Source organism: Lactuca virosa, chromosome 1 (assembly GCF_052849685.1).
Source record: "Lactuca virosa cultivar CGN04683 chromosome 1, Lactuca_virosa_CGN04683_v6, whole genome shotgun sequence".
NCBI lineage: Eukaryota > Viridiplantae > Streptophyta > Magnoliopsida > Asterales > Asteraceae > Lactuca > Lactuca virosa.
The window spans coordinates 21,372,337-21,444,425 of NC_136426.1; the positions used below are offsets into that span (position 1 = coordinate 21,372,337).

Below are 72,089 nucleotides of genomic sequence, written 5' to 3' on the forward strand. Positions count from 1 at the left end.
AGCTAAATAAACTACTTTTGAAAAGCTTCCCCCCTCCGCTTAAAGCTTATAGCTTATTTCTAATCTAAACACTTTTGCAAAAACTGTTTTCTCACACCGCTATATATTTGTGTTTTTGATACCATCACTACACATTTTGAAAAGAGTATGTATATATTATTTTTTTCGAGTGTTAGTTTCTAGTGGTGGCAATGACAACATATTAAAGGATCTATGTAATATATTGCTTCAGACTACACATGTTTTGGTGTAGATATAAGCAATGATATCAACTTCGTCGGGTTAATTATGTTGGTTGCTTCCAAGTCCATGTTACACACTAACCAAATACGTCTATCTTTTCAATGTTCTCGATCAAATATAGTTATGCAGATTCTAGACGATAGTGATGTCATATGTTTTCTTAGTTTTGTTAGTATTATGCCTCTCAACATAGTACAATTGTTTGTTGTAATGTTACGGAAAGTGGTATTCATCGATTTGTCAGGGGAAATTGTTCTAATGGAAATAGGGCTTCTGGTGCTGGAAGTAACTAAATGTGTAATTTATTACATATGACAACCAACCATGTTCCTTCTTATAATGAAGTCATATAGATGGAGGTGATTATAGGTATAAATGTAAGGTTGTTGCTGATGCTTCTCCTACAATTGATGTTGATGAATATGCAAATGATGAGACAAAACTAATGATGTTGGTTGATGATGATAATATAATTCCATATGGAGTGTAACATCCCAAAATTCAAGGCCAAAAAATTTCATTTTTAAATAAGTTATTACATAAATCATCAGTATAAAAACATTCATAATAATATCTCGTGTCAAGCCAAAGTGTCAGTAATCAAAACATATTATCATAAAACCCTATCAGAGTGTGATCCCAAAGATCTCATGTGCGGAAAACATAGTGTGATGCGCTGCGATCGAACCGACTCCTTTCCTTGAAAACAAGTACCTGAAACCAAAACTGAAAACCGTAAGCACGAAGCTTAGTGAGTTCCCCATATACCACATACCATACAAACCAACTGATCCATACATGCCATACATAGCCAAGAGCCATTCATAGCCAACATATCCATAATCAAGTAAGGTGCTATGTGCCAAACATAGTCTTGCTAAGGTGCTATGTGCCAAACATAGTCTTGCGGTTATGCCACGGGCCGCACGTGGTCTTCCTGGTCAAGCCTGGGGCCACTCCCTGGGTCTTACAGACAAGTGCCAAGGGCCACCCCCTGGTCTTTCATGCAAGTATCACAAAGACAACTATACAGACTACTCTACTAGGCTACTCCGCATATAGTGTGCCAGGAGCCACCTCCTGGTCTTTTATTCATAATAGCATGCAGTGCGCCAGGAGCCACCTCCTGGTCTTTCATACATATTTCCTAGGGCTAGCCCTCGGGTCTTCCTATCATACATAATAACGTACTGTGTGCCAGGAGCCTCCTCATGGTCTTTCATGCATAATGCCTAGGGCTAACCCCCGGGTCTTCCTACCATTCATAATAATATATTGTGTGCTAGGAGCCACCTCCTGGTCTTTCATGCATAATGCCTAGGGCTAACCCCCGGGTCTTCCTACCATACATAAACTAAATGGGTCGGCATTGTGGCCGTAGACCCATACAAACAGTGAGGAGACTCACCTCGCACTGCTGAACTTTGCTGATAACCCTCTGGCTGCTGTCCGACCACTTTCTGAACCGCTGCTCCACTAGCTCCCTGAGCTACTAATATCAATAAAACACTTAGCTCCAAACTGAACTCTAGAAGTCAAACTAAGTCAACTCTGGTTAAAGTCAAAGTCCTGGTCAAATTCAACCTTCCAGTTGACTCGACTCGCCGAGTCAACCCGAAGACTCGCCGAGTCCTTAAACTCAGAAGCTCTCAAAATACGACCCAACTCGCCGAGTCACCCCAGGACTCGTCGAGTTCAACGATCTCTGAGTCCCATCCTGTCCAATTCACTGAGTCACCACTCAACTCACTGATCTGCGTCTTAACCAGAAGAGGTCGGGGGTTCTGCGACCTGACTCGTCGAGTCCAAGAACAGACTCGCCGAGTCCTAGGCAATCTTCAATAGACTCGCCGAGTTGTTCTTCCAACTCGCCGAGTCCATGCACATATTCATACAACTCGTCGAGTACACCCATGCGACTCGCCGAGTCTCTCCAGTTTTCAATCCATACAGTGGCTTTTCGAGCCATGCAGGGGCTCCAATCCATAGATCCACTCTTCTACAGTCTATCCCCCACATAAAGTTGCAAACTTTACGTGAAACCAAGGAGCTAAAGGCCCAAAACACTCAAGGGCTAGGGTTTAAGACAAAGGGGCTTCACCAATAACTTATTGACATGAACTTTATGACCTTCGGGACCATCACAAGTCTAGTATTGAGGTAGCAACCTCAGATCTAGGCCTCTAACTCGACATAGATCTCAATCATGCCCAAAATGCCCCAAATCTCAAACATAAGATAGATCTATTTGCAATAAAGCCAAAGCAACAACTTATTACCTCCAATATATGCTCCAACTGAAGTAGATCCCGGATCTACACCACTCCTTTGCAGCAAGCCTCTTGATCTTCAAGCCCCTTTCCACCAAAATCACTTATCTAGGCTCTAAATTGCTTCCAAGGGCTCTCACTCACGATTTAGGGTTTCTGGATCTCAAAAGGGGAGTAAAGAGGCTGGGGAAGGGATGTAATGTTCTTTAAATAGGGCACAACCCCTGGGATTAGGGTTTTTCTCGCCCAGACCAGACTCGCCGAGTCGGTCACTTACTCTATGCCCCGGATCCCGCTCCGACTCGTCGAGTTCCTCCCTGGACTCGACGAGTTGACTCTTGACTTAGAGCCTTTCCTTTCTTTTCTTGGTCTTTCTGATTCTGGGTGTTACAACACTCCCCCACTTAAACTAGACTTCGTCCTCGAAGTCTGCCATGGCCAATTACCTTACCATCTGGTCGCTACTTTACCACAAGGTACACACTCCGCCCATCCGATCCAAACCTTGAAGATGTCATCTTCAGAATAACCCGTTACCCACTACCTTCGAGTACAACACTTTTATCCAACCGGTAATCATACCGATACTCCTGATACACTTACCCTTAATTCGCAAGGGGTTTACCCTTTTACCCTACACTGTCACTGGCCTTTCTAAGGCACTTTCCACAAGCAACAACCTTCCCAATTTCCTTCGAGGGCCGATCCTCTGCTGAAACCGCAATATCGGCCACTCCCAGTGCCGGCCATCATACCAATACTCACGGAATAACCCCCATACAATGCTCCAATACTGAAAGCTCCACCCAATCGTGAGAATTCAGACAATCCTTCGGGTAGCAGATCCCTCTCTGCTACGTTTAAGGCTCAGACGAGAACGGCGTCACCGAGCCAAATCCTTTACTCTGAGATCATTCGATCCCGCGATGAGCAGCTTAGCATCATCCGATCAGCTCACGTCTTTTCACACCGAATCCCTTACCATCATTCCTGCCTGTAGTCCTGTTGACTCCCATCCGCCTACCGGATGAACCGAGACCGCCCTAGTCCCAACTGATCTACCATTACCCGGAATACCGGTCTCCCCCATGCCACCTCGGAGATACGGCCCCCCGCCCACACTCTGCGAACTAAGCTACTAATGAATGCCACGGCTTACCTGCAGTCTCACGCCACTCTTGGTCTCCAATGACCTACCGCCTTCCGGACCCAATCATAATGTGGCCCACTCACATCCGGGCGGCTGCCCCGTCCTGAACTTAACTATCTGAAAAACCCTGCCACTGAATCACACACCTGATACATTCGCACTAGCGAATAGGGACCGACGAATGCTACGGGCCACCCCGTAGTCTTACTATACTCGTTCTGTCAACTAGTGAATGCTACGGCCACCCACATAGTCTTACAACACTTCTGCGCTGCCAGCCAACTAAAGCTACGGGCCACCCCACAGTCTTGCTAAACCAGTGCTACGGGCCACACCGCATCCTAACTATACTCACATACGATTGCTACGGGCCACACCGCATTCTTACTAAACTAATGCTACGGGCCACACCGCAGTCGCACCACACTTCGATGCTATCTGCTAACCATTGCTACGGACCGCCCCGCAGTCTTACCACACTCTTCTTACTATCTGACCACTGGTAAATGCTACGGCCATCCGGTAGTCTGACAACACCCTTCCCCACCGACTGGCTGCTAGTGGATGCTACGACTAACCCATAGCCGAGCATACAAGCACAATCTAGTACCCCCAAGTGGTACTCATGTCCCAACTTGAACTCCCAACCGATTCCTCTGCGATCTGCTACCAGACATCTCGAGAATGAGGTCTCACAATTGGCAAGTTTTTCCAAACTTCCAATTCACACCGTCCTCAATTCATACAGCCACCTGGGCCGTCTTCCTTCCTGACAGGAGAGCGAAACTTATCCTAGTTTCAAAACTGCTTCTGCTCCCATAACATGATTGTTCCTCCCCTACTTAGCTTCAGCTAAGTCTTTACTGCACGCGAAAATCCAAGGATATCCATTCCTTCCTCCCTTACACGATAGGCATGATAACCACTATCGCCTTAATCTTGCTAGCGATTCGTCACTAGCCAACTCCAAATACCGCACGATTACCGAATACTAGATGAACATTCTCTGCGCCACCAATACTGATAATCCCCTGAGCTTAAACTGACGTCCTTAAGGTCCGAATAACTAATGCTCAGAGCAACCTCCTCAGTGGTAGGCCATTTCCCTTGATGCTTCCCAAAGCTATCCCAAACACCAAGACTAGAACCACCGAACCCGGATGATGGTGGTTGACTACTCCATGGACCTTGCCCATCGACCTCCACGTAACACTCCTGAACCGTTTCCAGCCGTAACCGAGATAATATTGGACACTATGAACCCGAAGTGAGATATGACCTTACACTAGCTACTAATAGTTTCCGATATGCAATTGGCATATGACAATTCCGAAATACAATCCGAATACAAGCAGAGAGATAACTCATACATACTATCACCTGAGACCGAGGTAAGAACAATCATAATGCATATATAATCGAAAAATAGCCATTGATACTTACCTGCAACATTCCCTGCTGTAATCCAGATCTCCCTTGTCCGTCACTGCAAGGCCCTACCCTCTCACCCATCCGTAATCCTCAAAGTCGTCGGGGCAGACGCACTCCCTGCTCCTCCCCTCATCGTCGGGCAGTCGGCCTTCTTGTGGCCCACCTGATTGCAGTGAAAACATAATGGACTCGCTCCCTGTGGGCAGTCCCTGCTGACGTGACCATCACCGCCACACTTGTAACAGCCTGAACCCCTGGAACGACAAACTCCCTCGTGAAGTTTCCCACACGTGCTGCACTGACTTCGGCCCTGCCGACCTACTAATCGCTGATCTGAAGTCTTGGGTCTCTTCCCGGGACCCTCCAAAGTATGCATCTGATCCGACCTCCTCTTCGCAATGTGCTCCAAATCAATCTCCCTTTCCTGCGCCCTGGCAATCATAGAGTCCAGGGTCGGGCATGCCGAGAAACTAACATGCTCCCGAATGTCAGCTCGCAGCATGTCATGGTAGCGGGTCCTCCTCATGTCCTCATCTCCCGCATACTGGGGCACTAGCAACGCCCTCTCCCGGAACTTGGCGGTGATCTCCGCCACAGTCTCCGTAGTCTGTCTCATATCTAAGAACTCCCTCGCTAACTGCTGGAGCTCCACTGCTGGTGCAAATTCCGCCCTGAACCGAGTCACAAAGTCCGGCCATGTCATCGCCTCAACCGCCGGGGCTCCCAGAGAGTCACCAGCCGACTCCCACCAATCCCTGGCCCTATCTCTCAAGCATCCTGCTGCATATCTCACCTTCGACCCCTCAGGGCAGAAGCTGGTCAACTGTGCAGACTCAATGTCTGCAATCCACCGTCTGGCCACAATGGGGTCCTTCGCCCCATGGAAATCCGACGCACCACTGCCCCTGAAGTCCTTAAAGGACAGTGTGCGTGATCCCGACTGGCTGGTCGCCATGTCGCTCCTGAACGCCCGGAGACGATCCTCCATCAGCTCGACAATCCCTTCCTTGATCGACCCAAAGATGACCGGGTTCGCATCAAGGATGCCTCTAGTGATCTCGGACGCGATAAACTCGCGTAGCCTCTCATCCACTGGTTCGGAACCTGATCCCGAACCCGGTCCCTCCCCTGAACTGCCAACTGCTGGCCTCGGATGTAGTACCACCATTCTGCAATACATAATGACAACCGCCAATGATACTGATACATGTAGAGGGACCACCCCCATCACAAGTTCCCTGGTCTTGCCTTAGCCTTCCTCGATTCGAGTACGGATCCTCTGCTTTCAGTAGTACGGGCCCATACTACCTTCCACATCTATCCGTACTTTCCTCAAGGACCGCCTCGACTCCACCAAGTCCCTTCTACTACTACTGATCTCTGCTACTCTCATCCTAGGCTTGCCCTAGGGAAATCTCTGACTCTACCCAAACCAGTCCTCAGCTACTGAAGGCCTCCTTGTAATGCCAACTAGCCATTACCTGAATACCATCACATGTAACGAGGCTCAGATAATATTTCGAGTGAAAGACTCGTCCCTACAACGGTTAGACTCAAACGAGAGCTGCGCAATAGGGCCAAATCCAACACTCTGAGATTATTCAATCCTGATCACATGTGACGTGCTGTATTCACCTAATGGCTAACTCCCATCACTCAGAGTCTCACAAAGCACAAAGCAAGCAGCATTCAGACAAAGGGAACGATCTCAAGCAATCATATCCTCATAACAGGAAACTGCACCAACACACAATGCTAAGCTCATACTATAAGGTATAACCTAAACAGGCTATCCTACTGCTGTCTACCCAATACTAGCATGCAATTCTCATAAGCTGAAACACATAAAGCAGGCATATAAGGCATCATTCCTAGATCCTTAGTCCTATTCTAGCATGCTGTTCTACTGAAGCTGATAAACATAATATAAACTTGTACGGGTACTTTGGGGAATATTTACTTGAGCTCGGCCGGTCGCACACATCACACACTTTGTTCTTTCTCAAAACTCCTTTAACTTATCTTTTAGAAAACCATTTTCTTGTAAAAAGCTTTTAATCCCTCGATTTGAGTCCAGACACCCCCGTGGGTGTGTCCGAATCTCTCAAACCAGGGCTCTGATACCAACTTATAACATCCCAAAATTCAAGGCCAAAAAATTTCATTTTTAAATAAGTTATTACATAAATCATCAGTATAAAAACATTCATAATAATATCTCGTGTCAAGCCAAAGTGTCAGTAATCAAAACATATTATCATAAAACCCTATCAGAGTGTGATCCCAAAGATCTCATGTGCGGAAAACATAGTGTGATGCGCTGCGATCGAACCGGCTCCTTTCCTTGAAAACAAGTACCTGAAACCAAAACTGAAAACCGTAAGCACGAAGCTTAGTGAGTTCCCCAGATACCACATACCATACAAACCAACTGATCCATACATGCCATACATAGCCAAGAGCCATTCATAACCAACATATCCATAATCAAGTAAGGTGCTATGTGCCAAACATAGTCTTGCTAAGGTGCTATGTGCCAAACATAGTCTTGCGGTTATGCCACGGGCCGCACGTGGTCTTCCTGGTCAAGCCTGGGGCCACTCCCTGGGTCTTACAGACAAGTGCCAAGGGCCACCCCCTGGTCTTTCATGCAAGTATCACAAAGACAACTATACAGACTACTCTACTAGGCTACTCCGCATATAGTGTGCCAGGAGCCACCTCCTGGTCTTTTATTCAAAATAGCATACAGTGCGCCAGGAGCCACCTCCCGGTCTTTCATACATATTGCCTAGGGCTAGCCCCCGGGTCTTCCTATCATACATAATAACGTACTGTGTGCCAGGAGCCTCCTCCTGGTCTTTCATGCATAATGCCTAGGGCTAACCCCCGGGTCTTCCTACCATTCATAATAACATACTGTGTGCCAGGAGCCACCTCCTGGTCTTTCATGCATAATGCCTAGGGCTAACCCCCGGGTCTTCCTACCATACATAAACTAAATGGGTCGGCATTGTGGCCGTAGACCCATACAAACAGTGAGGAGACTCACCTCGCACTGCTGAACTTTGCTGATAACCCTCTGGCTGCTGTCCGACCACTTTCTGAACCGCTGCTCCACTAGCTCCCCGAGCTACTAATATCAATAAAACACTTAGCTCCAAACTGAACTCTAGAAGTCAAACTAAGTCAACTCTGGTTAAAGTCAAAGTCCTGGTCAAATTCAACCTTCCAGTTGACTCGACTCGCCGAGTCAACCTGAAGACTCGCCGAGTCCTTAAACTCAGAAGCTCTCAAAATACGACCCAACTCGCCGAGTCACCCCAGGACTCGTCGAGTTCAACGATCTCTGAGTCCCATCCTGTCCAATTCACTGAGTCACCACTCAACTCACTGATCTGCGTCTTAACCAGAAGAGGTCGGGGGTTCTGCGACCTGACTCGTCGAGTCTAAGAACAAACTCGCCGAGTCCTAGGCAATCTTCAATAGACTCGCCGAGTTGTTCTTCCAACTCGCCGAGTCCATGCACATATTCATACAACTCGTCGAGTACACCCATGTGACTCGTCGAGTCTCTCCAGTTCTCAATCCATACAGTGGCTTTTCGAGCCATGCAGGGGCTCCAATCCATAGATCCACTCTTCTACAGTCTATCCCCCACATAAAGTTGCAAACTTTACGTGAAACCAAGGAGCTAAAGGCCCAAAACACTCAAGAGCTAGGGTTTAAGACAAAGGGGCTTCACCAACAACTTATTGACATGAACTTTATGACCTTCTGGACCATCACAAGTCTAGATCTGAGGTAGCAACCTCAGATCTAGGCCTCTAACTCGACATAGATCTCAATCATGCCCAAAATGCCCCAAATCTCAAACATAAGATAGATCTATTTGCAATAAAGCCAAAGCAACAACTTATTACCTCCAATATATGCTCCAACTGAAGTAGATCCCGGATCTACACCACTCCTTTGCAGCAAGCCTCTTGATCTTCAAGCCCCTTTCCACCAAAATCACTTATCTAGGCTCTAAATTGCTTCCAAGGGCTCTTACTCACGATTTAGGGTTTCTGGATCTCAAAAGGGGAGTAAAGAGGCTGGGGAAGGGATATAATGTTCTTTAAATAGGGCACAACCCCCGAGATTAGGGTTTTTCTCGCCCAGACCAGACTCGCCGAGTCCACTAGCCGACTCGCCGAGTCGGTCACTTACTCTATGCCCCGGATCCCGCTCCGACTCGTCGAGTTCCTCCCTGGACTCGACGAGTTGACTCTTGACTTAGAGTCTTTCCTTTCTTTTCTTGGTCTTTTTGATTCTGGGTGTTACATGGAGTGTCAGTTTAACATCGTCAAAGTTACACCAAATTTGATGAGGAAGATACTGAAGGTGAAAAGGAGAAAATGAGCCCTTACAACCCCGAAAATCACAACAGGAAAAGTTTCATTTTTATTTTTGTAACATCCCAATTACCCAGGCTATTTTTTTCGTTTTTAAAATAATAAAAACATCAATTCTAACGAGATTACATTCAATAATCATTTGATCATCAACCATGATTTAGAAATCAGAGTTAAAGAAAACAATGCGAAAAATCGAATCATAAATATGTTGATATGTGTGTACAATACCGCATTCGCAATCTAATAAGTATTTGCAAAATATTTAATCCACAAATGTAAACACAAAGCTTACTGAGTTCCCCAAAATATCACATACAATACATAATAAATAACAGTTATGGGTCATCAACAACCCTTGAGACTACCCGAAGTCTCAGTGGGCAAACAACACGCCCTGTGGATTATCAGCAACCCTGGAGACTACCCGAAGTCTCAGTGCATAGAGTAACACATATCACCGTAACGACAAAAAAGACTCAACTGTTCAGCACGTATATACTACCACATAGGCGAAGACTCGCCTGAATAGCATGTCGCCTGCATAGTAAGTTCGTGTTATAATGCCATGACCGGAAATAGGTGTAACCCTAAACATCATCCTCATATGTTGGATCCTCCTAAAAGACCGAATATAATTATAATTATTTAAGCTAAATACTAGTTCTATATACACTATTTATCTAGAACTAATCACATCTACGGTCAATGAATGGATGACTCTGACTATATTATATTGATATAATATATAATTATATACCGATAAAGTGAAAGCTATGATCTATCAAACCCAATTAATCAACCATACTGAAATATAATCAATTAATTATAATCCAACAATTAGTGGTTCTTTCTTAACATAATGGATTATTACCAATTCTTGATTTAAATGAATAATTGCTTGAACTTCATATACCAGCTATGGGGCTAAATGAAATTCGACAGCCCATAGAATTTATATCACTCTTTTTTTTCCAATCCAATAATTAAGAGGCCCAAAATAACTACCCCAAAAGATTAATGGTCCCAATCCAAATAACCTAGTCAAATGGGTCAAGAGAATATGTATGTCTTACCTGCGTCTTCCTTCTCAACATCCTCGTTGCCGCACACTTACAAATCAGTAGCGTCTCCGACAACGTGTCCATCTAAGGCGCTGACTCTCTCTCTCTCTCTCGGATGACTTCCTCTTCTGACGCTACCTGGCTTCCCGATGACCACGACCACGACCCCATTATGTCTTCTCTTAGCACCTATTCTAATTTGCAGTAGGTGGTAGCTTCTTCCTTGACAATTCCTCATACTCCAGGGATGGCGGTTCTATCTTATTCCCCTTCTCAACTTTCGAACCGTTGCTCACGTTCCAGGCTCTACAAGTTGCTCAAGAGGAGCTCACCATGAACCAGATGGCCCTCCGACGTGTACCCCCTAGGTGTCCACCCCATCACCGAAGGTTGAGCTCATCGCTTAAACTCTTATGTCGCCTCTTTGGTTTTCCCAACTAACGACGATGAGGATTCCTGAAATTCTAGAGAAGTTGTGCAGATGGAGTATGTTTGGTTATCGGAAAACTTCATTAGCCTCTCCATTCTATCTTTCTCATCTCATTCTTCAACTCTCTTGTTTTCTCTAAACTCTCTCTATCCCTACCACTACTAGAAACATGGCTTTTAGAGACGGAAGAATCCGTCGCTATTCCGTCGCTAAATGTTGTTTGCGATGGATTAGCGACGGATTCACTCCATAGGTAATTAAAACGTGGCAAATAACTCAGCGAGGGTTTTAGCGACGGATCCGTTTTTCCTTGCGACAAGTTTAGCGACAGAATATCCGTCGCTAAATGTCACTCAATACATTTACTCAGGGCATTAGCGACAAAATTTGTTAAAGTCATTCCGTCGCTATTCTGTCGCAAATTTCTGTGATCAGTTTTTTTTCTTTAGCTAATCCCTTGCAAAATTCATATTCTATTTTTTTTTCCGTCCCTGATCTGTCGCAAAAGTTAGACATAATTTTTTTCCTTAGCTAATCCCTTGCAAAATTCATACATTAATTATTTTTTTTCCGTCGCTGATCTGTCGCAAACTTTAGACATGATTTTTTTTCCGTAGCTAATCCCTCGCAAAATTCATGCATTAATTTTTTTTTGTCACTAATCCGTTGCGAACTTGTAATATCATTTTTTTTATTATGATTCTAAAAGAAAAAAATACTACAATCATCAAATTATTATACTAAAAACATCAAATAATGATACATCCAAACATTACAATACCAAAACTATAAAAGTTTACCAAAGTATCATTTAAAAAAATCAAAAAATAAAACTATGAAAGTAAATTGCTATTTCTTGCATTACCTGTTTCAAAGCTCCAACATCATTAGTGCCATCACCACACATCAAAGTTACTCTCCCGGATGATTTAAAAGTTGTCATTATTAACTCTTTTTGCTCCGGAGCCACCCTGGCAAATACCTGATAATTGAAGTTGATTTTTTAGCTAAACAACTTCAAATAAAAAGTTTAAAATTTTACAAATTTGGTCCCTGTATCAAACTATTTTCTAGGTTTGGTCCAAGGGCAAAGTGGTCATTTTGAAAAAGCTAAACTGAGAGTTGAATCAAACAACCATGGTCTATATTGGCAACAAACTGATACAAAAAACAAAACCTGGACCAAAACCGAAAAATACAGTAAACCACAGGGACCAAAGTTGTAATTTAGTAAAAAAAAGCTTCACAACCTTCACATATGGAATCACTTTAACAACAACAGAAGTCTACAACAACATTTCAAAGCAGTCGCCTCCAATACAGAGGCCATGATCCTCAGCTAAAGCCTTAACTTCTTCCTCACTGCAAACAGAAAGCGGATAATGTATTTTTTTCAAAGTTGTACTTTCAAAAAAAAATAAAAGTAGGATGCTATAATAAGCAAATAAATGAAAGTACATTGGTATTTCTTGTTACCTGTAGCTCACAGCCTCACAACTTCAGTTTCATCTGGTGAAACCCACTCATATCTTTCCTTGTTCTTTGTTGGAGCAAGAATCAAAGCTGGTTTTGAGATTAAAACTCTAATATGAAATTGGAAAATCAAATTAAAGAAACTAAGAGTTTGTTTCTTTTTTTTTCTCCATTAAGTCCTGTAGACAAAAGTGTTGCATACAAAATGCTTGTTTCTTTTCTAGACTGAATAAAATCATCTGAGTGAGAGAATGATCATTTTACCCTTGCATTCTAACAAACAATTTTCACTCGGTGATACTTACCAAGTCATGTGATGATTTTTTCAATTCAGCCAAGACACTAGCAGAATCTGCTCTGATAGGGCAATTAAATACCTGAAGTTTATTTATATAACAAAAATGTCAAAAAAAATCACTTATCATAGAAAAATGAAAACATGTTAATAAATTTATAGAAAGATGAATTAAATTTAATATAAAGTTTAATAATTTATACCGCAAAACCAGCAAAAGTGAGCCCGGTTTCCACTACTTCCCTGTCCAAGTTTCTAGCTTCACTTACCTATAATAAATTGTGTAAGTGAAAACTAGAGATGCTAGAAGGGCAAAATAGTCAATAAGAAAAAAAATACTTACCGTCATATCAGGAAGGGGTTTATATGCTAGAGCAAGGACACGGGAGCCTTGTCGTGTGTACCTCTTGTAGGTGTTTATATAAAACGAGGGTATATCATTTAATCTTTCTTGAATGGTCTCTGGTGCACCCTAAAATAAACACCATTTAAAAAAATTTGAGAAAATTGAATAAAGGTAATACACCATAATATATTATATTATATTTAAGTATTTAACATTTTAAATACCTTCACAAACGCATAAAAATGCTCTTCTGTACGAATAACAACCGCCATTCTTTTCAAGTGGGATGCAAAGTGATGCCTTTGAACTATCTGAACCACTTATATATTAAAAAAAGTTGGTTATTAATTTCAACCAGTTATATATTAAAAAAATGTTAATTATGGTTTTATTTCATTGATAACGGGTCTTACTTCTTAGACATGGCTTTCTTATCAGATTTATAGCTCCATTCTATCCCTTTGATTGCAGCCTACTCAAGAGGATCACCAACCTAAAAGCAATGGCATAAATATAAATATGCATAATGTATTTTCTTTATGATCATAATATTATAATTTGAGATTATAATTATTATAATATTTTATAGACCAGTTTGTTGTCCACAAAAACAAGAATTTCCAAAGTTCGAGTTGGGATTTTTTTAGTGTTTGTTTCAAGATCTAAATAGGCACTCAGTCCACCAACTCCAGAGAATTCCTGGAAAAAAAAGCAAAAAAAATGGGAGACTGGAAACAGAATTTTTACCATGAATGGCAGAATTGTAAATACCATGTCATCAGATGTCAATGTTCCCGTCTTGTCAAAACAACATATATCAACCTGCAAAAGAAATGGAGGGCAATATGGTCATTTTATATCCATCAATTAACAGTGTCAATTCCGACAAAAAGCATGACTAAATTGCATTTTAGGCACTAAAAATCGAAATATTGGACCATATTTGTAAAAATCAATAAACATAAGGAACTAAAAATTTCATTTGCCTAAAAATACATGTAGTATAACTGTATAAGCTAAAAGACTTAATCCCAGATAAATGATCAAACTAGCTAAGAAACTGGGGCAAAATGGTCATTTTACAGTTTACACGCACTTAATATCCATCTATTGACAGTGTTAATGTCAGGGACTAAAAATACAATAAAAGCAACATTGCAGGGACCAGAAGTTAAAAATCAAAGTATTAAGCCATACCAGTAACAATCAACAAACACACAAGGTAGAAAACTATAACTTACCCAAATATAAATGTATTAGAAGCTAAAAGACATTAATCCCAGATTTAAGATCAAAATAGCAAAGACATGCTAAAACATAAAGCCATGGGGGGACAAAATGGTCATTTTTACATGTAATTTAACATCCATCTAACTTCAAGTGTGAAGAAACTATGCTTTAGGGAACCAGAAGTTAAATATCAAACAACTGGACCATACCCGTAAAAATGAACAAACCACAGGGACTAAAAATACAATTTTAACTTTTACCACAAAAAGAAATGTTAATGCTCACCTTCCCAGCAAATGGTATACGAAAAGGCTCTGTACAAAATATACCATGTCTTGCTAGTGCAATCAATGAGGTATTAACAACTATTGACAACTCGATTGGCAATTCAGGGGGAATCACAGATGTTATAATTAAAGAACAGCTCAGAAGAAGCTTGTATCTACTCCTGTTTGGATCCTCAAGACCCTAAATCATGAAAAAATTACAGTTATAACCTTCACCACACCTTTAAAACACTAATAGATGTCAAATTTCAACACGAAGTTGAGAGCTTTATACCATAGGATACTAAAACAGAGCAAATATCACTTGAAGATTCTTCAATAAAAGAAAGGCAAACCAAGGGTAAAACGGTCAGAAAAGTGAAAAGCAAACCAGGGGCAAACAAAATGAACATGAAAAGAGACATGGTAAAGATTCTTCAATAAAAGAAAGGGAAATCTGAACATGTCAAAATAGATATGATGAGACAAGAAACTTGAATCAAGAAAAAGACATAAGAGAGACAAAAGAAGGTCAAATTCACCTTCACCAAGATTGTACGAGTATTCCTTCCAAAGATAGCCTTTTGAGATCACTTCAAGAAAAGAACCAATAATTAGTGTAAGACATGATGGCTGTTGGAAGAAACACATAAATAAATAACAATTAACAGAAAGGCAGAAATGAACAAATTACAGAATGGTTACTACATAATTACAAAATTATGTATTTCAGAATTACATAAATGATAAAAATGAGAACAGATTGAATAATTAAAGCGATGGTAATTGAAGCAACAAGCAACATATAACATATTACAAATGATAAAGTACAGATTACATGGTACTGGATGGTGATATGGTCAATGAAACAACAAGTAACAGATAACAAATAAAATCATAGAATAGTTACAGAAATGGTAAACTAAATATGAGTACATAACTAGAGAATGACTAAAATACATAACTACAAAGTATTGGATGATGATATCCAAAATCCAATACTCTGTAATTATATATTTTAGCAATTCTCTAATTATGAAAAAACAAGTTCATTCTTAGCACTAGGTTACAACATTGAGATCAATGTTAACAACACAAATTTACAGTAACAAGCAACTTCATTGAGTTCATTATGATGCTCAAAGGAACTTCATTGAGTTCATCTTGGCACTAAGATACAGTTACAATGTAAAATAACTCGTCATGATGATGTTGAAAAAGAAGAACAAACAACAAGTAGCATTGTTGCAGTATGCAGATAAATGAAGACTTATTAATGATGAGATGATGAGATGAAATAACTCGTCATGAGGATGTACTCGTCAATGTAAAATAAACTTGAGCTCTCAACTTTTAGCTTCTAGCAGAAGGGGTGTTGCTGGGTGGAGTTCCCGGAACAGGTGGATTTGATGTTGTTTTTTCTATTACTTTAAGTGAATCGAGTGCCAATCTAACCAAAATATGGAGTTCACACAACGTATTGGCATTGTTAGTTAGGGAAGATCCTCGTGTATGTAATGCTAAGAGATAAGAGGGATGATGATTGAAAAAGAAAAAAATAGGGAAATTAAACCCTAACGAAGTATATTATGCAATTGAACTAAAACTAACCTAATATGTGACTAAAGCAAATAAAATCAAGAGATTTACCTGAATCGGAAGTTAAGGAATAATACTTTCAGATTAAAAATTGTGGAGGTTGCCAGAATCGGGAGCTGCAATGGTGAGTAGTGTCGTCATCTGCTCGAACAGAGATGGTGAGATAAAGCAGAACCGAAATTGGGTTAACAGATCGAAGGGAACTTACTCCAGAGTCCAGAGTGATAAAGCTGGAGGAAGGAAACTTAAATCACCTTCGTGAGAATGGAACTGGGTTATGCCAATTTCAGTGAGAGATTGGCGATAGAAAAAACAAAACACGGATACCCCAAATATAGTTTCTGTCGCCATTCTCTCGCTAAATGTGTACCGGATGACACAATTTTTTTATCCCTCGTTGAACCCTAGCTAAGTGCCTTCATTTTTTGACTGATTAGCGAGGACTAGTGGTCCGTCGATATTTACTTGCGAGATCCGTAGCTGAGCCCTCGGTAAATCCTCACTAATATTCCATATGTTAAATAAATAAAATAATTATCAAAAACATGGTAGATCTGTGGTAATTCCCTAGCTATAAGTCTAAATTTTGCTAGAGAATAAATCCGTAGCAAAATCCCTAGCTGAAACTCAAGTTTCTAGTAGTGTACATAAACTCACACACATACCTCCCACTTTAATTATGCTAGCGTTTGGTTATATAAATCGATCAATGCAGGTGCAACAACCAAAATGGGAGGAAGAACCATCAAATAAGTGGAAGTTTCATTAAACTGTATCAAACATTACCCTGGCTGTAATAGATGGGCAGAAATAGCCCCTGCATATTGGTCACATGAAAGATATAACCCCCATAACCTTATATTAAATTCAATACGAGTTTCAAAAATGTAACATTATACCCCCTAACTCCATTTATTCGTCAAGGTTATTATAAATATGCTGTTGTTATTATTAAACCTTATATATTTCATTTAATTAAATACTTGACCTTTATATGGAAAGAATCTTATAAATACTTATTTAAATTAATTAAAACACGAATGGTTCCATATATATATATATATATATATATATATTGAAATAATTAAATGAAAACAAGATGTTATAATTCTCCCCCACTTAAATTAGATTTCGTCCTCGAAATCCGTGTCAGTTAGAATGTCTTAAAACAACACCAACATATTCCATACGCTTTCTTCGGCCACTTCAATTCATAAAATCAAGGAATCCACAAAGAAGACTTGAGGGACCACTCGGAACCCATCCGATGCCAAAAAAACAACTCAATCACTTGAAAATACTCAAGTGTGACACTAACTCTCTCCCCGCAACAATCAAACCCAACTCACAGCAAAAACCACTAAAATCGGGAAACTTTCAAAACTGCAACTACAACCAATTCCATCAATATACTTCACAAGACTGGGAACCAATCAGTCTACATTCTAAAAGCCAAACCTGAAGACAAATGATCATCCACTCATCATGCCTACCCTAGTCCCTAAGTAGGAATACCACCAATTGTGTAGAACGAACACTCCAAGACGTCACGATCATGAATTTCATCCAAACCCAAACTTTAAAATTAAGCCTAAAAGACCTCAAATACTCACTTAATTTCCTGACAATCATCACTAACCAACCGATCTTACGAGCGTAACCATGGTCAAATAAAAATCTCGCGTGGCATCCAAACTCCCAAAACGACTTAGGTCCATAACCACTTGTCAAATCATCCCTAGTGACCTACAACGAACTCCATCACTGATAACCTAACCTGCACGAAACGTTTCTCATGAACACGGATCCGCTAATAAGGAACTCAATAATGAACTACTAATATACAACCATGAATTTCCCAACAAGTCAACATTCGCCAAAAGCTCTAACAAAATTTCTCTGCTACTAAGCCATCTGTAGTATCTCCATACTGCTCAACACTCAACTATGTCAAATGACTATCGACCCCAACACAGGGGTCTCCACTACACAAATGTCGGGTCTAACTCACATAAGTGAATCTATGATGGTTCACGACACACTGTGGAAACCTCCAACCACTGGAATGAGGAGCTCACGGTTCTACACTGTTCTAGCAATCATTCTACCATGGGCATGAAGATTCACGACCAACATCAAACAGGCCGAAAGATACACTGTCGTCATCCCCACTGAACGGTAGGGACCCAGTCAACTTCGTAATCAACACTTTCCAAAATACAAGGGCCATACTATTCTGAAACCCACATTATTCCACAGTCCAACTACCACTGATACATCATCAAACGACACATGAACGTACACGATCAGGAAACAAAATGAACAACCGAACGCTTGCTCCAACTTGTAAACACAACATGACACACTTCCCAGGATAGAAAACAACGCTCCTTAGCGCAACTGTGTTCCTTCTTATATGTCACCTTACCCAAATGTGTCGTACCAGCAAATTGAACGAAACGACAAACCCCAGCTGCTATTAGACACATTCTTCTATCAACCACAATCAAGATCTCAAACTTTGATGAACTGAACATATCCCACTAATGCGCAAAAGACCAATAAAACTTTTAATTTCAAAAAGGATTCCAAAATTAACCAGAAATGCTGCCAAAAATCCTACTTAAATTAATCCCATTTCCAACCCAGCCGTACGACCTGGCGAAATTGAATCTTGCGTAAGCACGATCATAACTGAAAGTTGAACATCGTTTCTCCGATATCTGATCTTCCAATAACTAAGACCAGCTGTCATAGAAGAAATAATTTCACAACCAAGAAATTTAGAGGACACCTTCACAGGACCAAGATACAACCTTTATTGAACATGACTAAGTGATGACTCATCAGTTACACTCTTAGATGATAAAGCTTAAATCCTTCGAATAACCTCAATTACTATTGATAAGAAACAACCAACGATCGAAGGATACCATGAGAAGACTTCCTATCCATGAGATCTAAATTGGTAGCTTGATTTTCCTTCTTTCATGCAAAAATAACCCTAAGCCAAACACCTCGTTCCTTTGAACCTTAGGTTCCTTCGACCCATTACACTAAACTTGTAAAATCATGTCGACCGATAATTTTCCAAGCAGTATACCCAGTTCTCCCCCACTTAAGATTCGTACTACTATTGTCTGACGTATGCAATGACCAGGCCTCGCACCAACTCAATCAGATGCACAAACAATTGACCCCCTGTATGAAAAATGGTATATAAAAATCCTCCACATAAAGTCCAACAAATCGTAAAGAAAACCTTGAACCTCAGATGAAAACCTTGGAAGCTCTTCCCTACAGATGCTCAAAACACAACTCCGACAAGTTTAGAATATCTGCAAAACTCTCTTGTCCAAAGACAAGAATAACTTGATGCCTCCTCAGGTACACATGTTCTTCTTGAACCTACAATACATATTCCACCTATGACAATGCCTTCACCTTGTCCATCGAACCACAAGAACCATCGAGTCTCAAACATCGCTTCGCTACGATACAGAGACGATTTACTGCGAACTAAACTTCACCTTCTTACAACTTAACCGATGAGGAGATCACCATCTCCTATATCAACCATCGAATGACCCACATCTGATGTATCTCCTCCCTCGAGCACATGAGACAGGAAAAACACAACCTCGATGCAGAAAGTAACATCCCTTGCCATCGGCTAACCACTTAGCCTCATGCTGCAATCCTCGAGTCGATCATCACAATAGCTTCCTTCTTGAGCCTCACGAATCAAACTAGCACTATTTCGAGCAAGGTCCTCGAGACCTCTGTATCAGGCAACTCACATAGATTTGCACCATCTAGTCCTAAACTGCCACAGACACTAAGGCCCAATCAATTACCAGTCTTATTCTAAAAATCATGGCCGAAAATCCAACAACGACAGAGACAACTACATTTAAAACTAGTGCTATGCCACACCATCTATCCCCCCCAAGTTCCTTAGAACATCTTTAACTTTTCCTGGTCCCAGTATGGATCCTATGTTTTCAGTAGTATGGGCCCCTACTACCTTCCACACCTATCTAGAATTGTCATGAGAATTGCCTCAAAGTTCCTAAGTCACTATACCAGAACACTATCAATCTCAGATACCTGTGCCACCACAGGCACACGCTACCGCCCATCCTAAACTCTCTCTCTCTAGGATTCTTCTCACGTATGAGCACGCACTAGAATGCTTTTCTAGGAACCCTACCACTGTCAGGTGTATCAGCACACCTAAAACTTAGAAAATCCATCGAAAACTGCCTGGATTCCCAAATTAGACTTCCTCATACACAAGTTCTCACACCATCACACTCTATCACTCCCCGAAGACCACTAGGAACACTCACCCCCACCTTGCTATCAGTTGTGAAAGAATCTCTTACCAATATCAACTAATTATCTTATGAATACAATTACATGCAACAAAGATTAAATAGTTCTTCAATTGAAAGATCCTGCACTATAACGGTTGGAATCAGACACGAGTTGTGCCATAGGCCAAATCAGAAATTCTAAAACTATTTAATCCTTGTGGCATGCAACTTAACGTATTCGCTTAATAGCTAACTAACATCAATATAGATTTCGCATAACACAAAGCAAGCAACATTCAAGTAGAAGACCAATAGGAAAAGAGGCATCATAAGGATCAGGCAACTCTAACACACAATTCCTAAAGATCCTTAGCCTACACACTACCCGACATATCTAAGAACTCATATATCACACATAAAAGGCATCTCTCCTAAGCAGGCACTCTAGCATGCAACCATGAGTAGATCCTTAGCCTAACTTGTAGCATGCACATCATACTATAACACACATAACAACAAGTCAAATACAACATATAAAGTAAGTATGGATATTTTGGGAAATCACTTTTTCAGCTCCAGCTGACTGTACACATTGCATCTTCTGTTTTCTTTTCTTGAAATGAATATTCTAAAAAAAGGTTTAGCAAAACTCTTAGCTCCATATTTTGAGTTTGGAATCCCACGAGTGTTCATCTAAATCCCTCAAACCATGACTCTGATACAAACTTGTAACGTCGTTATTAGGGGTGTAAATGAACCGAGCCGATCCCAAGCCTAACCAAGATCGAGATCGGCTCGTTTAATTTTGAAGAAGCTCGAGCTCGATTCAAGCCTTAAAATGAAGCTCGAGTTCGGCTCGTGAACAATTTATTGAGCTCGCGAGCCTAAACGAGCTTAAACGAGCCTACACACACATACACACACACACACACACACACATATATATATATATATATATATATATATATATATATATATATATATATATATAGTCTCATTTAGGCTCGTTTAGGCTCCGGATCGAGCTCGTTTAATAAACGAGCCTCATATTTAGGCTCGAGCTCGGCTCGGGCTTGTTTAATTCGATCTCGAGTCGAGCTTTTAACGAGTCAATCCCAAGTAGCTCACGACTAGCTCGGCTCACTTACACCCTTAGTCGTTATGACCTATGCTAATTTTTTTTATCGTTTTTAAAATAATAAAAACATCCATTCTAACGAGATTACATTCATGACAATCGTTTGATCATCAACCATTATTCAGAAATCAGAGTTAAAGAAAGCAATGTGGAAATTTGAATCACAAATCTGTTAATGTATGTGTATAGTCCTGCCATCGCAATCCGATAAGTACCTGCAAAATATTTAATCCACAACATTAAGCACAAAGCTTAGTGAGTTCCCTACATACAACACAACAGAAATAACAACTATGGGTTATCAGCAACCTGGAGACTACCCGAAGTCTCAGTAGGCAAACAACACGCCCTGTGGGTTATCAACAACCCTGGAGACTACCCGAAGTCTCAGTACATACAGTAACACATATCACAGTAACAATAAATAAGACCCGACTGGTCAGCACATATATACTATCACAAAGGTAAGTATAGCGAGAAGACTCACCTGAATAACATGTCGTTTGTATAGTGAGTTCTTATAATGCCATGAATGGAAATAGGTGCAACCCTAAACATCCTCCTCATATGATGGATCCTCCTAAAATACCGAACATAATTATAATTATTTAAGGTAAATACTATTTCTATTTATATTTTATTTAATGGCTACATACACTATCTATCTAGAACTAATCATATCTACGGTCAACGAATGGATGAATCTGATTATATTAAATTGATATAATATATTTTTGGATTATGTGTCTAAGCTCAAAACTATAATTAGTATATACTTGAATTGATAGTAGCATAGTCCTTTTGGGTTGCCCTCAAAACTAACAACTGGACATGATGATTTTTGGAGAGAGAGATAGATTTATTATTTGATTAATAAATTGAAATAAATAACTTGTTAATATATCATGGAAATAATATATTAATTAGAAATAGTAATGTTTAGTTAATATTTAATCAAAAATTAATTGGAATTAATTTGGTGATTAAAAGAATTAATTAAATGTGCAGAGACTGAAGTGCAATTGTTTAATAGTTGAACAAGAGGCATTCTAGAACCATCCTATAGGCATGGGCGGTTTCAAGGGGCCTTAGGGTTTCTAGAATTGTCCATGTGGATAATTAGAAAACCGGATAATTACCCGGTTAAAGATGATGTTGGATTTGGGCTTATCTAGGGTTTCCTGACTGCACTATAAATAGACCCTTAGGGTTATAATTTTCGGCCACTCATTCCTTTGAAGAGATAGCCGAAAATCCTAAGCTCCCCTCTCCTCTCTCCATCTTTATCCTCTTGCTACTGTTGGGTGTGAACCACTAAAGGCACGACATTTGTGGTGCTTGCTCTCAAGGCTTCAACAACACAAGGATCTTTGTTATTTGTCAATAAAATCAAGGTATGTTTCTTCTACCCTAGTTAGTATTTTCGAAAATATACTAGTTATCTTAGGGTTTCTTATTTGTTGTTCATAGTTGCATATTCAATAGTGAAAACATAGATCGTTATTAGGGCTGCATGCACACTTAGGGTTTAAGCTTATTGTTTTGCATAAAACCCATCAGTGATATCAGAGCCTATGACTTGTTTCCTGTCGAGTTATTGTAATTGGTGAACATGAAAATGAAAAGAATTCAGAAGCGTCATTCTAATCAAACACCACGACGTGGTGTTCTTCACCAGGATGTGGTGACCTGTGAATTCGTTTGACCACGTCGTGGTATTTCCCACCACGACGTGGTGGACGATCAGATCCACAAAAATCGGATTTTTTTTGCTTATCTCATGAATAGGTTAGGATAATTGCTTTAAATAATGTTTTAATTATGTAAAACTGAATAATTATTTATGTAATTTGATATCCTTATCTTAAATTCATTATTGGTTTATTTTTAAAATTTAATTAATTGAATATTAATTTTGAAAATTTAAAATATAACCTTAGTGCTTTTGAAAAGTTTAAAATAGACCCTTATAATATATGTAACATTAAAAGGTTAATATATATATATATATATATATATATATATATATATATATATATATATATATATATATATATATATATATATATATATATAAGACAAGTCAGTCAACCGTTAGTATGTCTCATTCACAAAGCCGATCTATAAGGGAGAGTATAAGGAACCTGCCTATAAAATGGTGGTTGAATGGGTGTCCACTCTCACCCAACGCTTCCTTGATTGGTGGAGGGTCGTTAGCCGAACGAGTTTGATAGGACAAAATTAATTCTAATTAATAAGTATAATGAATTATAAAGTAAGTAAATTTATTTTTTAAATTCCTAATCTTAGTTACTTTAGGAAAAATGTGAATTTGTATGCTAACCCATGAAATTGCACATTGCACTTTATAAGTCGTTAGTGGAGCGTGTGTGGTTAACCGACACATTAATAGGGACTAATAAAGAATGGCAATGGGTGTCTCAAAAATTATCATTGATTAATGGAGCGCATGTGGCTAACCGACACATTAAAATAAGATGATAAATGACATCGAGAGTACCAAACTAATTTGCATGGTTATTCACTTCTTGTTTGTGATTCTCGGTATCCCAGTCACAAATGGAATAGCATAATCGTGATTAAACATGTCATTGAAAAGTTCAATGAATCTTAAAATATCTAGGAATTTCATTTAAAAAACCCAATTCTTTCAAATTTCGTTTTTCGATGGTGAAATTGGTAAATCATCATTTACCTACCTTTACATAATTTACAATTAGATTATGACATCCCTTTTCTAAGTTGTGAATTATTTAGATGTATCCTAGCCTTGATATTTCATTTTGGGTGTTATATTGATGATTTTTCTTATTGAAATACAACTATCTTTCTTTTATAGATGTATACTCTTACTGATGCTTCTGGTTCCTCCTCCTCCTCCTCCAACAACAACTTCTCTCTGTTGAACATTTACTCGAGGGTGCAATTGGATGGCACCAACTACAACGACTGGATGCAGAACATTAAAATGGCGCTTCGTTTTGAGGACAAAGAATATGTCCTCGAAAAATCATTGGATGAAATTGACGAAGAGAATGCCACTCCTGATGAATTGGCCGCCTACAAGAAACACTATAATGATGCCACAAAAGTTGCGTGCATCATGGTGGCCACAATGAATCCAGAATTGCAAAGGAACTATGAGGATTACTGGCCATACGAGATGAACAAGGACCTTATGGAGAAATACCATAAGCGAGCTCGGCAGGAAAAGTATGAGGTGGTAAATTCCCTCATTGCAAGCAAGATGAAAGAGGGTGAGTCTGCTAGTAGCCACATTTAGAGAATGCAACGATACGTGGACATGCTAATCAAGCTCAACGTGAATTTTGATGAAGAGATGGCAATTGACATAGTATTGAACTCCCTGACAAGTTGTTATGATCAGTTCATATTGACCTATCATTTGAACAACAATGAAACCAATTTGTCACAATTGCACAACATCCTGAGAACCGCTGAAGCAGGAATGAAGGGAAAGAGTGTTGCCTCTACTCTTGCTAGTGCTCATGTTCTGGCCATTGGTCAAGGAAAGGGGAAGAAGAGTAAAGGTCCTCTCAAGCAAAATTGGAAGGCTGAATCCTAGGCTGGGTTGTCAAATACATGACCCAAAGGGAAGTCCAGTTCTGATACTTCTCCTGTTTCTGATCCCAAAGAGGCCACTTTCTTATCCTTTAATGACAAGGGGCATTGGAAATGAAGTTGTCCAAAATACTTTCAGGACATCAAGGATGGCAAGGTGAAGCCAACCTCGACAAGTATTTACACTATCTTATATAATAACTCATCATATTCTCGTTCTTGGGGTCCTTGATACATGATGTGGATTTCACATTTGTTTTGATTTGCAGGGGCTAAAAGGAAGTGAGGATGTGGAGCATGGAAGGATGAAATTAATCATGGGGAATAGGCGATCTTCACCTGTCACCAAGATTGGAGTTTATGGCTTAGTGCTTAGTAGTGGGTTAGGGTTAGATTTAATAAATTGTTGCTACTCGTCAGAGATAACATGAAACATCATTTCTTTTCATGCATTATTTAAACAAGGTTTTAGATATTATTTTAATGATGAGAATGGTTCTATTTCTGCTTTTAAAAATAATGTTTTTTATTTTGAAGTTTTACCTTGTGATGGTGTGTATGAAACTGTAATGATTGTAGACAATTTAGGTAATAGTGTTTTTCAAATTGATTCATCTAATGGTATAGACAAAGCATGCTTGTGGCATTGTAGTCTTGGACATGTTAATAAGAAACGCATTGCCTAACTCCAAAAGGATGGAGTGTTGGAATCATTTGTCCTAAGGTCAGATGATACATGTGAATCTTGTCTGCTAGGTAAGATGACAAAATCACCTTTCATCGGATCTTGTGAAAGAGGTGAAGGTTTGTTGGACCTCATACACATAGATGTGTATGAGCTCTTCAGATCCACCACAAGGGATGAAAATCGATTCTATGTGACTTTTACTGATGATTATAGCAGATATGGCTATATCTACTTAATCAAGCATAAGTCAGAAACCTTTGAAAAGTTCAAAGAGTTTACACATGAAGTCGAGAATCAATTGGACAGGAAGATAAAGATGCTTAGATCCGATAGAGGCGGTGAGTATTTTAGTATCGAGTTCCACGACTACCTCAAGGAATGTGGAATTGTTTCACAATTGACACCTCCTAGGACACCACAACTTAATGGTGTGACTGAAAGGCATAATCGAACCTTGTTGGACATGGTTCATTCCATGATGAGTCGAGCTTCACTTCCAATCTCATTATGGGGGTATGCCTTACATACTGCCGCCCACATTCTTAATCTTGTCCCAACATAGAAGGTTGCGAAAACACCTTACGAGATGTGCACAGGGAAGGTTCCCTCGTGTCGCACCCCCAAACCAGAATGGCGGAAACATTCGGGGGCGGAGGACTTTAGGTAAGTATCACAACATATGCAATATAGTAATCAAAGTACAAACAACCATTGCATTAATAAGTATAAGTTTTACATAAGTGTTTAAACATTACATATTCAAACACTAAAGTAGGTACAGTAGAAGACATGAGTCACGGTACGGTACTAGGTAGTCTTCTCAATAGCTTCGGGAGTGTACCTGTCTACTGGATTCCTGAGAATAAAAGTTAATTGGAAAGAGTAGATCAACATTTAAGCTGGTGAGTTCATAAGTATTTTAGTTCTGTTAAGTATACCTTAAGTTCTTTGAATAAGTTCACTGGTTTCTCCAGGAAATCCTATATTTCCTGAGGTGATTAACTGATAACCTCAATAGTTTCTCTCTGTAATTACTTAGTTTATACTGATTATATATAACCCAATATCGAATGGACAGTCAAATGGGTGTATCTGCCCTAAGCCCACAACCAAACAAGGAACAGGAAGTAAGGCGGAAGTCACACATTTCACTGTCAATCGGATATTACTTATGTACAACTCTGATGTAATAACTAAGGAATTATAGAATTAACCACTAAAGGTCTTTTATGTTATACTAGTTTACAAAGATTGAGTGACTAAGTTTCATTTGATAAGTGGTTTAATCCCATAAACCGTTTCCTTTGTATAAGTGGTTTAATCCCATAAATCGTTTCATTTGTAAAAGTGGTTTAATCCCATAAACCGTTTCATTTGTAAAATTGTTCTTAGTTATATCTGTTCTATAGTAAAAACCTTAGTATTAATCCTGGAGAGTATTGTATTATCCATAATACTGCCTTGTGGTTTTAAATGTTCAAAACCAGAAGTACAATACTTGATTTCATGATACGTAGCTCTTACTGTAAGTAAAAACTACTAAAGGTATATCTGGTCGGGATGTAATTAACTTTTCTTACTGTTATAAGAGAAGTATATTACTTTGTAATTCACTCGTTGTTTTATCCATGTGAGTCCTATCAACCATACTAATATGACGGAAATGCCTGCTGCGACGTTCTTCAGGCGTCGGAATGAATATGATATTTGACACCCTAGGCCTGCCGGCCAAACTGCAGCGAACAGTAGAGGTGCGGGATTGTCAGTCCCATATAGATCTATACACAAATTCACGCTCTCCCTACAAGAGATTCTGGCTAATAGTTCAGGACTTAAAAGGTCGTACTTAGATAAGTACACCGTGAAGGGTCTCACAAATTTATTGTTTCAACGAGATTTACGATGTATTATTATTACCCTGTGAATGCTAACTCTGGTACTTTGTATCGTACCCTTGGTTAATGCAAACCCGGTATAATGTATTATTACCTCGTGTTTGCTAACTCGGGTACTCTGTATAGTACCTTTGCTAATGCAAACCCGGCAGAATGTATTATTACCTCGTGTTTGCTAACTCGGGTACTCTGTATAGTACCTTTGCTAATGCAAACCCGACATGATGTATTATTACCTCGTGTTTGCTAACTCGGGTACTCTGTATAGTACCTTTGCTAATGCAAACCCGGCATTACCTCATGTTTGCTAACTCTGGTACTCTGTATAGTACCTTTGCTAATGCAAACCCGGTATGATGTATCTTTACTTCTTTAATATGTTGTTCGTATATTAAAGGTATTATACATATCTTGTTATAGTTGAATGTATTTTGGTAATTTCCTTGGAAAGTATACAGTCGTGAATCATACTTGTATCTTTAGTTTTGAATCATAAATTATACCTATTATAATTTATATGTTCTATCTGATTAGTATGGTTTCTCATGGATGAACACCTTTGCTCAGCCTGATACAAAGGTGATGATACCAAAAGGAGTAACCTTTTGTACTCATATATGTATAATATATATAATTAAGAAGGAAACGACCTTCGGACAAATAATACAACCCTAACTCCACATCCAAACAAGGAAAAGGATATAAGATAATTCATTAGTCCTAAGCCCTTCAAATCTTATTTATATATTTATACATATATAAACATGATTTTGGCATTTATACTTTGAAATAGCTTATAAAACATTTTTCAAAGAATTTAACAGAGTTTACATGACTTTTAAGATTTAACATGGCTTTAAGTTATTTTGGAAGTATTTGATAATTCTTAAAAGCATACATAAACTTTCTGTGTGATTATTATCACACACAGTTATTAACACAATTTATTATTGTGTTAAACTTGTATTACCCCCTAAAAAGCATTTAAAAACCATTGAAAAGGTAAATTATAGGGGTATGAACTCACTTTGATAAGCGGTGATTCGGGCAGCGTTTCGTTTCCCGTAAAGAGTTTATTTGACGAGAAACCGGCTCAAACCGGGCAGAGTTTCGGCAGGAGAGAGGATAACTTCTCGAGAATTCCGGGGCTCCGGGGCTTGCTTCGGGCTTTAGACACGATACCAGGGCCTTGGGGGGTCATGAGAAAGTTTACGGGGTTAAAATATGAATTTTGGGAAGTTTTGGGGTGAAAAAGTGTCTTTCATCCGAGAAGGCTCGCACCCTTTATATAGGGGTGCGAGGGTTCGGCCGAGGGGGAAATGTGGCGAGGCGAGGTAAGAGTCAGCAGCCACGCGTTGGTCAGCAGCGAAGGACACCTGCGAGGCTCGGACAGATGGAGTCTTCGGATTGGGCTAGGCTTCGGTCCAATAGGAGGAGTACACGCATGCGAAGGGGTGTCCGAGGAGCATCTCCGGGGTGTCTCTTGCGAGTGCTGTCCGAAGCTTAGTGGACCGCGGAGTTGGTCCAATCCAAAGACGACACGCGAAGCTCGGTCCTATCAGGAGGTGCCACGTGGAGGCCTCGCATGCGAGGGATGATGTGTCCGAGGTGACTCAGCGAAATTTCCCGGTTTTCCACATTTTCTTGATTTTTGTGCCAAAAAGTTGCGAAAATCATAACTTTTGCATACGAGCTCCGTTTTACGACTTTCATTTAGACTTCGTTAAAAATTCATAACTTCTTCATCCGACGTCCGTTTTCGTCTGCTTTTTACCGTTGTGCTACTTTTGACGAGACCTTCGATTCTCGTCTAAGTTGCGTGGGCTAAATATCGATCGATTTATATTTCGAATTTTTAGCTGTCTACTGCTAAACCGAAACTTCGAAAAATCATAACTTCCTCATACGAAGTCAGATTTTGACGTTCTTTTTATGAACGTTCTCGGTTTAACATATCCTACAACTTTCATTTAGATTGTTAAGGCTAAAAAGCCTTTTATCGAAAATTCACTTTTTACACTGAACAGTGTTTTGCCGGTTTTATCGCGGATTTTCGATTGGTCATAACTTCTTCGTTATAACTCGGATTTCAGTGTTCTTTATGTTTTTGGAAACCTTGTTACAAACTCTACAACTTGGTTCATCCCAATTACGATTATTGATCAATTTATTTTTGACCAAAATTTGACTGGTGTCACACCTCGTTAGCACACAACAAGGTTTGGGGTTGTGAAGATTTCGTTAGACGAGAGACTCATGAAAATCTTGAACCTCGAAGTGAGAGATGTATTTTCATCGGATACCCACAAAAGTCCTTTGGATATTTGTTCTACAGACCTAGTGAGAATGTGGTCTTCGTAGCATGAAGGGGAGTCTTTCGCGAGAGAGAGCTCATATGCAAAGATGACAATGGGAGTGCAATTGATCTTTAATAAATTCAGGAATCAAAAGATAAAGGAACCTATGAAGACAATAAGGTTCAACCTGAGGAAGAATTCCATTTGAACCAGTTGATGAATCATTACCTCTTAGGCGTTCCAATAGAGTTAGAATGCCACCTGAGTTCTATGGCTTCCATATCACTATAGATGGTGATACGTTTATCAGTGATAGTACACTGGTGAATTTGGATGAACCTTCTAACTACAAGGAAGCAATAGCAGGCCCTGAGGCTGCCAAATTATAAGAGACAATGGACAGCGAGATCAAGTCCATGTATGCAACCAAGTTTAGGATCTGGTTGATAATGTATCAGGTCGTAAGACAGTTGGGTGCAAGTGGATATTTAATAAGAAGACTGACATGGACGGAAAGGTACACACTTTCAAGGCTCAACTGGTTGCGAAGGGCTTTACTCAAACCCCAGGGGTTGACTATGATGAGACATTCTCACCAGTAGGTAAGATAAAATCTATTAGGGTAATGCTAGCCATAGTCGCGTTTCATGACTATGAGATTTGGAAAATGGATGTAAAAACCGCTTTCCTCAATGGGAAGTTGGTTGAGGATGTTTACATGAGTAAGCCAGAGGGTTTTGTCGATGCGATGTATCCAAATAGAGTGTGTAAGCTTGAGAAATCAATCTATGGATTGAAACAAGCTTCTCGTAGATGAAATCTTTTCTTTGACGAGAAGGTCAAAGAGTTTGGTTTCTCTAAAAGTGAAGATGAATCTTGTATATATATGTCAAAGCTAGTGGGAGTATAGTAACCTTCCTGGTATTGTATGTAGATGACGTACTTCTCATAGGAAACGACATTCCAACCTTGCAAGAGGTTAAGACTTGGCTTGGAAAGTGTTTCGCTATGAAGGATATGGGATAGGCTGCTTATATTCTAGATATAAGGAATTTGAGAGACATGAGTAAAAGACTAATTGGACTTAGTCAAAGTACGTACTTGGAAAAAGTGCTAAAACGTTTTAGTATGGAGAATTCCAAGAAAGGAGAACTGCCTATACAGATTAATACCAAACTAAGTAAGACCCAGAGCCCGAGTACCGATGCAGAGATAACATAAATGAGTAGAATACCATATGCTTCCGCCGTTGGATCTATCATGTATGCTATGACATGTACTTGCCCTGATGTGGCTTTTGCTTTGAGCATGGTTAATCGTTATCAGGGAAATTCGGGTAGAGCTCATTGGATAGCAGTTAAGAATAGTCTCAAGTATCTGCCTAGAACTAAGGACTGGGTCCTTGTGCTTGGTGGCAGTGATGACTTGAGAGTAACTGGGTATAGTGACACCAACTTTCAAACAGACAGAGACAACTTCCGTTCTCAATCAGGCTGGGTGTTTACCCTTAATGGAGGAGCGGTAACCTGAAAAAGTTCTAAACATGATACATTGGCTGATTCTACATTTGAATCAGAGTACATAGCAACGAGCGAAACATTAAAGGAGGCTATTTGGTTGAAGAACTTCATCAGAGACCTTGGAGTTGTTCCAACCATCAAAGAGCTAATGGGGATTTTTTGTGATAATGAAGCGGCGGTTGCCTTGAAAAAGGAACCAAGAGATCATAGCAGATCAAGACATATCGACAGAGAATACCATTTCATCAGACATAGAGTAGAAGAAGGTCACTTTGAAATGAAGTCCGAAACGGGTTAAAATGATATTTATACAGGGGACCACATTACTGGGTCGGATCCATTACCCATTGACTAAATAGAAAATCGGGTCCGAAATGACCCATTTCGGACTGAATGGTCATTTAAAAAAATATTATTATTATTAAGATAACATTAAAAAATGGTTAGATTACTCAATTTCCCTACTTATATTGTTATGCATGTTGATAATAGCAATATATTTTGTATTTTTTTGTTTTTACAACTCTGTTGTTCTTACTTTGTTTTTTCTTGTTTTTTTTTTCAAAATATTTTTTACAACTTCATTTTTGTCCTTTGTATTTATGTTTTTTTTTTCACAATTTGATTTTTTTCACTTATTCTTCACATGTTTTTTCACGATTTATAATTTTTTACAATCTATTTTTACAACTTCAGTTTTACAAATAAAAGAAAAGGTTATCTTAACTATATTATAAAACATATTTAACTTTTCTTGAAATTTAAGAGGTAAATGCTTGATAATTTAATGTACAAATCTGTTATGCGCAAACCACTCATTTTTTATGAACAAAAACTAATTATTGTAAAAAGTAATCAACGAAAATATTTAATGAAAGAAACATCAATTAATTTTTTTTTCTTTTTTAACGTGGGCATGCTGCTTGCACAAAGGTTGGGCATGAAATTGTTCTAACATATTAGCCAAAAAATTTATAGCCACTGAACAGTCAAATAACATTTTCTAAATAAAAAAAATCATTCATCGAAACAATAATAATTGTCGCCGCCGCTTTGTACGGATGTACACATAGTTTAAATAAAGAACCTTATATATTGTGTTTTTCTGGATTAAATCTCAACTTTTATTTTTATTTTCAACTTTTATTTTAATTTTCTAAAAAAGCCTTTATATTTTTCTGTTTTTTTATTTGACCCTTGTAGTTGGTTTGCCTGTAATATTTTGGTGTATATAGTTTTCTTCAAAAAAAAAACCTCATTTTTTTTTTCAAAAAACCTTCACATTTGGCAAAAAAAATTGTTCGGACAAACTTTTTTGTTTTAGTTTATAATTCTTTTTTTTTATTCTGTTGTTGTATATGTTCTTGATAGTTTTAAGCATTAAAATCTATATAATATATTGGATTTTTATAAAACAAAAAGAAATAGCGTTGTATCTAATTGACGATGCATAGTAATTTAGCCTAGTTCGTATATTGCACCACTTAAACAAATGTTTCCATGGTAGTTTACGAGGATTACAACTTTTTTATGTTGACATATCATTGCTACATCAGATGCCAACTAAATAAAATTGGTCTATATAAACATTTAGTCATTAACGACTAAAGTATAAAAAATCTTAAATTTCAATCAATTTATAAAACTTACAAATACAAAGGGATATTGAGATATTCACCGGAGTCTCATATTTCATTTTGGTATATTAGAAAATTTATAAAAATAACAAATACAAATGGATATTGGGATATTGACATATGTGGAAAATATTCAATTGAGTATTTGTAACAAAAATGATGTACAAAATAAAGGAAATATAACTATAATAAAATACATTCATAAATTAGAGTCTAAATAATATCCTTATGAGATATATTCATATATCCTAGTATCATCTTTTTATCAGAAGGAGAATATGAGGATTACGTTTTGAGTTTAAAAGCAGACGTTGTGGGAAATGATCCCCACAAATTGACCGTAACTATTTCGTGAGGTTGATAGTCATTTGATTGTAGAGATATGAAAATGAGGGAAAAAAGTCATAAATAATCATTTTGATGAATTACTCTAATTTTTTAGTGTAAAAAGTGCATTAATTTTTATTATAAAAATAGTAGTATTATATTATAGTAGATTGTCTTAAGGAAATACGTTTAGCAATTAGCACTACCCGTTGTAAATATTGGAGATAATTTTAAGATTTATCATTTATGTATTACTAGCGTGGCATATTGTATGACGTGAAATGATATGAACCTCTAATTTATGGAGGTTGAATAAACATGATTCTGAATGGAATTCGAAAAGAAAACAAACAATGATTTTGTGAAACACACACAAAACGCTTTTCTTTAGGGAGACCCCAACAAACGCATCATTTGTGGTCATTTTCGATCCAACCTCTTGCATTTGAAATTTGAATGAATAATCATCCATAACATTTGGTGGGCCGTTATTCATATTATTGGATTTACATAGCACTAATCTAACATAAAAAAGTCAATAGATAGCGTTGTGTATTTTTTGTTGAGTTCCAAAATACATTTATTAAATATAAAAATATCATATTTGTTCCACTTAATTTTTAAATATCATATTTATCCTTCATAAAATTTTAAAATATGGTAAAATATCATATGCCATTATATATATATATATATATATATATATATATATATATATATATATATATATATATATATATATATATATATATATATATATATATATATAGGGTGAGGTTCAATAGAGAACCATAATTAACCAATGAACCAATTTCTTTTTCAACTTTTACAACTTATTTTTTATCAAAAAAAAAAAAAAACTAAAAATACAGAAATTCATAACTTTTTATCCTTTTTCCAATGATATCAAATTCGAATTTTTTTTATTTTTTTTATTTTTACGTCAAATTCACAATGTGAATCTTTGAAAATTCACAACGTGAATCCGGATTCACACGGTGAATCCGAAAAATATTTTTCACATTCACAATGTTAATATATGAATTTAGATATTTTTAGATCTTTTTTTCGATAAAGAATAAGCTCTAGAAATTGAAAAAAAGATTTGGTTCCTTGAAGAAACCAATAATTATGGTACTCTATTGAACTTTTCCATATATATATATATATATATATATATATATATATATATATATATAGACATAGGTTATTCTATTCAAAGTAATTATTGTGTTATTGTATGCATAAATGTGGGCCAATCAAATTTACAAGAAAGTGATTAATATAAATTATTGAATTAAATATAATTGAAAATATCATCTTAATTAATTACAAGGGTAATTTAATCAATTAATATAGATTTAATAAAGGAAAATTGCATTTTTTAAGGGATCATAGATTCTATTAATTTTAAAAATCCGATTTTACGTATTATAATTTTTTTAATTTGGACATTCTGACAGAATATGTTTATGAGTATATTCAAAAATAAAAATATTCTTGAACCATAAATAATAAAAATATTCTTGAACCTATTTCTTGATCGTGAATTTAAAAACTTCTTGTAGAATAACAAATCCTTGAACAGTCAATTGAAGAATAAAAACAAAAAATACATTATTTCTTATAGAATACGGGTAACAATTGTTAAGAATTACATTTATTGTTAAGGAATAAAACTAAAAAACAATCAAAACGGGAAAAAAAAACATCAAAATCTAACGACTAATACATTCTAAAAGAATAATGTGGTTCGTTTCAATTTTGTGGTCTGTTCTTCAAACACCAACTTCTGTGATTCCAACAGAATTGGAATTCGTCTTTCCATTCCAACAGAATTGGGATTCGTGATTCCATTCCAATAGAATTGGAATCTCACCAATATCATCCATTGAATCATCTACATAAACACTCTTCCATTCTCTATTCTTTTCTGCATCGATTCACAATCAATATTTAATACAAAAGAAAAATCACCCCTGCATTCCTTCTCTTCTTCGTTTTCAGTTAAGAACACACCACCGAAGTGGATGTTTTCTAGTGCAAACAGAAGAGATCAGCAACTCCTTTCTCTTCTTCTTCTTCTTTGATTTCTGCCAAGAACATCAAGAGACCAACATCCTCTCCCTTTTCCTTCTATCTTTCCCTATTAAAAGAATCAAACAAACAAAAAACTCCCCTTAGGTCGTTTTCTGCCTGCTTCCATTTTCCTTCGTTGTTGGCTGTTAAATCAGAAAGAAAGGGGGAGCAAGGAGATTACCGGAGCAACCCCCCATCGCATCCCGCACATTCTCCGATCAAGCAAACACCTCCGAAAACCTCACCTGCGCCGCTGCTTCGCTGCTCCTTGTCGAGAGCTCCGTTTCTAGGGTTTGTAATTCGAGAGCAGCTTGAGCTTTGTCGTCCGACTCTGAGTCGGAATCGGAACTTGATGCAGACTGGAATAAAGGGGTAATGGCGGCTGGAGGGACAAGGGTGGGGGTGTCGATTTGTTCAATTTAGGGTTTTCAGAATCGGTTTTTAGATAAAGAGGGGAAGAAGATTTAAACTGGAGAGATACCATGATTATAGGGATTATTTTTGGAAGTTATTAAACAAATGACTAAATTACCCTTATTTATTTATTTAATTATTTAATTTTTTATTTAATTTTGATTGGCCCACATTTATGCATACAATAACACAATAGTTACTTTAAACACCTGAACCTATCTCTCTTTCTTTCTCTCTCTCTCTCTCTCTCTCTCTATATATATATATATATATATATATATATATATATATATATATATATATATATATGTGTGTGTGTGTGTGTGTGTGTGTGTGTGTGTGTGTGTGTGTGTGTGTCGTTCTTAAATATTAAGATATCATATATGTCCTTCTTAAATATCAAAATATCAATGGTAATATCTAAAATATTATTCATCTACAACATGACAATATTCAAAAACAACAAAAATTAAGAATCAATGCATACATTTTATGGAGAGGGTTGAAGATAAAACGTCCAACAATTTAAAAGTAGATGTTCCATTATTATAGACTTAAGAACAATATGGTTAAATTTTTTAATTCTTATAATAATTCCAAGATATTAAAAATGATTATACACTATTAAAAACATTGTAAAAAAAGATTTAGACAAATATGATGTTTTGAAAGTTTATAAAGGGTAAATGTGATATTAAGAAATTAAGTTTGACAAATATGATATTTTGATTTTTAAGAAGGATATATATGAAATTCTCCTTTTAAAATGTCATATTTGATACGTCTAAAATTTAAATATCATATTTATCCTTTTTAATTTTTAAAATATCATATTTGTCTAAAGTTATTTTTTAAATGTTTTAAAACTCTTTTAATCAGTTTTTTTTAACATTTAATAATCATTCTAATTTAAAATAAAAACCTAATTGATGAAATTGCCATTAAATTTTAAAACTCTTTTGCTATATATTGGATTAACCGAATTACCCCTCGTTATTCTCCCCAGCCTCCTCCCCGTCACCTTCGTCTCATACATCTTCAAGTTCTCTCCACTTCCTAATCTCATCATTCTTGAACAACATCCCTATTATGATCAGAAAAACACTTAAAAATTGTTCTTGATTCACCATATCCTCACATTACCCATAATAGGCATGACAATTCTCGACACGACCCGCGACATGACACGAAATAAACGGGTTTGAGTTGAGTTTTTCAACCCGCCAACCCGTCAACCCGTTTATTAAACAAGTCATATATGAGTTTCTCAAAAAATATACGGGTTGACCCGCCAACCAGTTTATAATTTTAATAAAAAAATTATATATTTTATAAATGTATTAAGTATTATACACTATACAGTTTATACTTTATACTAGGATATGATACCCGATACCATTGGTCATTTGACCCGTGGGTAACCATTTGCTGATTTGCATTGTGACACGTTTGGCGTTTTCCCTAAATAATGTCAGTATCTCACAAACAAAATCGAATAAGCCCTCTCCTAGTCTCCCCTATGTGATGAACGACAAAATGAACTTACGAAGAACGACGTCATGAATGATTGAATCATTATCGAACAACGTCGAAGCATACGTTTTAATCTATCTATGTTTGTATTAATGTTTAGTTTGAACATGTTTCCATGAATGTTTTTAATTTTCATTTGGATGTTTAAGACTTAAGTTTCTAAAATTCGGATATGTTTGCATTGAATTTATTAATGTTTAATTATCAATTTTATTTATGAAATCTGACCCACGAACACACAAACCCAAAACTGACCCACGAATCAAAATCCGACCAACGAACCCACCAACCTGTGAACTCATATAAATAAGTGGGTTGACGGGTCATATATGGGTGTATGTTCCAAACTCGCCGACCTGTGACCTGTATAGTTAAATAGGTCGTGTCCGGGTTGGTATATTTTGACCCGCCAACCCGCGACCACCAAACCCGAACAAGACACGATTGACAGGCCTAACTCAGAACAAGCACAAAACTTTAATAAGTCTGAATACCATTAAAATTGAAGGACAGTTTGATAAATTAAAACGACTATAAAACATAAAAACAGATTAAAAGAGTTTAAAAACTAAATTTGAGCAAATACGATATTTTAAAAGTTAAAAAGAATAAATATAATATTTAGATTTTGGCTGGACAAATAATGTTTTAAAGCTTAACACAGATATATACGAAAATTTCCAACAATATACTATGAAATAATAAATCATTTTATTTAACTAGAAATATGCCGTTTGATGAAAATTTGAATCACTTTTTTACGTGGAGTTTGGAAATTATTCTCGCACCCTCACCACCCATCCGGATTTGTTTTTTTAGCTTGTAAAGTACTAAAGTCTAATGGATGTCTGAAAAATATTATCGCGAAAAAAGTAAAATGAAAGCAAATAGGTAATGGTGTGAAACACACCAAAAGGCTTTTCTTCCCCATTCTTCTAAAACCATTCCCGATGCATAGTTTCATAAAGACCCTTCGCCTTTAATTTCGTCCAGTTTTTAGTGAGAGTTTGTAGCTTGTTATTATCGACAGTTTTAAGCCAAACAAGAAGTTTTATATCCGTTAAATTCGTGTAAACTAATGTATCATTGAAAAACCATTGGATGGAATTAATAGAAAAAATCTCTCTTGTGATCACTGTGTACATAATCGATCATTCTGACCGTGTGAATCACGTAAATTGATTGTGTCTTTGTTTTCGTTTTACTCTTTGTAAAAAACTCCTCTTTGGTTTGTTGAAAGTTTCCTATGAAGTGTACTTTTTGAGTTGCAGTACTTCAAAAGAAAAAAAAAAAAAAAAAAAAGCGAGTGAGTTTTGCTAGGAAATACTTGTAAGTACATTTTGCATATGCTACAGCGTTGAAATCCTTGTTCAGGGCCCCCGATCACCTGCCTTCATCTACTATATTACCCCCTCCTTTTCTCCTTATCCCTCCAGGGTTTAAGCAAAAAGCACCAAACGCCTACATTCTCTAAGCTTTAAACAACACATTCCCTAATCATTTTCCTCCCATAATGACGCCGGCCGCCACCGCGTTACACTTGCCTAGTTCCGGTATGCTCACTCTTAGTGGTCAGAAACCCGTGTGTAATTATACCACGTCTTCTTCGAGTTCCCATCGTTACACTTTGAGCTCTGGTTACCGGTTTCGTATTACAGCTCTTCCAGACAGAGCATGTGTTGTGTTTAAGGAGAGTCTAAGTGGGTTTCATTTGGCCTGGTTAGCTCGTATCTCTTCTACTTCATCTGATCATAAGGGGTTTTTGATTTCTGCAAAGAAAAGTACTGAAGGCCACGGTGGTTGTGACGCTGATACATGGTTGTCGGCTTTGGAGGTGAAGCCCACGGGATTGGATAATTCTCCGGCGCCGGTTCTCACCGGAGATCCAGATTTGTTGAAAATTCCAGGAGTAGGACCCAAAAACTTGACGAAGCTGGTGGAGAATGATATTACTAGTGTTACTGATCTCAAGAAACTCTACAAGGACAAGGTATATATTTTAATCAAATTATAAACACAGTTTTATGTTAGGTTGTTTTCTAGCTTGTTGCTTGATTGTTGATGTGGCATGATGTTAATCAATAGCTATACTTGACATGATGATGTGGTAATTAAACGTTCATCCCTCAATTTTTCCTTCTTTTGGCGACAGTTTTTTGGGAAATCGGATCAAAAGATGATTGAGTTTCTACAATCCTCTGTTGGCATTAAATATAGAAACCACGCCAAGAGTATAGCCAGCTTCATCAGAAAGAGCGTAAGTAAAGAAATGAAAGATGGTGGTGCCAAGTCTGAAATTGCGATCAGCGTAAGTAAAGAAACGAAAGATGGTGGTGCCAATTCTGAAATTGCGATTCCAATTCCAGATGCAGCCCCAAAGAAAAAGGTTAAAGAAGCTCGCCGCAAGTGACTAATTGAATCATTATAAGATGCTACGTACACATGGTTTTGGTTGTTATATATAATAATATTTTATATATTATATTATCAAACCTCCTCGTGTAAGCTACTACTTGACGCGGATAGTAGTGAACATGCAGGGTTGGATTTGGAATATAGTATTTGCTTGTATGATATGGAAATGCGAATAATATTAGCTTTTATGGTATATGACTATATGTATCGTGAGTTCGTGACAGATGTGGTGGAGTCTTAAAAATGTATAGATAATACTGAAGTTGGTGATACAAAGTATATTTTGATGTGGAATAACCCTGATTGCTTCAAAAGAGCTTACTTGATGCATATTAGAGCCTATTAAATTAGGATAAGTTTCAATGAATTTGAAAATTTTACTCAAAACATATAAGGTCGCATATAACACTCGTTTTGTTGCAAGACTCTCTTTTAAATTTGTTTTTTCAAAAATAAACATTTGCAGTCTTAAAACCATATTGCAGAAGAATATGTCGACTAAATGTCTCATCTCTACAAAAAAAGTGGTTCTTCTTTGAAGTCTGCAAACTAATAAATGATATTAAAATACAACTGATAATAAATAATGAAACAAACAAACAGGGGCAGAACCAAGAATTAAAAATAACGGGGGCTGACACCCTCACATCGTAATAATATATTAAAATATAACGTTATATCCGACTAAAGTAAACCAGATAAACCTAACAATTCAATCATCTTCATCCGGTAACCCTCATTTAACCGGTTACAAATGTCTATGTGGACTGGACATGGCGAGGTGGATGTGAGTCACTAAAGAGAGTCAAATATAAAGCTCATACGCACGCAGAAGAGTTTCATTCACTCGTGCCCTAAAATCGAACCAGGTAGAAATCGAAGGAGGAGGAGGATCCACAATTGTCATCTTCATCTTCTGTAGGAAGCAAATCGAAGAGAGATGAATCGTCTAAGAAGTAGGTGCTATTGTGGTGATCCTGTTGGAAGATGGATTTCATGGACTCCGTTAAACCCAGGAAGAAGGTTTATAGGCTGCCCAAATTACCAGGATGAACTCAAAGACTGCAAATACTTTCATTGGGTGGATCCTCCTCTACCAAACTAGTGGTATGCAAATCTCTTACTAGAATTTCACAACAATGGTAATTTGGAGAACAATGCAATATTTAGGGAGTTTGGACAACAACAAGTCGAGGGGAACTTTTTTTTGGAGGCATTGTCGAACAACCAGTAGCACAACAACCCATGGAAGAAGTGTACATTCATCAACTGAATGGAAATGAAGGTGGAAGATGGAAATCATTGTTTTATGTGTTTATGGTTTCTTTTTTGTTTGTTTTGGTGATGTTGAAGGATTGGTAGGACAGACAGAATATTGACGGGAAGTAGTGTTTTGGTTGTGTTTGTTTGGCTAGTATTAATGTGTTTGAGTTATGTATGTTGGGGGTACTATCACTGTCTTTTGGAATATGTATTATGTTGTGTCCCATTATGTAATGAAATGGCTTAACAAGTTTATGTTTATGTAGGACTTATAAGTGTTTCTAATGTAATCATGAATGAATGGAATTAATTAACAATAAATAGAATCAATTAACAATGAATGGAATCAGTCATAAATGGAATGCTTAATGAATGGAATCAATAAACAATAGAAGCAGTGGTGAATTGAATGAATAAACAATGGCATTAGGAATGACTGGAATCATTTGTGACCGGAGTCAAGTATGGCTGGAATCAAACATGGTTGGAATTCCATTTAACTAAACAATGTAATCATGATTAAAGCACTGGAATGAAATTAACAACATACACATATACAATATAATCAACTTAAAGAAAGATAAACCATTTTTATCATAGAACATGTAATATTAACCAAAACCATAATCAAGGGGCCCAATGCCTAAAGTTTAGATGGCTATAAACAAAATGGGTTATTAACAAAAAGGGCTATCTATATTTGCCCAAAGCCAAAAGTTTTTTTACATGTTATCAACAAAAGCATGGGTTAGAAACACCCTAATCTAAGCTAAGTGGGTTGGATGAACTCATCCCCTTCCCATTTTTTACAATCACCATTTTCTTCAACTGTATTTTTGTTATCCTCTCAGAAGGCTTTCGTATTCTCATTTTTGGCCTCCTCCTTCTATTGTCCTCTTGATGCATATCCTCCACACCCAGGGCCTCCTGATCCATCCCCTCTATACCCATGTAATCTTTATTGATTCCCTCCTGAGCCATCCCATGTACACCCATTCCATCTGCATTGATTCCATCCTCATTCATGTCCTCTTGATCCATGCCCTCATGATCCATCACCTCTAGACCCATATCATGTTGATACATGTCCTCCTCACCCATACCCTCTTGATCCATCACTTCAGCTCCAGATGGTTGACTTTCAGAGACTGTTTCTATAGTTATGACTAGGAAATCCAAAAGCCTGTAACAAGCATAACAAAATATTGTTAGGGAAATTAAACATTATAAAGCATACTTGTGATATATCAAGCTCCACATGTACTTGTTTTAAACCTTTAAATTCATGTAATTCTTCTTCATTGATTCCAAGACAGTCCAAAATCTCCTCTGTAGTGTAATTTGACTCTCTCATGAATTGAATATCACTCTTTACATCTACTCTAACTTCATTGTTAACTTCAGGACTCATCACTTCAGGACTCACCACTTCAGGACTAACTTCATTGTCAACAGTAGGAGTAACTTAATTTTAATTCTCAACATTTGGAAACTTGGAAGTTCCCTCACCAAAATTTGTATTCACTCTTCCACCGCATCCCATAACACCACCTCTTTTGCCTCTTCCACCAGATCCCCTGCCACCACCTCTATTGCCTTTTCCACCAGATCCACTACCCCCACCTCTGTTTCCTCCTCTATCACCTCTTCTACATCCTATCCAGTTAGTTAAATCAGGATCGAACCTGGGCCTGCCCATTTTCTTTTTGGGTTTTGGTTCAGGGACAACCTTTAGATTTTTGCAAGATGTTTTATTATGTCCCCTTTGAAGACAATTCTTGCACTGGACAGTTCTTCCCTTGGAAGACACTTGGGGGTACTTGTCCTCATGCTCATAGGCATGTCTCTTTCTTTTAACATTGGGTCTTCTTGGCATTGTCCTTACTGTAGGTGGTAGGGGCTTGGTATAGTTAGTAACTTCCCACAAATTACGTCCATTTATTGGAAGTATGTTAGACTGGTATGTAGCCATGTCGTTACTCTTGCTAAACCAAGTGCTAATGAATTCCTTTGGATCTTGGTTGGTGTATAAAATTGCTACATGTGCATGCACACAAGGTATCCCTGATATCTCCCACAGTATGTAGCTGCAGTAATGGTGTACCAAGTTAACTCCATAACTCTGAAAGCTATTCCTAATTTCATATGTATTAACACTACTTGGTACTGCATACCAAGTCCTGAAAATATAAACACTTATGTTAGTATACATACTCAATTAAAAACTAACATTTAAATATGAAATAAAATTTATACCTTATATCCTCACCTAATTCCTCCATCTCCAGAAGTGCTGCTTCACACACATCACCATCCCATTTCTATGCTTCCTCTTTTAAGTTGTAGAGCCTTTCCATCATGTAGAGTCTTATGTCTTCAATCATAGCCAATAAAGGCTTCTTTCTAGCATCTACAATGATTGCATTAAAACACTCTGCAATCCCATTGTCTACAACCTCACATGCCAAACCACCACCAAAATATGCCTTGCACCATGAATGAGGGTCTCTAGCCATAAGATGATCATAAGCACCTTCACTCAAAGTCTTGATTCTTTCCATGTTTATCTTGAAATCCCCTTCTGGTGTGGATTTTACAGCTGCCCAAAACATGTTTTTGAATTCTATCCCACTATACGCTTTCCTAAAATTTGCATAAATATGTCTAGCACATTGTCTGTGCTCTACATGGGGTAGAATTTCCTTTGTTGCTTCAATAATACTCTAGTACATGAACAAGTATATTAGTAACTGTTATTAGCAAGTACAATAGATGATATGTAAATAAAGGAACTTGTCATTACCTTGTGTTGATCACTAATGACACATAATCCCCTTCCAGCATCCAATTAAAGATCTTCACTGTCTAGTTCCAAGAACCATTTCCAATTAACTGTGTTTTCAACCTCAACAACAGCCTATGTTATAGGGTAAATTTGATTATTTACATCTGATGAACTAAAGAATCGAGTAACGAATTAATCAGAGTATGAATTCAAGTAAGAGTGCAAGATATGAACACGGAATGTAAATATGATCTGTTATGCTCTATTACGCTTTCGAATTCTTTACAGAGTGCAAGAGACAAGTCTGTAAAAGTTCTTATCTAACTCTAGTAAATAACCATATTTATAGGGAACTGAAAGCGTACAAAAAATATACTAAGGCATAGACTCTAAAGCTTCGAATAAAAGTACCCTAGTAAAATACATTACAAAATATTCGAAGAGTACAAAACATACTTCGACTAATTACAACAATTCGACCCTTACAATCTCCCCCTTTGTAATCATAGTCGAAGTCTTCAATTTGTAAGAAGCGTGATGGAATACATCAACACTCTTCGAATCTCCGTGTACCATGAGATAATCTTCTTCAGCTCTTTCTTATCACCTTCATTATTCTTCTTGCAATAATTCATACGGACAATCAAGTTCGTATATTGAGATGTAGAATATCTCTCGACTTCACTTGCTTGAAATAAGAACCGTTTAGACTTTCCAGCTTTGTCTTTTCCTGCGAAGACCAAACCAAAAGGCTTCAGGCAAATTTCACCATCAGCATACTTCTTCAAATCTGCCTGAGTCTTCGTAGGAGCGATCGGGGCTTTTATTTCCATTCCCTTGGCAGTAGCTAACTCCACATCTGTTAGTGCCAAGCACTCATAATAATTTTCGATAAAAATCTTGATGTGAGCAACTCCAAGCTTGAATTCATCCGGTTCAGTGTTTTGAAGGAATGAAAATGATTTGTCTTTTAAGAGCAAAGCAACTTGTATGAGATCATACAAGTTCATCAAAGGAAAATCAGCAATCGTAAATTCGCAAATCTTTCCATTTGCCCTGGCAACCACATACTTAACATTCTGGACCGTGTTTTCGAAAATCACATCCTTCTTCATACTGATCACTTTCTTGATTTTAATCAATGACCATACTTCCTCAGGGGCTTTACCAAGAACAGCATGAAAACGAATTTTCATGTGTGTAGCTTCATCTTTATTTTTAAAATTCCCTTCTGCTTTGAACTGAGGCATGATAAACATCATTTCGTTTATGGGAAAATCCAGCTGGCTTGCATCAGTGTTTGTGACCAAATAGCTCTGCTTTGGTTTCTTTTCGAATGTATACATGTGATTGAACGCAACCTTGGCCTCGATTGTTTCGTAATTATAATGTTTGGCTGGATCACCTTTATCCATTCCCTTCGGATCACTAGCTCGTTGAGTCATAATGCTTTGGATAATCCTCAGTTTTTCAATTTCAGCTTCTGCTTCAGCCTTCTTTTCTTCTTTCGATTTTTCCATAAGAATTGATTTCCGTTTATCTTTTAAGGCTGGATTGTCAGTTGTCTCTTTTGGTTTTGAACCACTCCCACCAGTCTCCGAAGATTTACCAATCACAATTCCTTTCGAAATTGGTCTTGCAATTGGCATTGTTGTTACGACTGTTGAAGACACCTGTTCAGCAGAAACAATTATTGGTTTTGTTGTCGGGATTTTCGAAGAAAAAACTTTTCCCACCACTTTCGCATCCTCACCACTAGCCTTCGACTCAGTAGTTTTTCTTTCTCCCCCTTGCACCCCTGTGAAAACAGGTGGGGCATTTGTTGTTGGAAGAAGGCTTGATATGCGAAAGAGAGGAGCGAGTTGTTTATTGAGAATGGCTTCGAATTGTATAAACTTCTGAGATAAAAATTCAGGAGTAATCAATGAAGAAGACATTGGCCTATCAGAAATCTCCTTTAACTCCTTGAGCAACTTAAGCACCTCCTCAAAGCTTGTACTTTCAGATGTTGAAAGTTGAGTAATTTGAGGACTCAAATTTTCGTACAACTTAACAAATCGAGTGACTGCGTCACAAATGATATCAACTTTTTGATGCAATGATGCATAGTCATGTTGAACAGTTGCTATTTCTCTTTTCATATCTTCACGAAGTTCGTGAATTTGCAAGTTTACATCCTCTCGAACTTTCTTCACATCTTGAATAAAAAGAACGTGTCTTTCCTTTGCAACATTCTTCAACTCTCTCAGATCACCAGTAAATTTCGAATTTTGAGAATTGATCTGAAGTTCATTGTTTTGATCATTATGATCAATCTTCTCCAAGACTCGAGATTCAGAATCTTTAAGCATCCCCGATACTTGACTGATGATTCTGGATTCAAACACCTTCAACAATGAATCAACTTCAAGACTTGAAACAGATGAACCAACCTTGGCCTCGATTGTTTCGTAATTATAATGTTTGGCTGGATCACCTTTATCCATTCCCTTCGGATCACTAGCTCGTTGAGTCATAATGCTTTGGATAATCCTCAGTTTTTCAATTTCAGCTTCTGCTTCAGCCTTCTTTTCTTCTTTCGATTTTTCCATAAGAATTGATTTCCGTTTATCTTTTAAGGCTGGATTGTCAGTTGTCTCTTTTGGTTTTGAACCACTCCCACCAGTCTCCGAAGATTTACCAATCACAATTCCTTTCGAAATTGGTCTTGCAATTGGCATTGTTGTTACGACTGTTGAAGACACCTGTTCAGCAGAAACAATTATTGGTTTTGTTGTCGGGATTTTCGAAGAAAAAACTTTTCCCACCACTTTCGCATCCTCACCACTAGCCTTCGACTCAGTAGTTTTTCTTTCTCCCCCTTGCACCCCTGTGAAAACAGGTGGGGCATTTGTTGTTGGAAGAAGGCTTGATATGCGAAAGAGAGGAGCGAGTTGTTTATTGAGAATGGCTTCGAATTGTATAAACTTCTGAGATAAAAATTCAGGAGTAATCAATGAAGAAGACATTGGCCTATCAGAAATCTCCTTTAACTCCTTGAGCAACTTAAGCACCTCCTCAAAGCTTGTACTTTCAGATGTTGAAAGTTGAGTAATTTGAGGACTCAAATTTTCGTACAACTTAACAAATCGAGTGACTGCGTCACAAATGATATCAACTTTTTGATGCAATGATGCATAGTCATGTTGAACAGTTGCTATTTCTCTTTTCATATCTTCACGAAGTTCGTGAATTTGCAAGTTTACATCCTCTCGAACTTTCTTCACATCTTGAATAAAAAGAACGTGTCTTTCCTTTGCAACATTCTTCAACTCTCTCAGATCACCAGTAAATTTCGAATTTTGAGAATTGATCTGAAGTTCATTGTTTTGATCATTATGATCAATCTTCTCCAAGACTCGAGATTCAGAATCTTTAAGCATCCCCGATACTTGACTGATGATTCTGGATTCAAACACCTTCAACAATGAATCAACTTCAAGACTTGAAACAGATGAACCAACCTTGGCCTCGATTGTTTCGTAATTATAATGTTTGGCTGGATCACCTTTATCCATTCCCTTCGGATCACTAGCTCGTTGAGTCATAATGCTTTGGATAATCCTCAGTTTTTCAATTTCAGCTTCTGCTTCAGCCTTCTTTTCTTCTTTCGATTTTTCCATAAGAATTGATTTCCGTTTATCTTTTAAGGCTGGATTGTCAGTTGTCTCTTTTGGTTTTGAACCACTCCCACCAGTCTCCGAAGATTTACCAATCACAATTCCTTTCGAAATTGGTCTTGCAATTGGCATTGTTGTTACGACTGTTGAAGACACCTGTTCAGCAGAAACAATTATTGGTTTTGTTGTCGGGATTTTCGAAGAAAAAACTTTTCCCACCACTTTCGCATCCTCACCACTAGCCTTCGACTCAGTAGTTTTTCTTTCTCCCCCTTGCACCCCTGTGAAAACAGGTGGGGCATTTGTTGTTGGAAGAAGGCTTGATATGCGAAAGAGAGGAGCGAGTTGTTTATTGAGAATGGCTTCGAATTGTATAAACTTCTGAGATAAAAATTCAGGAGTAATCAATGAAGAAGACATTGGCCTATCAGAAATCTCCTTTAACTCCTTGAGCAACTTAAGCACCTCCTCAAAGCTTGTACTTTCAGATGTTGAAAGTTGAGTAATTTGAGGACTCAAATTTTCGTACAACTTAACAAATCGAGTGACTGCGTCACAAATGATATCAACTTTTTGATGCAATGATGCATAGTCATGTTGAACAGTTGCTATTTCTCTTTTCATATCTTCACGAAGTTCGTGAATTTGCAAGTTTACATCCTCTCGAACTTTCTTCACATCTTGAATAAAAAGAACGTGTCTTTCCTTTGCAACATTCTTCAACTCTCTCAGATCACCAGTAAATTTCGAATTTTGAGAATTGATCTGAAGTTCATTGTTTTGATCATTATGATCAATCTTCTCCAAGACTCGAGATTCAGAATCTTTAAGCATCCCCGATACTTGACTGATGATTCTGGATTCAAACACCTTCAACAATGAATCAACTTCAAGACTTGAAACAGATGAACCAACCCCTAGATCTGCTTGGGATTGAATGACAGAATTTAACTTTTGATTTAAAATCTTGAACTGCTTCATGGTCATCAGCATGTGATCTGGAAACTGCTCTTCTTCTTCATGAAACTCCAAATTTTCAAACATTCTGCCAAACCCCTCATTATCAGTCTCTGTTTCCATACAAACAGTTTCTTCAACAGGTGAAGTTGGTTTGGGTGGCTCAGTAGATTGAGAAGAAAAAATAGAAGTAAAGGGTTGATCAAGAATGTGTTCGAATGTTGGGGAATCTGTTGTTGAAGTAGGAGGAGTAGAAGATAACGGTAAAGAAACAGTACTTGCAAAAGGAGCAGAAGTAGATGGACCTGTAGCTTCATTCTTCGAACCTCCTTCACCCATATTGACATTTGCATCCGTATCAGATATGTGTGCAGGGATGCCTGAAGTTCGAACCTCCTCAGGAACTGATTTGGCAATCGAAACTTCGGGTGGTATGACAACTGTCTTCTCAGGAGTAGAACTTTCTGTGATAAGATTAAACTCTGGAGTTTCTGGAATTCTTTCACCTTCATCTTCGGTTGACTCAGTAGAAATCACAAGTTTGCGAGTCTTCTTCTTCTTCTTCTTCGACAAACGTTTTGCCATGTCTTCAGCCCTTCGTTTCTTTGACACAGGAGAAACAGGTGCTGGCACTTCCCTAATTAAAACGCCTTGATGAGTGATTTGAGGCTTTCGAATCATTTGTTGTGTGGGAGACTTGCGTTTATGGGAAGACTTCATTTTAATTCTTCGAAACATTCCAGTCTTCGAAGGAATGATAACATTTTCTTGTGTTTCCTCAAGAATGGACTCAACCACTTGAGTCTCAGCAACAGATACTTTAACAGTTTCAGGCTTCTTCTTGGGAGATTTCGAAGATTTTGACTCAGTTTCATTCTTCTTCGTCTTCTTGGATTTCGTATCTTCTCTATCCAATAGTACGCCAGTTTCAATTGTAGTATCGATAGTCTGTAAATATGCCACCAAGACAGAGTTCGACGGATCAACTCTTTTAAGCATAGCATCTGGAATACGAGTCACTAATGGAAAATTTTCAGCACTGTCGGTGACATCCTTCGGATAGTGGTATGGTTGAAAAACTGCTCTTTCTTCATCATTGGGTACTAAAATACTTTCCTTATTGTAGAAATGTTGCAAGATCAAGCTCCAGTATCTTGCACACGAAATGCCATGAATAGCATTCGTATGTTCTACACCTTTTTGAAATTCCTTCCATAATTGAGTAGAATAGTCCACTTGAATATCATAATATATGCCAGCAACCATGGCATAAACTTCCATCCTTCCTTTATCAAGACCAGCGGATCGCCCAGTCAAACATCTTAGAAAAATTCCAAATAAGAAATTCCAGATTCTTGGAAGTCCAGATTTCTTAAAATCACTAATCTTGGACAATGGTGGCTGATATCCCATCTCATTGAACATGTGAACGATTTGTGGAAAAGTAAATGAAACATATGGAGGCGAATTCAGAATATCAAGAATTTGGCAAAATAGTTTCTTGGTTAGCCTGACCTTTTTATCGTTCACCAGATGAAATGTAATCGTATCAGATGCTTTGTTGTATGTTGCAGTCAATCCTGCTTGAGAAAGCCAGGACAATGGAACAGAGAAAGAGTTAAACATCGCTTTAGCCAAAACCGAGTTCTTCAAAGCAACTATGAGCATCTTTAATTCTTCCGGATACTGAGAAACTTCACCCTCCAAGTAGTAGTTTGTTGCTTGAATCTTCATTATTGGTAATGAAGAGGCATCTTCAGTTGTATGAGAGTCAACATGAGCAGAAGTCGCCATTGTTAGGGTTTGAAGAAGATGATGAACAGAGAATTTTGGGAAATTTGCTTTTTGATCGCGTAAACGGACAATGAACCCTTGAATCCCCTTTTATATGTAACCCTGAAGTTTGAATTTGAAGCGGGATGTGTATTTAATGAAATCCGACGTGGCACCTTGAAAGTCGGACCATTACTGCTGAAAAGTAGCCATGCGTCAAAAAGTAGTTGTCACATCACCTTGAAAACCGGACAGAATACCATACGTCATTTATAAACAGCCTGTCTTGTGATCACCAAGAGTATTGTAACCGTCAGAACCCTTCAAATGGAAGCAAGGCTCTTTCACTTTTGGGATAAAAAGCGAAGTCATACGCCAGAAGTTCGAAATCATCAGCCTGAGTTGGTATTACTCAGAACCTCAAGGATTTCGTGAGTGATGTGTTCCAAAGAATAGAGACGTGAAACAAATATAAGAAAAATATGGGATAGTGTGATGTCAAACTATTGACACAAAAGCAAATTCAATCCCGGGCAAAGATTACTTCATTAATCATTAAGAGAAATGATCAATAGCTTGTGTGGGTTCCCGTGAATTACAATCGAATACTTGTTGATAAGTATCGAAGGGCTTCTTTTATAATGCTTCAAGGACGGTTTAAAATTTCGTTACATGTCATCCTAAACATAAGGTGAGAAATTGTAACAAAAATTACTTGTTTGACTAGTGTAGTCAGTGACAAGTTGGCTTTGAAAATTTTTGGAATGACTAGGACATTCGAATGAAACTCACACGGAAATCATATTCAAGAAAAAATTTATATGCTGGATCTTGTTGGGTAACAAACATCGTGGGTTTCGAATGTTTGATCAAGACCACTCATGCGAAATGAATATGATTTGGAGTTTCGAATCTTGGAACAGAAATAAAAGTTTCGTGAAAATCTGGAACTTAGTTCCCCGTCAATTCCTTAAAAGTTAATGAAAATTGGGTTTCACTTTCATCACGGTCTCATGATGTCAGATCATAAACACAGAGTTTTGATATATCTAAGTCTCGATGGGTTTGATCAGAGACCTCTCGGACATATGTCTTCGTGTGTGATCGTGAAAGAATTTTATAGATGAAAAAGATTGATGTAAGACACGAAAAGTACCTCTGTTATGTTTGGACCAAACAGTAAACTCTTAACTCATTTTGAGAAGAGTAAGGTAGCTCAGAGACTAATGTGAATATAAGCCTGATTGGGAAGAAATCTTCGTATGAATAATTTCATTAAGGCTTTCGTACACACACATTGAGTCATGGAGGCTTTGGTCAACATGCAGCAGCATGCTTCTAGGGACAACCTAACTAGTGCGAATGATGAAAAATTTATCAATTCATACGAAAAATGTACCTTACCTTAGTACTACAATCGTAATTCCCTCTGAATCTGCATGATAATCTGCAACAACATACTAAAAAGAAATAAGAATCAAAATATTTTTGTTGTTTTGATTTTTCGAAAATAAAGACAAAACAAACGAAAATCTTTTTGTATTTTTGAATTTTCGAAAATAAAAGAAAATCTTTTTGTATTTTTGAATTTTTCGAAAATAAAGCCAAAACAAACTAAAATCTTTTTGGATTTTTGAATTTTCGAAAATTAAGACAAAACAAACTAAAATCTTTTTGGATTTTTGAATTTTCGAAAATTAAATGACAAATTTAAAATAAAATCTTTTTGGATTTTTGATTTTTCGAAAATAAACAGTACTTGTTGTAAAGATGCGAAATTTTATCATCCCCTTTTAAGTAACAAATGTACGAATTCGAAGAGGTCGAAGCGTTGACTATGAACAGTAACAGCTGAATCAACCCTTAAAATAAGTAACAAATGTGCGAATTCGAAGGGGTCGAAGCGTTGACTATGAACAGTAACAGCTGAATGTTGAATGACTTGGCCTTGTCTTTTATTAAGCGCCTCTGATTCATTCCTTATCGTGCATCATTCTTCTTTTTCGCATGGAACAGAATTTCCATCGATCATTCCAAGTCCCTCTATAATTCTTACAAAGGATTTTTCATCTAAAGGTTTTGTGAAAATATCAGCTAACTGATCAGTTGTTTTCACGAAATGTACTTCAATATTCCCATCCTCCACGTGATCCTTGATAAAATGATAACGAAGAGCTATATGTTTAGTCTTCGAATGCTGCACAGGATTATGACAAATTCTTATCGCACTTTGAGAATCACAATATAATGGAATCTTTTTCATATTTATTGCATAATCACGCAATTGACTTTGGATCCATATTATTTGTGAAGTGCAAGCAGCAGCAGCCACATATTCTGCTTCAGCTGTTGAGATTGATACGCATGTTTGCTTTTTCGACTGCCAGCTCACCAATTTGCCATCGAGAAATTGACATCCACCACTTGTGCTTTTTCGATCAAGATTACAACCACCCAAGTCTGCATCCGAATATGCTTGGACAAAGAACCCAGTGTTCGAAGGATACCACAATCCTAACGAAATTGTTCCTTTGAGATAACGAAATATATTCTTCACAACAGTGAGATGTGGTTCTCGTGAATTTGACTGATACCTTGCACAATTACACATAGAAAACATGATATCAGGTCTACTTGCAGTAAGATAAAGTAATGAACCAATCATGCTTCTGTAAAGAGTTAAGTCAACTGCAGGTTTATCTAACGAAGGTGTTAATTTTATGCCAGTTGCCATTGGAACTCGTAACTTCGTGCTATTCGTCAATCCAAACTTTTCCAGCAGATTCTTCGTATATTTTTCTTGATTGATAAAAATTCCTTCTCTGTTTTGACGAATATTCAAACCAAGAAAATTATTGATTTTTCCCATCATGCTCATTTCGAACTTACTCTTCATCAAATCTTCGAATTCTCTAGACAAAGCAGGGTCAGTTGAGCCAAAAATAATATCATCAACATAAATTTGAACAAGCATTAGATGATTCCCCACTTTCTTTCGAAATAATGTGGGATCAACTGATCCTTGTTTAAATTTAGATTGTTTCAAAAATGAGGTTAGAGTTGCATACTATGCTCGTGGTGCTTGTTTCAAACCGTAAACTGCCTTATCTAAAATATAAACATGATTTGGAAATTCTTCGTTAATGAAACCTGGGGGTTGTTCCACGTATACTGTTTCTTCAAGCTCTCTATTTAGAAATGCACACTTCACATCCATTTGATAAACATCAAAGTCCTTGTGAGTTGCATAAGCCAGAAATATACGAACCGCCTCGAGTCTTGCGACAGGGGCAAAAGTTTCTTCATAGTCGATTCCTTCTTGTTGTGAATATCCTTTGACAACAAGTCTGGCTTTGTTTCGAACAATATTTCCATCTTTGTCGGTTTTATTTTTGTAAATCCATTTTAACCCGACAATCGAAACATTTTCAGGTTTAGGAATTAATCTCCAAACCTTGTTTCGTTCGAATTCAGACAATTCAGATTGCATTGCAACAACCCAATCTGAGTGTTCCATTGCAATCTTAACTGTTTTTGGTTCAATTTTAGAGATGAAAACATTGAACATGCAAAATTCTTGATGAGTATTCAATACCTCATTCTTTGCACGAATTTGAGCTCTTGTTAAGACTCCCTCTTGTGGATTCCCAATTACTTGATCCTTCAGATGATCTTTTGTCGATTTTTCCATTGGTGGATATGCTGGATCAAATTCCAAAGGTGCATCTTCGTATATATCATCGTGTTCTGAGCCTACAATCGAACAAACATCATCAAAATCAGTATTATTTTCAATATTCTCTAAATGCTCCCCCTCAACATTAGGCTCCCCCTCAACATCAGAATTCAATCTTTCTTTCTCCCCCTCGAAAGAATGTTCTCCGTTATTGAATGTATTCGAATCCAAGTGCTCCCCCTCTACAGGATTATTTTGCATACTTTCGCCTTTCTCTGAAGAATTGGATGTTGAATCATCAATAAGTTTTGTTTGTTCAGAGAGACGATTGTCATTTGCATTTATTTCAGCATCAACAGCATGATCTGAAATTCCAAATATTAAATCATAATCAATATCTAATTTTTGTGAGGATTCAGAGTCATCTTGTATGTTTTTCAGAATAGGATGATTTTCAAACTGTGATGTTGTTTGTTTAATGTAGTAATCATCAAATGTAAGATTAAAAGTTTCTTCAAATTTTCGTGTTCTTTTATTCAACACACGATATGCAACTGAATTATGCGAATATCCCAAGAAAATCCCTTCATCTGCTTTTGCTTGAAATTTCGTAAGATGATCCTTGAGATTCATAATGAAGCACCTGCATCCGAAAACATGAAAAAATTTTACATTAGGTTTTCGATTGTTGAGAATTTCATATGGAGTAATGTTGAAACAACGATGAATAAACGATCTGTTTTGAGTGAAACATGCGGTTGATATTGCTTCAGCCCAAAGGTATTGTGGAAGATTCGTATATGCCAACATAGTCCTTGCCGCTTCGCATAGAGACCTATTTCTTCGTTCAACAACACCGTTTTGTTGTGGTGTGTATGGAGATGAAAAATTATGCGAAATCCCTTTGTCCACCAAAAATGAATCAAGAACATTGTTCTTAAATTCAGTTCCATGATCACTCTTAATTTTTCGAACAATCTTCTTCAATGTTGTTTCCATCTTTTTGATAAAGTCAATCATGATTTGTGCAACTTCAGATTTAAGCCTGAGAAAATAAACCCACATAAATCTGGAAAAATCATCAACAATCACTAAAATGTACCTTTTCTTGTTGAGAGTTGAAACAGTCGAAGGACCACACAAATCAATATGTAAGAGCTCCAGAGGTGCAACTATTTTCGAATCAATCGTAATTGGATGACCTTGTTTATGTTGCTTGCCAACTTCACAAGCTGCACATAAAGAATCATTGTCAAATTGAAGTACAGGTAAACCTCTTACCAGATCTTGTACCACAAGTTTATTGATGTTTCGAAAATTGAGATGAGAAAGTCTTCGATGCCATAACCAACTTAAGTCTGTTGTTGCTTTCGAAAGAAGACATATAGCAGGTTTCCCTACTATCAGATTGATATCCAAAGTGAACATGTCACCCTTCCTTTTGGATTTCAGTAACACCTCTTTTGTGTTGACATTCGAAATTACACTCCCTTCTTCGTTAAAAAGAACTTGATTGCCAGTGCCCACAACAAGTTGAGAAACACTTATCAAGTTATGTTGAAGACCTTCAACATATGCAACACGATTCACTGTGAATTGTCCATTTGTGATCTTCCCATATCCTTTGACTTGGCATTTTTGATTGTTCCCAAACTTCACTACTCCAACATTTTTGAGACTTCGAAAATCTCGTAAATTCTCCTTCTTCCCAGTCATGTGACGAGAGCAACCACTATCGATGTACCATTTGTTATCATATTGCTCGTCACATAGTTCCTACAATCAATTGAAAATTTTAGGTACCCAAGGCTTTTTGGGTCCTTGGAAATTAGATTTCAATTTCGAATGTAATGAAGAACTTTTAACCCAATCACAAACTTTGGTTTTGAGACTATCAATTAAGTTTACTTCTTCATTTAAAGGAACCGAAACATAAGTTTTTGATGGTTTCGAATGTTCACCGACATTACCCTTCGAATTCTGAGTTTGTGAATGAACATTATTTGCTTTTATCACTGGTTTCCAAGCTTTGACTGAAATGTTCGAATCCTTAGAAGATGAACTACCATTTGATGAAGTATTCACATATTTTTCATATGCATCGTGAATTTGCTCCTTTGAATATTTATTTGACTGATACATCTTTCCTTTTCCTTCAAGCCAATGATCTATGTTCTTCCTTGAAGTCATTCCTTTTTCCCGTGAAGTTTTCATTGTTTCTTTCTTCGTACGATTAGGAAAATTTGGCTTTTGAGGAACAAAATCAACTTTTGGATTTGATAAAAATGATTGAGCGTATGATGAATCAACAGTTGATTTAACATGTTGACGTTGAAAGAATTGTTGATTTGATTTAGATTTATTTGAAAATGCTCTTGATTTATTAGTAGCTTGAACTTTCGAAAACCTTGTGTGTTTATTCACTTCAGATCTTGAATGATTTGTATGAGATGATTGTTGAGGTTTTGTTGAAAAAGAGGAATTTTTAGCTTTGAAAACACTTTTGGTTGATTGTGATTCAGACATCTTTTGAGACTCAACATTTTGCCAAAATATTTTCTTTCTTGCTTGTCCTTTTGAAATGTTGTGTTCCTTCGAAAATTTGTCAATTTGATCTTTAAATTCCTTAGAGTTTAACTTGACAACCTTTCATTTTCCTTTACAACTTGTTTTGAAAATTCTTTTTCAATGTTTGATTTTTCAACCCATTGCCTTTTTGGTTTTTGACGTTGGAATTCATACGAATTCTTAGTTAAGTTGTTTTCAACAGTGCTTTGATTTGAGAAAAAACCTTCTTCATTTGTTTTTGAATTATCCTCCTCAACTAACTTCTTTAATTCTGGTTTTATATTCTCAACATTTCCAGTAGTTACGAAAACTTGATTTGGAAAAATGACATCATCTGTACATTTGAAATTCGGATAAACCACTGTATTTGTTTCAAGATAGTGTTCTCCTTTTTCATTCATAACTTTTTCGAACTTTTGTGTATCACCATACACTTGATCAACCACTATTCGAGGAGTTTCTTCTTCTTTTGTAAATTTCTTTTCCTTCGAAATTTTCTCTTCATCTTCATCATCACTATCATTAATTTGGCTGTCTTTGAGATCCACGAAGTTCATATCACAAACTTTCGAAGTTGAGGGTATATCAGTTTCATTTTCAACCATCAAATCCTTAACTTTTTCTTTTCCTTTAGATGTTGTAGCAACATTAACAACAGACAACTGAGAACAATCAACATCTTCTAGTTCACTAATTTCACTAATATTGTCAGAATTGTCTTCAATATCTGCAAAATTAGATTGAGAATCAGATGTTGAATTCTCAGTCTTTTTCAAAATTTGAATTTGTTCAGATTTAGTCAAAGTATCATTCACGATGTTAACTAATTCTTTCGCATCAAGACATTCATCAATTTTGACAATTCCATATTTATATCTATCATCAGGAACTTTGTCAAAATCAGCTATTATCTGCTCACAATCATACGAAATATTATCTACCTTAGCTCTTTCGAATGGTAGAAAAGGTAGTAATTTTCTATGTTGCCCTTTTACTTATGTCACTTGAATGATGTAAATCAGTTAATTTGCCATATAGTATTTTTGCAGAATTACAGTAAATGTTTCTTTGTGCTAGTAAAAGTTTAACTTCACTCGTTAAAGTATCTCTATCACACATAATGTTTGTTATTTGTAATTCCATACATTCAATTTTGCTTATTTTCGAGTCTAATCTCTTTTTGGTCTCTAACAACTCCATGGACAATTTGTTGGCCTCATTACTAGCAGACACAACAATTGAATCAAAATAAGTAACCGTCTCATCAAAAGATATTAGTTCAGAATCATAAGCATGAGTAGGAATATTAAAAGATTTGAGAATTTTACGTACCTTTGTAGTCATTGGAGATTTGTCAGCAGCTTTGGATACGAAGCATCGTCCCCTTACTTCGAATTCCTCATCCTCTGAGTTTTCCTCCATTTTCGCATACAATGCTCCATGCGTTGGATTTCGCATTTCTTCATCATCTGATCCAGATGACCAGATTTGATAAGTTCCTTCTTCATCCTCATGCTCACCCTTTGCAACCAATGACAAATTCTTGGCTTTAGCACGCACCACTTCAAGCTTCTCTGCATAGTATGCCTCATCCTTGACTTTATTCTTCCTCTCATCCTTCTTTCGAAGCATACAGTCATTTGCAAGATGATTCGCACCATTGTAATAATGACAATCTATTTCTGCATCACCTTTCAACTTCTTCTCACCCTTTCCTTCAGCTATCTTCGAATCTTGCTTCTCAACTTTCTTTTTCTCCTCAACAACATTTTTACTCACATAATTTCCTTTCACCTCAACAAGCTTAGTCTTCGAATTGAACGGCTTTTTGAAAAATTTCTTGACACGATTATTCGAGTAAAATGCTATTGCTTCATCATCCGAATTCATGATGAATCCTTCTTCTTCCTCAGAATCACCATTCTCAGCTTCTTTTTCCGAAATCTTTGACACAAGAGCTAATGGACCTCCTAAATTCAACTTCGATTCCTCAGCAATTTCATTTACTTCAACTTCGTGTGTTTTCAACTGATTGTACAAATTATTGAGAGTTGATGTATCAAAACTTTGCTGATTCTTCACCATCATACTGACACTTCTCCATTCTTTTCGAAGCCCCATTACAAAGATGAGATTGAATTCCATTGAAGTCCTGGTAATTCCATAGCGATTGCATCGATAGATTAGCTCATTCAGACGATCATTGTAAACTTCAATTGTTTCACCTTCTTTTTGTTTGAAGTCTTTCAGCTCAACCAAACATTGTTTAACTGAATTGATTTTTGTCTTCTCACTTCCTTGAAATTTATCTTTCAGATTGTTCCAGATTTCCTTTGCAGTTGTACAACTCCTAATGTAATTGTACACAACTGGAGGTAAAGCACCTCGTAATTCCCTAATACATCTTTTCTCCAATTTCTTCAGACGATCACCTTGATTATCAACACCAGAACTTGTGGAAGAAGATCCGATTGGTTGAACATTCACTGGAACATTGATACTTCCAGTGATACATGTCCATAATTCTTCATCAATACCATTCAGATAATCCTGCATCCGATCAGCCCACTGATCATAGTATTCAGGGATTAACATTGGAATTTTGGTTGATGAACCTAGCAGATGAGAAAACGAGGTCATTGAATTGAGATTGAAACTCGCCATTGTTGTACGAAAGAAGATTTTGAGAAGTTTGAAAAGATTTGAGAATTTGAAAACAAACTAGATGAAACAAATCGAATTGATGAGAATAACACTCGATTCAACAATTCAAATGCAGAATCGAATCACAGACTAAGATCTAGACAATTTTTCACTTTCAAAAAGTGCGGAAACTTTTGAATCAAAGAGTTGATTCAAAAACTTTTTGAACAGCGTGAAAATTAGATCAAATATATGATTCCTGCTCTGATACCAATTAATGAACTAAAGAATCGAGTAACGAATTAATTAGAGTATGAATTCAAGTAAGAGTGTGAGATTTGAACACGGAATGTAAATATGATCTGTTATGCTCTATTACGCTTTCGAATTCTTTACAGAGTGCAAGAGACAAGTCTGTAAAAGTTATTATCTAACTCTAGTAAATAACCCTATTTATAGGGAACTGAAAGCGTACAAAAAATATACTAAGGCATAGACTCTAAAGCTTCGAATAAAAGTGCCCTAGTAAAATACATTACAAAATATTCGAAGAGTACAAAACATACTTCGACTAATTACAACAATTCGACCCTTACAACATCTCTGCCCATTGTAGTTAGTAGCTCATCCTTGCATTGTCCCTTTTAAAAAACGACCATCCAACCCTATAACCTTATGACACCCTATCTTCCACCCCTCTTTGATTGATTTAAAACAAACATACATTCTATGAAAAGTTGTATTCAGATCAGGGTTTAGGTTAACAGAAATCCTAACTGTGCTACCTGGATTGGACCTCATCAGTTCATGTCCATAATCCCACACTCTTGCATAATGATCACTCAATTTGCCATGAATTAAGGACAATGCCCAACACCTTGATGTATAACACTTTGACTATGAGGCCTTACAATGAAATTTACTTTGAATTATTGTCTGCATTTCCTTTCATTTTAACTTTGGTTTCCTTACTAGTTCTTTCACAAATTGCTTTGCTAACCAAGTTGGATTCATAAGTCTTGAACTACTAAAACTCCTAACACATGTATGCCTTTCATTAATCTTTTTCACCTGGAATGATTTCTCAGTACTCATCCATGAAGCACGAACCATAAAAGGGCATTTTTCTGGATCAGTTGCACATACAACCACTAGTCTAACACTATCACACTTCTTGAAACGAATTTTATAACCCTTATGGATGGAATAATTTGTTAAACATAATTTGAGTTGATGTATGGACTCATACCTTTCTCTGAGAACTGGTTTCATAACATTCCATTTGACCTTCGAATCATGGATGGAATATTCGATTTGATCTTCATCACTATCTTCTTCACTAGGTTCTTCAGTATCTTTCTCATCATCTACTTCACCATAACTGTTGGACTCCACTCGTGTATACTCTCCTTCACCTCCTAGTGGTTCGTCATCACTCTCTTCACACATAACGTTAAGAACTCATCTCTGCATCTTGAAACTGGCTTTCTTTTGAAAAAATTATCAAGTTTAACGTCGATGGTGTCCGGCTCAATTACTTCATCCATCGACAAAATCTTTGGAGGAACACAGGCTTTGCTTTGGATGAATCCAAGGATTTTCAGGAATAACTGGAGGCGAGAATAAAGGGGTTTTCTTTAAACAAAAACCCTAAACAAATGAAGTCAATGCACAGTCACCATGAAGATGCCACATATACATTTGTAACCGGTTAAATGAGGCTTACCGGATGAATGGGATTAAATTGTTAGGTTTATCCGGTTTATTGGGCTCTTTTATTCAAAAAAAAATTAGGACTTTTTAAAACTTTTCCCTAAATATTGGGACTTTACTGTGGAAATCCCTTGGTTAGAGCATACGGTACGGGACCATAACGTCATGGAGGTGCCTATGTGGCACCTCCATAACGTTGCCATAACGCCACATATACCGCCCCTGCTTCTCGTTTTGGTGTTCCTCGTTGCTTCTCGTTGCCGGCATAACGCCATACTCTTTCTTTCCTCTATTTTTCTTCTTTTTTTGCTTCACCTCAACGAGGTTAAAACTGGGAATACCCCCCCCCCCTCTAGAAGTCATGAAGAGTTACTGGTGATGTGGCAACGTTGTGGATGGGTATGGGTGTGACCCATACCCAATCCTCTTATAGAAATACGGTTACAATAACAAATTTGAAATAAATAAAATCCTATTTTATGAAAGACATACAAAGCATTTACCAGCAACTCTACATTTTTGCAGTCCATTTTAAGTTGTAACTCATTTTCCTTACCCTTTGTAAAATTATAACATTTTCGAAAATCAAAGATAAGTTTATAAAAGTTTTATATAATTGATATGACCTAATAATTCTAAATTAGTAGTTATGGATATATATATATATATATATATATATATATATATATATATATATATATATATATATAAACATTTATTTGATGAATGACATACAAAACATTTTCCTTCAACATCATTTTTGCAATCCATTTTAAGTTCAACAATAACACATTTTCATTACCTTTATAAAATTATGACTTTTTTAAAATCAAAGAAAAGTTTATAAAAGTTTTATATAATTGATATGACATGGTATAAAATTCTAAATTAATGGTTATAGAAAGATAGATAAAAATAACAAAATTTAGAAAATACAAATAAACATTTATTTTATGAAAAACATACAAAACTTTATCCTTCAAGGCAATTCCAGGATAATTTTTTGCAAACCATTTTAAATTCAAACTTAGACACATTTATGTTGATGAATAGTGACCCATCAAATTTTTCGGCTATAATTTATATTAGGGATAATGATTTGAGAGGGTAACGAACTTTTAACTTTTTTTACATTTAGTCACTGAATTTTTTTTTCGTGCTTGATTTACGTTTGAATTATTTGAAATTGTTCATATTTTACCCTTATGACCGGTTATAACCAGTCATAAGGGTAAAATGTAAACATTTCAAATAATTCATGGGTAAACCAAGCACGAAAAGAAGTTCAGTGACTAAATATAAACTAGTTGAAAATTTGCTACCCTTTTCATTCATTATCCCTTTTATAATCATCTCTTAGTTTATTTTTCTTATTGGTAGCAATTACTTAGATTAATAATTTTGATTTTAGTCACTACGATTTGTTTTGTGTTGTATTTGTAAGGAGTATCACATAATAGAATGCGTATCACATAACCATGTTCTAGTTCATTGCTTTAATCTCAGTCAATGAGATAAAATTTTAACTAGAGTTTCTTTATTCACATATTAGTGGTTTACGCCAACACAAAAAGAAAAAATAACTAGTAGAGTTTCACAAAGGCAAAAAGACACATATACGAGCATAGATTGAAAATAAAAATGAGCATGGTGAGAAGGTACATATAGAACCAATATAAAAATAGAAAATGTGGATACAAGTAATAATTATGAAGAAAAGTATCAACAAAACAAGTTGAAAGTAAAAACAGTGAAAACTAGGAAAAATGCACAAACAATGTAAATGCAACTAGAACTAGACTACTCATGTAGTACTCCACGACCTTGATCTTATGCATCCACACTCTCGAATCAAAGATCGTGTCCTTGTAAAGAGAAAAACCTCATTCAAATTTAACACTGCATTATCTTCACGCTTCTTTATCATATCTTCTCTCGTCCTCACACGATCTACAACGACCGTCTCCACCCTCTGGAGTGAAAATTGTTGCCTATGTCCTAAGTTTATGTCTGAAACCACTACAATATTTGTTTCTTCAATTTCTATGTGATTAAAGTCGTTTCTATAGTATTTCTAAGTGTTGTTTCTTGTGCCTTACAAAATAAAGGTATATCAGACGATTACTACAACAACCTCACTTTTGTCACCTTCATATTTAGCTTGTGCTCATTCCTAATAACGTTTAGAACCATTTACGGGATAATGGCTTGAAGGTAACAAACTTTCAATTTTGTTTACATTTAGTCATTAAACTTTTTTTCGTGTTTGATATACCCCTAAATTATTTGGAATTGTTCACATTTTACCCTTATGACCGGTTATAGCCGGTCATAAGGGTAAAATGTGAACAATTTCAAACAATTCAAGGGTAAATCAAGCATGAAAAAAAATTCAATGACTAAATATGAACAAAGTTGAAAGTTTGTTACCCTCTCAAATCATTATCCCTTTATATTACGACAAAGGGGAATTTTATTGGTACCAATCGAATTCTAACTCCATGATGAAGCGATTGAAGTGGGAGAAAATCTATAGAAATTGGTTTTTTTTACAAGTGTCACATGATTCACATCAATTATGATGTAAAAATTAAAAACTGATTCTTGTCCTCCCACTTTATACTTACAAAATATATCCTTTGCTTTATTATATATATATATATATATATATATATATATATATATATATATATATATATATATATATATATATATATATATATATATATATGAACAATTATGACCCCCCCCCCCTAAATCCCAGGATACACTGGCGAGTGCCTTTATTTGTAAAATTGTCCAAGATATGAAAGTGCATCTCGACATGATGACTCCGCAAAAAGCGGTTTTCCAGTGCTTACATGCACCACATGCTCAATATTTTCTTCTAACTATCCCTATAGATGGGCTTGACCAACATATGTCTCCTGTGGAGTATCGTACTATCCTAAAATATCGACTAATGATGCCAATATTCCCAGCTGACGAGATATGTCCGATGTGTCGCAAGGCATGTTTGGACACTTTTGGAGAGCATGCAGTTCACTGTAAAGAACTCTCATGGTTAAAATACAGGCACGATATGTTTAGGGATGTTTTATTTGATATATTTAAGTGTGTCAGGGTTTCCGCTAAGAAAGAGGCACCTGTGAATTTCTTGACTGACCCGGCAGAAGGAATGTCAACCCTTAGATCGACTGACATTTTGATTTTTGGATGGGTCGGAGGGAAACACACATGTGTGGACCTTACAGGGTATCCCCTCTCGTGGGCTTAAGGGTTGGGGATTTCATGGCGAGACAGGCTGCTTTAAAGCTGCTACAGGCAAAGTCACCAAACATTAGAAATCGTGCATGGAAAATCAACACGTGTTCATACCATTTGCATTTGATATGTTTGGTTTCCTCGCGCCGGATGCGGTGGAGCTTCTTAATAAAATACAACGGATCATGCACATCAATGTTATATCTCCTAGATCTATGAATGTAGTCTTTAAAAGAATTAGCTTTACCATACAAAAAGATTTAGTGGCGTTGCCCATTTGCCATCTCACTCTTTCTACGATGATAATTAAATTATACTATATAATTAAAGAGGAAAAGAGGAAAAGTATTAGCATAACTAATTATGAAATAGAAAAAACACAAGAATAAATGTTAAATATCAAAATGTTATTCTTATTGATTTTTTTTCGAAAATATTTTAATTCTCTATAAGTTAACATATTATCAAAAAAAAATATAACTTTTTAACTATAAATACAGTTTTAATATTTGAAATATAAATCTTTTTAAATTAATGTATTATTCACTGTTGTCAAAATCATGACTAATCGTTAATTAGTCCCTAAACGGTACACGTCGAGTGGAATGCGTCTAACAATTAATCACTGTCTATACAATGATTGAAGTCATACAAATGTGAATTTTCAACAATGAAAAAAATTATCATATTGGAATAAAAGCAATTTTATGTAAAGTTGACCGTGTGCGGAATAAAAAAACACCATATTAATTTTCTCGACCATTAAGGCTAAGGGGTATGGTGTCTTTTTTACAAATTTTAAAACGGTGTCACGTAGGGTGTGGTAAATGGTTTACTTATGAGTTTTTTTTTTCTTTTTTAATTTCAATAAAAAATAATAACTTTTGTAAAACCATACTAAAATTAAAAATTACATTTTAGAAATCCTAAATATAAAAAATAACATTAAATTAAAAATTACATTAAAAAAAACATAACATCGAAATTTCATTTGCGGTTTAGCTTATATTTTTCGATAATCGACTGTTTCACCACTTTAGCCGCCTCTTGATCTTCGGGGTCGCGGTATCTCACATCTTGCATTAACAACGAATATTTTGTGAGTCGGAAGTTTTTAGTCATATGTCTCTCCAAAGTTGAATTCAGTTGTGTCATTTGTATCATCATTTCCTCGGATTTAGCTAACCGCTCGGGTCCGACTGACGAATTTGAAGATGTCGCTTTCCCTTTTCCTTTTGCTCGAGCTTTTGTTTTGTCCCTTCCCATTGGAGGAGGAGGTGGGCGTATATCTTCAATGTCGTCGTTATCATCATTAAGATTAATGCCTACATGACCATCCGATGAGACTTGTTGTGAGCTCAAATATGAAGATGTTCGGCTTCTTTTTGGCGGATTAGCAATTTCTTCATGTGTTGCAAGTTCCCTCCACCTAATGTTTCTTTTGACAACTTCACACACATGAATAAACTTAAAAGGCTTTAGCATATCATCTCGGAATGTAGTGTGGGTTTTTTTTTCAACAAACTCGTTTCACTTTCTCCGCTAGCCTGTTGCTTTTCAAAGTTTGTGTAAATTCCATTTCATTGTATCACGAGTTTGTTTATAAGATTCCATTTCGAGTTACATTGGTTGGAGGTCCGTTAATCTGGATCTCGACTCATTCCTTACAAAATCGCTCCGTGATACGTAACCAAAATTGATCACGATTTTGACCATTTCCCGTGCCACCATCTTCGGATATGTCGACCCATGCCTTTGCTAACTCAACTTCTTCTCTTTTTGTTCATCTTCTCGGATTGTCCTTCCCTTTCTTTTGTTGTTGAGGTTGTTGTTCTTGTTCTTCGTGTTTAGAATCAGAAACAATTTCAGTTGAAGGTGTGAAAGGCGGTTGGGATGGAAATTAGGTTTGAGATTGGAAATGGAATTATTGTGACATTTGAAATTGTGAATAATAGCTAGGAACACCATCCATTTGTGGCCGGTAAGGTGGTGGTGATAACGGATCATAGCCGAAAAGTGCGAAAGAGTTGTTAACATTTTGGTTTGGAGCATTTTGTTTTGAAGAGTTTGGATTGATGGAAGACATTTTCAATGCAAAATGTTTGTAAATAGTGTTTAGTGTGGTTAAATTTTGAAAAAATGAATTGTATATATATAGTAGATTTCTTTTAAAAAAAGAAAGAAAAAAAACAACAAATAGCCGTTGCCAACCATTTGGCAACGTTCACTTCTCCAAACGGTCAAAACTTTAGTTTATTGCAGTCGGTAGCAAGCCGCCGTCGGTATTATACCGGCGGTAAAACTGAAGTCGCGGCCCAGTTTTCACCGGCGGTGAATAAAGTCACGTCGGATTCCGTTGGTATTTAGACTATGACACTCCTTGGCCTAAAACCCCACCATTATATTTAAACTTCTAAAATTGTTTTTTTAGATCTTCAGGTTAGAATTCAGAATTTAGTGACATGTCATTTTTTGTTCAGGTTAACCTTTAACGCTTCGTTCCCGAGTTTAACAAAAGAAAAGAAGAGAAGAGAAAAGAAAGTTACTAGAGAAAAAAAGAGAGAAATGAAAGAAAAACAAAATTTTCTTTTGTGTTCCCGAGTTGGAGAAAAGTGGAAGAAAAATGAATCATTTTGTTCTTTCTTTCCAAATCCTCCCAAATCGGAAGGAAAGTTAGCAGGGAAAGTGATACTCCCATTTCTCTCCACTTCCCTCCTTTAATGAAATTCGGGAACAACAATTTCTTTTATTTTTCATCTCATTTCCACCCATTTCCTTTCCTTTCTCTCGTTAAGTTCAACTCGGGAACGGGGTGTAAGTGGATAAAAGGATAAGAAAAACAATAAAATTATTATTATATTATTATTATTTTAATCGGTATATATCACATCCTTCCCCATGCCTAGTTCCTTCCCATCCTTCATCTCCTATTCTCCGATGAGTATTCTCGGCTTAGTTCTTCTTTGAAAATCATACTTTCATATCACCTTTACTTGTCATCGGAAACCTATAAACTTCAATCACAATTTTTTTTTTTTTTTTTGTCTCTTGTTGAGATCCGTAAAGGGTATGTTATTACCGACGAAAGATACAAACCATAGATATACCAATATAGCTTGGTATTTAATTCTTTTTGAAAAACTTGCAATTGTATAAACAACATGATATGTATATACATAGTATAACTTTTTTAGAAGATAATTGCAACAAACCTAACTTAACAAGACTTTTATTGATTTATCGCAAGGAGCATGTTTCGAAGCCACCTGGAACATCTAGTTCAACTCGATTTAAGAATAACAATCTCTAGGACGTCTTCATTTTTCGATGTGACGTTCGATTGGGGGTGGCTCTTCGGTTGACTCTTGTTACATGTTGTATTTGGTAATTTAATGGCAGTCTTTGGTCTTCCATCTAACATTGTAAGTGACCATTTGTGTGTGTATAAATGATATATGTTCAACATATAATGCTTACTGTAATCATTATAAGATTTTTAATGTATCTTATTGATTTTGTTACTATTTATAGTTTATTGGTTGTTGATTTGTGTCTTTTTGTTCAGATGAAACATCATAATCAATGTTCTTCTTCGTTGTGGAAGAAATATATATGCATGAAGGCGATAAAATTGAACATCAATGATATGGTTTCATAGGAGCACGAGGTAACTATCTGACATATCTATGTTTCCTCGCTTTACTTTGCATTGGTTTAATTTTTTCCGTTTGTTTGTTTGTATGATAATGTTGGGGAAAGTGTCTTTTAGTACGGATGAAAAGAGCCTCATATATAAGTTTAATGGATTTCTCAATGGAGGTCACTTGGATGTATTTGTTGGTGATAATGTTGTCTGTTTGAAAATGACAAGTGATAAATACAAAATAATGGAAAAGAATTAAGAAGATTTAAATTGTTTCAGTGTTTGTAGACATTGGGTGGTGTGTTTTTTTTAACAATTTAAGAAAACTTGTTCAACAATTATCATATGCTAAAAAATGTTTTATGTTGTAATCATTTGACATCGCAAATACTCATTGGCCTAAAAAATTTCAGGTTGACACGCAATAGTGGAAAAATAGTCTGCGATATTCAATATATGTTACTGGCATCGAATATAAGTTTCCTTTTACATTGAAAGTCTTGTATGGAAGTATGATGAATTGTTCATGAGAGTAAATGTAGATGTATTTATGAGTGACAATCTTGCCCATTTAAAATTGGCAAGTGATAGAAATTCAAGTCTTGGACACCGAACATAAGATTATCGGAACCGAATAGTAACCAACACCAAATATAATATCATCTAATATTGCGAGTCTCATATGGAAGTTTAACGAATTGTTAAGGCGAGGAAACGTAGATGTATTTTTTGGTGATAAATATTGTCCATTTAAAAATGGCATGTGATAGAAGTTCAAGTCTTGGACACTGAACATAAGTTTAACAAAACCCAATAGTAACCGGTCCGACACCGCACATAATCATCGGCTAAGAAAAAATTAGGTTAATCACAATAACAGATAAATAGTCGGTGACATTCAATATATGTTTTTGGCAATCGAACAGAACATAATCTGAAGAATGTTCTATCTTCTTAGCGGCTTTTCTTGCACCAATTTATTTTTCTATGTTAAATTGAAATTTATATATTTTGTTAATGTCATCTTTTTGTTGATAACATTGGCATAGTGTATGTAACTAGAATGGTGCAATAATAATTTGAAAAGATTCATTGGTATTACGATTTATTTGATAAATAAACCATTACATTTCATATATAAACTCATCTAATATTTCATATAATCTTCACGATCTTTCTTCTCATATTCGAGAGCTTTTTCACATCTTTATACAAAATTTGCAAATACTTTCTCTCTTTGATTTCTCCGTTAGATATGAAATAACGAAACATTTTATGTCAAACTTAATAGTCTTCAAAAAATCAACTTTTCTTTCTGTAACACTCGTTTTCTAAAATGGATCGGTGTAGGGCATTAAGGAGTCAAAGGATTGGTTTCTGGGAAAAACCATGAGTCACGACGTGACCATAGGGAGGTCACGACGTGACATGTCAAGAATGAGAACGTGCATCCGGAGGCTAATCACGATGTGACATGTGTATTGTCACGACATGACAAGGGCTGCAACCCAAGCTCATGATCTTTTAGGGTTTCCTTCATATTTAAGCCCCTAATCCCGAATTTAGGGTTTTATTTCCAGAATCCATCACCCTCTAGAGCTTTGATCAAACCCTAATAGCCTTCTCTTTATTTGTGAGCTTATTCTTGGAGTTTTGGTGTCCTTGAAAGGATGAAGAAGACCCTTGTGGTGTATAAGACCTCTTGGCAAGCTTGGAGTTTGAGTTTGAGCCATTTCTGGAGCATTGTAAGTAGTCAAGATCCAAACTTTATTATGTTAGCTTCTAGATCTAGGCTTATTGTTCCTTTTTCTTCATATTGTTGAAATTTGGAGGGGAGGATTCCATAAATTTGGCAAGTTTATGGGTCCTTATGGTCCCTTGAAGGTTATATTTAATGGATATGAGGTTTGCCTGAGTTTTGATGTAATTCATGTGAGTGTGGTCTCATTTCTCCTTCATTTTGACCTTTTATGAGATCTAGACATTCATTGGACATTCATGTCTATAAACAATCGACTTTTAGGATGTTTTTGGATTAAGAAGGCCCTTTGGAAAGTTGAAATGGATGGTCTTCTGGATTAAGGGTTGAATTCATTAAGTGTCATAATCTGCAGTAGTCATGACGTGACCATATGGTGGTCGCGACGTAACAATGAGATTTATCTCGATTATTTTGGATTGGCTTGGTCATGACGTAAGGGCATGATCCTCACGACGTGGAGATGGTTTTGGGTCGTGGCTAAATTGTCGATGTGGCCATGACGTGACCATGAGCTGGTCATGACGTGACAATAATTTTTTATTATTGTGGTTTTCGACTTTGACTTTGACCGTTGACTTTCGGCATAGGTTAACTTTTGGTCAAAATAAGGATTTTGGAGTGTATACTGAGAGGGTACTCTTTATTGTTGTTAGGTGCCTTGTAGGATTAGTCTTTGTTGGGTGAGAGTTATGGTGTTTAGCTGCTACTTGTGAGGTGATTCTTCTCACTGTATTATAAGACACTAGGAGTCGATTGTGCATGTTGTCTTTGTGACCCTTGTTGATGTGCTTGTATGTTGTATGTATGGAGCCGATCTGGGCTCGGAGTCATTACGAACTTAGGGTTGATACGGACCTGATGGAGCTGATTTGGGCTCGGAGACATTACAGACTTGGGGTTGATATTGACCCGATGGAGCTGATCTGGGCTCGGAGTCATTACAAATTCGGGTTTGTTACGGACCCGATACAACTATGTGTTGTTATGTATGTTATATGTGGTATTTTGGGGGACACACTAAGCTTTGTGTTTACAGTTGTGGATTAACTATTTTGTAGGTATTTATCGGATTGCGAAGGCGGGACTGTACACACACATCAACAGTTTATGATTTGAAATTCTGCATTGTCTTCATTATAACTTTGACTTCTAAATAATGGTTTGCCATGAATGTAATTTTTTAAAAGTGTATGTTTTTATTTTTTTTAAAATGAAAAATTTAGCCTGGTTTTTGGGATGTTACAAAATGGTATCAGAGTTAGGGCACGGGTCGATGTGTTTGACAGGAACGTCGAACCCTATAATGGGGGGTGAAGGTAGGTTGCACCTGATCCTACATCAAATAGGAAGGAGAACTAAGCATTCCTTATAAGGAGTGTGGATACATTCCTTGTCACAATGCATTTTAAAGTCGTGAGGGCAGCAGATCCCATAAGAACTTTGCAGTTAAGCATGCCCGGGCAAGAGCAATTCAGGGATGGGTAACCACCTAAGAAGTCTTTGTGAAAGGAGCCCAAAGCGGAAAATATTGTGATACGTGCTAGAAGGGATGAGACACTTTTTTTAAAGGTTGAAACTTATAATCAGATGAGTCAAATACACGCTGACCATCAGCTCCAGCGCCAACGTCAGCTTATGCCCCTCTCTAGCGTTAACGTGTGATTACTTTGTATTTTTGTAATTATAGTAATTGTAGTTTTCGGTTAACTGGTCTTTAATATCAGTGATTAGGATCAGTCAGTTTACTTATCTTAGATTCAATCCCTAAAATGGTGGGATTTATTGTTACTAGTGTTACTATATACTTGTATATTCGGGTTGTTCTAGGTAGTAACCCTAATCTCCGCTTTGTGTCGATTCTCTTTATGAGGATCATTTCTTAGTGAAAACATCTTGTGATAATTTTGTTCTTAGTTCTTTCTTATTTGTATCTGATCAAGCGAACCTTCAAGTGGTATCAGAGCGGGTTTTCAGATACATTCAAGATATCATGTCTTCTTTATTCCAATACCATCCTAGATCCTCAACAACAAACAAAATTCCATTGTTTGATGAAAATAATTTTGCCATGTGGAAGAAAAAAGGTTTAGTTGTTGTTGAAACTATGGACTATGACATGTTCAACATCGTCAATCATGGTCCACACGTTCCCGTGTACCAAACCATGGTTGATAATCCTCCCGCTGGTGGATTAAATCAAAAGTCAAAGGCAAGATATGATGAAGAAGATAAAAGACTCATTATTATAGATGTGGAAGCAAGGAATGCCAATGGAAGGTCTCTTCCCTACCACATTTATCGCCTGGTTCAAAACGGTGAGTCTA

At 36.8% G+C, this 72,089-nt stretch overlaps 2 protein-coding genes and 1 long non-coding RNA gene across 3 annotated transcripts; 1 reads left to right on the forward strand and 2 right to left on the reverse strand.

Annotated features, from left to right (window-relative positions):
* Positions 1–12,451: 12,451 nt before the first annotated feature.
* LOC145111956 (putative manganese-transporting ATPase PDR2) lies at positions 12,452–13,371 on the reverse strand. Its single transcript, XM_079048191.1, has 5 exons — positions 13,324–13,371; positions 13,097–13,225; positions 12,957–13,022; positions 12,764–12,835; positions 12,452–12,548 (listed from the first exon to the last, which is right to left on the reverse strand). The coding sequence occupies exons 1-5, from the start codon at positions 13,369–13,371 to the stop codon at positions 12,543–12,545; spliced, it is 321 nt and encodes a 106-aa protein (XP_078904317.1). The 3' UTR covers positions 12,452–12,542.
* A 161-nt stretch (positions 13,372–13,532) lies between these two features.
* On the reverse strand, positions 13,533–16,500 carry LOC145104001 (uncharacterized). Its single transcript, XR_013706977.1, has 7 exons — positions 16,403–16,500; positions 16,246–16,335; positions 15,138–15,188; positions 14,615–14,797; positions 13,871–13,921; positions 13,691–13,798; positions 13,533–13,592 (listed from the first exon to the last, which is right to left on the reverse strand). It is a non-coding gene; the product is annotated as an uncharacterized LOC145104001 (long non-coding RNA).
* Positions 16,501–39,065: 22,565 nt separating this feature from the next.
* LOC145121216 (uncharacterized) lies at positions 39,066–40,252 on the forward strand. Its single transcript, XM_079057176.1, has 2 exons — positions 39,066–39,634; positions 39,797–40,252. The coding sequence occupies exons 1-2, from the start codon at positions 39,158–39,160 to the stop codon at positions 40,052–40,054; spliced, it is 735 nt and encodes a 244-aa protein (XP_078913302.1). The 5' UTR covers positions 39,066–39,157; the 3' UTR covers positions 40,055–40,252.
* The last annotated feature ends 31,837 nt before the right edge of the window (positions 40,253–72,089 follow it).

What these genes read in the sequence shown, in the direction of transcription:
- LOC145111956 (XM_079048191.1), bottom strand. Translation starts at nt 13,371, where the DNA reads ATGGCGGTTGTTATTCGTACAGAAGAGCATTTTTATGCGTTTGTGAAG. An exon ending in AACCCCTTCCTGATATGACG is followed by an intron (nt 13,023 to 13,096) that starts GTAAGTATTTTT and finishes AATTTATTATAG; the next exon opens with GTAAGTGAAGCTAGAAACTT. An exon ending in TCACTTTTGCTGGTTTTGCG is followed by an intron (nt 12,836 to 12,956) that starts GTATAAATTATT and finishes AATAAACTTCAG; the next exon opens with GTATTTAATTGCCCTATCAG.
- LOC145121216 (XM_079057176.1), top strand. Translation starts at nt 39,158, where the DNA reads ATGACGCCGGCCGCCACCGCGTTACACTTGCCTAGTTCCGGTATGCTC. An exon ending in AGAAACTCTACAAGGACAAG is followed by an intron (nt 39,635 to 39,796) that starts GTATATATTTTA and finishes TTTTGGCGACAG; the next exon opens with TTTTTTGGGAAATCGGATCA.